At 37.8% G+C, this 72,089-nt stretch overlaps 1 protein-coding gene, 1 long non-coding RNA gene and 1 other non-coding gene across 3 annotated transcripts; 1 reads left to right on the top strand and 2 right to left on the bottom strand.

Moving 5' to 3' along the window:
* Nucleotides 1-25,552: 25,552 nt before the first annotated feature.
* Nucleotides 25,553-28,997, bottom strand: LOC100818594 (uncharacterized). Its single transcript, XR_413929.3, has 3 exons — nt 26,595-28,997; nt 25,895-26,494; nt 25,553-25,807 (listed from the first exon to the last, which is right to left on the bottom strand). It is a non-coding gene; the product is annotated as an uncharacterized lncRNA (long non-coding RNA).
* Nucleotides 28,998-29,681: 684 nt separating this feature from the next.
* Nucleotides 29,682-36,259, bottom strand: LOC100787742 (probable ethanolamine kinase). Its single transcript, XM_006578379.4, has 11 exons — nt 35,935-36,259; nt 35,395-35,486; nt 35,115-35,221; nt 33,818-33,923; nt 32,964-33,086; nt 32,345-32,436; nt 31,843-31,927; nt 31,344-31,449; nt 31,107-31,173; nt 30,136-30,228; nt 29,682-30,047 (listed from the first exon to the last, which is right to left on the bottom strand). The coding sequence occupies exons 1-11, from the start codon at nt 36,069-36,071 to the stop codon at nt 29,919-29,921; spliced, it is 1,137 nt and encodes a 378-aa protein (XP_006578442.1). The 5' UTR covers nt 36,072-36,259; the 3' UTR covers nt 29,682-29,918.
* A 17,893-nt stretch (nt 36,260-54,152) lies between these two features.
* LOC113001534 (small nucleolar RNA R71) lies at nt 54,153-54,259 on the top strand. The gene has a single exon (XR_003266928.1). It is a non-coding gene; the product is annotated as a small nucleolar RNA R71 (small nucleolar RNA).
* Nucleotides 54,260-72,089: the final 17,830 nt, after the last annotated feature.

Here is a 72,089-nt window from a genome sequence, read left to right as displayed (position 1 = left end):
TGTAACACTCTTTTTAAAGCCCATTGAGCATATTCAACCCTACATTTCAAATACACAAATAAAAATAAACATATACAACAATAAAAATCCATCAATTCATCAACGTTAATAGAAATAAGTGAACAATTTCATACTTATTTGTTGTTGTGTTCCCTAAGTGCATCACCTTATTCGTCCACGCAGTAACAAATTTTTCCTAACTCCAGGGAGGGCATCACGTGTTAAAAATATACCTCGGAAGCATTCTAAAGCCCAAACCTCATTATTGAGACGTTCACCCTCCAGATATGTAAAACCGACAAAGAATGTCATCCCAGTTGGTGTCACCCCAACAAAATCGAGCAGTGGGAGTCTATACCTGTTTGTTTTGTAGGTATTGTCTATTAAAAACACCAAATTACATGCGTTGAGTAACTTAACTGCATCAGGGTGACACCAAAAGATATCACGAATCACGTCTACGTCCTTTAATCTGTACCAATGAATATACTGATCCCGTTCAAGAAGTTTCATTAGATGCTGCATTTCAATATCACTTCCTCTTATGGAAGAACGGTATGCACTTCTTGAATTGTATATTTGTTTGATGGTCGTACAACTATTGGCATTGTGCTCTTTCAAAGTCAGCAGAATTTTTCTTGGTTTGACCATTGACTTCGTCATGTTAGCAATAAGTGTCTTTTCAGCTTTAGTCAATCGCCCGACATATGGATGTCCAACTAATGACTTGGCCAATTCATGATTATGAATGCCACAAATAAATTTCACCATCCAGCCTTGTCCTCCATCCACTAGCTTGCCATGAAGCTTGAAGGGACATCCACATTTCCTAGTCCTAGTGTCTCTTCTAACAAATTCTTTCTTCCTACACCTATACTCGCCACTCCTTTCACAACCAATTAACACAAACAAAGTTCTTCCTCTACTACCTGTGTATGTGTCAGACCTTACAATCACTGTCACGAATCCATTTTCATAAGCAATGGATCAAGCCCATTGCAAAACATCATCTCGACTATCAAACACCTACAAATCAATCTAGATAATTTCAGTTTCCTACAATATATTCATTTTATTAAATCACTCACAATCATCAACATTATTACCTGAGAAGTATTGAACGCATCCGAACAATCAACATGTAGTTCATTCACACCACATTCTTCTTCATTTTCATAATCCATATCCACTTCTTCAAGCATTATACCTTCATACATCCACTGATCTTCGTCCATCTTAACAATAAATCCAAAATTTCAACACAAACATAGAACACATAATCGAACTACACATAACATACAAAACTATACATCATTATTAAAAAGCCAAAAACCTATTTCATTCTACATGTATAAACAATTCAAATAAAAAATCACAATACAAACAAAGTAATAATTAAAAAAATTAAACTTTAAAATTTCAAAAAATAGAGCCTGTTACAGATCAAGTTGATCTGTAAGAAGTTTACGGATCAACTTGATCCGCATGTATATTTCATTGCCTCAGATCAAGTTGCCTTTTACAGATCAAGTTGATCCGCAAAAGGCTTACGAATCAACTTATTAAATCACTCACAATCATCAACATTATTACCTGAGAAGTATTGAACGCATCCGAACAATCAACATGCAGTTCATTCACACAACATTCTTCTTCATTTTCATAATCCATATCCACTTCTTCAAGCATTATACCTTCATACATCCACTAATCTTCGTCCATCTTAACAATAAATCCAAAATTTCAACACAAACATAGAACACATAATCGAACTACACATAACATACAAAACTATACATCATTATTAAAAAGCCAAAAACCTATTTCATTCTACATGTATAAACAATTCAAATAAAAAATCACAATACAAACAAAGTAATAATTAAAAAAATTAAAATTTAAAATTTCAAAAACTAGAGCCTATTACAGATCAAGTTGATCCGTAAGAAGTTTACGGATCAACTTGATCCGCATGTATATTTCATTTCCTCAAATCAAGTTGCCTTTTACAGATCAAGTTGATCCGCAAAAGGCTTATGAATCAACTTGATCCACAAAAGGCTTGTGGATCAACTTGATCTGCTAGACTTTTGCGGATCAACTTGATCCGCAAGCCTTTTGCAGATCAACTTGATCCGTAAAAGGAAACTTGATCCGAGGCAATGAAATATACATGTAGATCAAGTTGATCCGTAAACTTCTTACGGATCAACTTGATCCACACGATCTGCAGTACACCAGAACGCACACAACACTGCATACCTCGTATGCCGTATGTCATCAACGATCACCACAACACCGAACACCAGAACGCACCTTCACCTTCATGCAACCTAATGGTTCACCGAACCAAACCGATCGCAAGGAAGGAAGCACTACGCACCGAAGAGAGAAAAGAAGGAGACAATGCGCAAATGGAAGCATTGTGCCATTTTTAAAAGCTGGATTCTAGGTGCAGTAAATGGTAGCACTGTTCATGGTGGCACTGTTCATGAAAAGAGAGAAAGAACGAGTAGCAGTAGCAACAGGCAGTAGGGACAGTTTTGGCAATTTCAAAAGTTGTTGGGTGCACCAGCAATAATGTTGGGTGCACCTAGCAACTCCCAGGAATCAATCGACTATAGGATCAGCCAAAGATCTTGGTCCAAGGGAATAAACCATGGGCCCAGACAAAGAGCTCAACCCAATGGAATGATCCCAGAGCTTGGCTAAAGAGTTCAACCCAAAACCTAAAAAAATACGCAATCTTTCATCCTGAAGCCAAAATAGGTGACGAGGCTAAAATTTGAGCTATTGTTAAAAAAGTAGACCTAAAGACCTCAAAGAGCATACAACCTTCTGAATTAAAGTCAAATAAGACTAAAATCCGAGGTAGCTATTGTTGAGAAAGGTTAGCCTAAAGATCTCGAAGAGCACACAACATCCAACCTCAAGCCAGAAAACAAGTGAAACTAATTAAAATCCAACCTATTTGCCGTTATACGTGTATTTTATAACCGTATAACATGTACTTGATTATCTATATATGCATTCACATTCAATAAATATGTGCTTTAAAATCATCACTCAGATACAAATGTTCTAGGGAGTTTGACCTTCGCATTCGGCAAATATGTGATTTAAATTAATCGTTCATTTAGATACAAGTATTCTAAAGAGATCGACCATTGCATTGGTTGAATATGTGATTTAAATCCTACAAATGTTCCAGTGAGGTCGGCCTTTGCATAAGTACTCAGCCTAGAGTTTGATCACAACCCACGATGGTTACTTTCATTTTCTTTGCATTTGGATCTTCTTGGCATGCCACTTCACGTATTAGGATTTAATGATATCTCATGTTCCGCAAAAGTTTTTATTTGTAGCAGATTATGTATCAAACTGTATTAGAAAAATACCTTTCATATCACTTTTTGTGACACTTAAGAGAACCTCCATCAAAGGTGTGAGGTACGTAACTTATTATGTATTGAACCCAACAAGAAATGTCTAAAAAGCAAGTGCTTAGTAAGAACCCATTAACCTACAAGTGCTTATCTAAGTATCGATGTTTAAATAATTTTGAGCCACGTGTGCATGTATTTTTTGAAACGTGCTTATCTAAGGATATGAAATTACTTATTTAACGTATTAAATAACATTTTTTGAAGATGCTGGATTTGAGGGAAGAACATTTTTTTTTCAGAAAAGAATTTGAGAGAAGAGTTACTTAAGTTGTAAAAAGTAAAATAAGTGATGTATAATAGAGAGACTCACTTAAAACGTGTAAAAAATAAAATGGGAGACGTTGAATATTAGAGATGCTTTAAATAACACTTGAAAGTGTTTGGCAATATTAAATGGAAATATTTAACATGATTGAATTTATAAATGTAACACATCACAAAAAAATAATGCTTTTTAACTATATGTTACATTTTAATTTATACATAAAAAAAGAAGATACAATAGAAAATAATGATTTCAATCTATTTATAAAAAATAACATAAAATAGTATAAAAATTACTAAAGTTATATAATTTATTTATTTAATTTTAGGCCCATTCCAGCTGGACTGTCATCCCTCTAGCTAGCCTAGGCTACTTGGCCAGGGCTGGGCATGCAAATTCTGCCCCTGACTATTTTTTCTTTAAATTAGCATTGGTTTGTGTTTTCTTTTATGTTTGAAGTTGTGTTTGTTCCACTGTGGTCCGGTTGCTGTTGTTGGGGGTTGTTTTTGCAAGTGTTGACAGAGGTAGCAGTTTGGTGAAGGTGAAACTCATAGCGGTGGTGTTTTTTCTCGGCATAGGTACACATTTTTTTACTTTTCTGGGTAACTGGTAGTAGATCAGTAAATTGCTACATACGAAAGAAGTTCTTCCGTAAGTTTTTTACGGAAGAACTTCTTCCATAATTGAAAAATGCTTGTTACAGAAGAATGTCTTCCGTAAATGTAAGTTGATTCTTACGGAAGAACTTCTTCCGTAAGAAGAAATTAACATTTACGGAAGAAGGTCTTCCGTAAGCTTCTTACAGAAGAAGTTCTTCCGTAAACTTTTGCAGAAGAACTTCTTCCGTAAGAAGCAATTTACATTTATGGAAAAAGGTCTTCCATAAGCTTCTTACGGAAAAAGGTCTTCCATAAGAAGGTTAGTTTAAATTTTTTTTTAGTTTTTGTTTTAAATTTGTGAAAAAATAAATATTTATGAATATTATTAATATTTAAAATTATTGTATTTAATATTTTTGAAATTGTGGATAATTGGTTTTGTTAGGTATAATAATTGTTTTTTGTTGTAGTAGTAAAATGTTTTATTAGTTGTTAGTTATAGTTTTATATATTTTAAGTGTTAATTAGGGTGCAAAATTTGTATTTGTTTGAAGTATTTTTTGTGAAATTAGATATTTCATAAAATTTATTATTATTGTGTTTTTGTAGTACTTTGATGTGCCATCATTTTCTTCTATTTTCTAAACCCTTTTTGCACTATTTTAATTACTGATTGGTCTTAATTGTCAATTAATTAGGCAGTTTTATTATTTGGGCTCATTTAGCTAATTTGATGTTTTTAATCTAATTTCAGGAATTAATGAAACATTGGGCTTAATCCGGATTTTAGTTGTGGACTTGAAGAGGGAAAATAAAGCAGCGCTTACCTTAGTTAATTTCTAAATAGGAAATTTCGCAATTTTATTTTATGTTGTTCAGTGTTTATTTCGTTTTGGGGCAGAGTATTGTAATAGGGCCTAGTGACTTTGAGTGACTCTTTTTAAATAGCTGCCTTGGGATTCATGCAAGGCATTCTGTTATGCTATTCATTATTCAGAGCTTTTGTTTTAGGGTTTTCGTTTTTTTCTGCTTTGATGCTTCTGAGTTCGTAATGCAATTTTACGTTTTCTGCTTCTAATTACAATTTCTTTCTTGCTTCTTCTTCTACTCTCATTTACGTTTCTGTTCCGTTTTACATTTCTGTTCATTTACGTTTCTGCTCATTTACGTTTCTGCTTCATGTTTCAATTGCGTTTTTTGTTTGAATCCATGGAAGGCTAGATTTTCTGGTGTTGTTTCCTTTTGAGGACGAAGCCCAACTCTCTTTGAGGTTTCGCTTGTGATGTGGTTTCCTGGCAGTTCTCCCTTCACCAGTATCCCAAATTCGTGAATATTAATCAGTGCACGCTTCGTGTTCGATTAATTGCCTCTGAGCCTAACTTGCGTTCATGCTTAATGGACGAAGGGCTAACTGGTGTATGTGGTGCCTAATCACGTATTGAAAACCCTAAGTTGATTTTCGCTTAGTAAATTAAAATAGGGTTGGATTAAGTGGTTGACTGTTAGGGACGAATTCTCCATAACCCAGGATAAGAGAATGGCTTCTGAATCAGAGGAAACAACCCGTTTTTAATATTAGTAGTTTCGTATTCCAGTTTACTTGTTCTGCTCTTTAATCACAAAACAAACAAACCCCCCCCCAATCGTTACTGTTACTGTTACTGCAAGTATATTATGAACATTTGGTTTGTCACTGCCCTTCCATGCAGCAACCTGGAGCAATTGAGCAGCCTGAAGCTTATGCTGCAAACATTTACAATAGACCTCCTCAACCTCAGCAGCAAAATCAACCACAGCAGAACAATTATGACCTCTCCAGCAACAGATACAACCCTGGATGAAGGAATCACCCTAACCTCAGATGGTCCAGCCCTCAGCAACAACAACAGCAGCCTGCTCCTTCCTTCCAAAATGCTGCTGGCCCAAGCAGACCATACATTCCTCCACCAATCCAACAACAGCAACAACCTCAGAAACAGCCAACAGTTGAGGCCCCTCCACAACCTTCCCTCGAAGAACTTGTGAGGAAAATGACTATGCAGAACATGCAGTTTCAGCAAGAGACCAGAGCTTCCATTCAGAGCTTGACTAATCAGATGGGACAATTAGCTACACAATTGAATCAACAACAGTCCCAGAATTCTGACAAGCTACCTTCTCAAGCTGTCCAAAATCCCAAAAATGTCAGTGCCATTTCATTGAGGTCGGGAAAGCAGTGTCAAGGACCTCAACCCGTAGCACCTTCCTCGTCTGCAAATGAACCTGCCAAACTTCACTCTACTCCAGGAAAAGGTGATGACAAAAATTTACCTAACAATTTCTGTGCAGGTGAATCTTCTTCCACAGGTAATTCTGATTTGCAGAAGCAGCACATTCCTCCTCTTCCATTCCCTCCAAGAGCAGTTTCCAACAAAAAAATGGAAGAGGCAGAGAAAGAGATCTTGGAAACGTTTAGAAAAGTAGAGGTAAACATACCTCTGTTGGATGCAATAAAGCAAATTCCAAGATATGCCAAATTCTTGAAGGAGCTGTGCACTAATAAGAGGAAGCTTAAAGGAAGTGAACGAATTAGCATGGGCAGAAATGTCTCCGCATTGATTGGTAAATCTGTTCCTCAAATTCTTGAAAAATGCAAAGATCCAGGTACATTCAGCATACCTTGTATTATAGGGAATAGTAAGTTTGACAATGCCATGCTAGACTTAGGAGCTTCTATTAGTGTTATGCCTTTGTCTATTTTTAATTCTCTATCTCTAGGTCCCTTGCAGTCAACTGATGTGGTAATTCATTTAGCTAATAGAAGTGTTGCCTATCCTGTTGGTTTCATAGAAGATGTCTTAGTTAGAGTTGGTGAACTGATTTTCCCTGTTGATTTTTATATCTTGAATATGGAAGATGGATTTTCTCAAGGATCAGTTCCCATCATTCTAGGCAGACCCTTTATGAAAACTGCTAGAACTAAGATAGATGTTTATGCAGGCACACTGTCTATGGAATTTGGTGACATAATTGTTCATTTTAATATTCTGGATGCTATGAAATACCCATCTGAAGATCTTTCTATATTTCGTGCTGAAATAATTGACCATGTTGTTGATGAATACATGACTGATCTTTATTCTAATCTGCATGCCTCTCACTCTTCATGCATTGAGTCTGAAATTGTACTTGATCATATGTTTGAATTTGATGCTGAGAGTGAATCTAAGAGTGATATTGATTGCATGCCTGGTGGTGGTGTTTTACCTCTTGAGATTGATTTTATAGAGTCAGATAGGACTAACCATGTTTCAGGAAGTACACATACCTCTGACTTTCTTTATGAGGTAAAGGCTGAGAAACCATCTCCTTCTACCACTGTTCAGCCGACCACACCAGAGTTGAAGCCTCTGCCATCAAATTTAAAATATGCTTACTTGGATGATAGCAAGAGTTTTCCAGTGATTATATCTGCCTCCCTTGCTGATGAGCAAGAGGAGAAGTTGTTGTCAGTTCTCAAGAAACATAAGAAGGCTATAGGCTGGACCTTGGCGGACATTCCTGGTATTAGCCCATCCACATGTATGCATCAAATAAATTTAGAGGATGGAGCTAAACCAGTAAGACAGCCACAGAGAAGACTCAACCCGGTGATTCTTGACGTAGTGAAGAAGGAGATAACCAAGCTTTTGCAAGCTGGAATCATTTATCCTATCTCCGACAGCCAATGGGTGAGTCCCGTCCAGGTAGTCCCGAAGAAGACCGGCCTCACAGTGATAAAAAATGAGAAGGAGGAGCTAATTCCTACTCGGGTGCAGAACAGTTGGAGAGTCTGCATTGACTATAGGAGGATGAACCAGGTTACCAAAAAGGACCATTTTCCCCTGCCATTCATTGACCAGATGCTTGAACGCCTGGCAGGTAAATCCCACTACTGTTTCCTTGATGGTTTTTCTGGTTATATGCAAATTACTATTGCTCCTGAGGATCAGGAAAAGACCACATTCACCTGCCCCTTCGGAACTTTTGCTTATAGGAGGATGCCTTTCGGCCTGTGCAATGCCCCTGGTACCTTCCAGCGGTGCATGATTAGTATTTTCACTGATTTTTTAGAAAATTGCATAGAGGTGTTTATGGATGATTTCACTGTATATGGATCCTCTTTTGATGGTTGTTTGAATAGTTTGGAAAAAGTTTTGAATAGATGCATTGAAACTAACCTTGTTCTAAATTTTGAAAAATGTCATTTTATGGTTGAGCAAGGTATAGTTTTAGGCCACATTATTTCCAATAAGGGTATTGAAGTAGATCCTGCAAAAATTTATGTTATTTCACAATTGTCTTACCCCTCTTGTGTGCGAGAGGTGCGATCTTTTCTTGGTCTTGCAGGATTCTACAGGCGCTTTATAAGGGATTTTAGCAAAGTAGCCCTTCCACTATCCAACTTGTTGCAAAAAGAGGTGGAGTTTGACTTTAATGACAGATGCAAAGAGGCTTTTGATTGCCTCAAAAGAGCGTTGACTACCACCCCCATCATCCAGGCACCCGATTGGACAACCCCTTTTGAGCTTATGTGTGATGCATCAAATTATGCATTGGGGGCTGTCCTTGCTCAGAAAATTGATAAATTGCCCAGGGTGATATATTATGCTTCTAGGACTTTAGATGCTGCCCAAGCAAATTATATTACTACTGAGAAAGAGCTTCTAGCCATAGTTTTTGCTCTTGAAAAATTTCGATCTTATTTGCTTGGCACTCGCATTATTGTTTATACTGACCATGCAGCTCTAAAGTACTTGTTGAAGAAGGCTGATTCTAAGCCTAGGTTGATCCGATGGATGCTCTGGCTCCAAGAGTTTGACTTGGAGATCCGTGATAGGAGCGGAGCACAAAATCTAGTTGCTGATCATTTGAGTCGAATCGAACGTGTATCTGATGCAGATTCACCTATTCGGGATGATTTCCCGGATGATCATTTGTATATACTGTATAGTATTTCTGACTCTCTTTCTACTCCCTGGTTTGCTAACATTGTCAATTATTTAGTTGCTTCTGTTTTTCCTCCCTTAGCATCTAAGGCCCAAAAAGATAAAATTAAAAGTGATGCTAAGAATTTTATTTGGGATGACCCCTACTTGTGGAAATTGTGCAGTGATCAGGTCATTAGACGGTGCATTCCAGATCATGAGACTGACTCAGTCCTGCAGTTCTGTCATTCTTCCGCACCGGGAGGTCATCTGGGTGTTCAAAGGACAGCTCGCAAAGTGCTTGATTGTGGTTTTTATTGGCCCACCATCTTTAAAGATGCGTGGAAGATCTGCAGCACTTGTGAGCAGTGTCAGAGAGCAGGAAATACACTTACATGGCGACAACAAATGCCTCAGCAACCTATGCTATTTTGTGAGGTGTTTGATGTCTGGGGTATAGATTTCATGGGCCCTTTTTCCTGTCTCTTTTGGTTATGTTTACATTCTCCTTGCAGTTGACTATGTTTCAAAATGGGTGGAAGCCAAACCCACTAGAACTAATGATGCTAAAGTTGTTGCAAATTTTGTCAGGTCTAATCTGTTCTGCAGGTTTGGAGTACCTAAAGCAATTGTTAGTGATCAAGGAACCCATTTTTGCAACAGAACAATGCATGCCCTGCTTAAAAAGTACGGGGTGGTACACAGGGTATCCACACCATACCATCCCCAAACCAATGGACAGGCAGAAATTTCTAACCGAGAAATCAAGCGAATTTTAGAGAAGATTGTGCAGCCAAGCAGGAAAGATTGGAGTACCAGGCTTGATGATGCTCTCTGGGCACATCGGATTGCCTACAAAGCACCCATAGGAATGTCTCCTTATCGGGTTGTCTTTGGAAAGGCATGTCATCTTCCAGTGGAAATTGAGCACAAAGCATACTAGGCAGTGAAGACTTGCAACTTCTCTATGGATCAAGCTGGTGAGGAAAGGAAGTTGCAACTGAGTGAGTTAGATGAAATCCGCCTAGAAGCCTATGAGAATGCCAAGTTCTACAAAGAAAAGACCAAGAAGTTCTATGATAGCATGATAGTTAAAAAAGACTTCGTGGTTGGGCAAAAAGTGTTATTGTATAATTCTAGGCTTGGACTCCTGAGTGGTAAGTTGAGGTCTAAGTGGATTGGTCCTTTTGTTGTTACTAATGTTTTTCCTTATGGTACAGTTGAGATTAAAAGCGACTCCATAAACAAGAGCTTCAATGTCAACAGACATCGACTTAAGCCATTCCTCACGAACCCTTCTTTAGTGGACGTAGTGGTGGAAGAGACTTCCTTACTCCACCCTACTCTTCCTCCACCATGACTTAGGGAGTTTTTCTTTTCCTATCTCCTTCTTTGCTTTCACTACACTTGTCCAATTCTATTTGATGATTTAATTGTTTTTAATCTTTTAATTGCGCTACATTGAGGACAATGTGTTGTTTAAGTATGGGGGGGGGGGGAGTGTTCTTTTGTTTTGCTAGTTTTGTTGGTTTTGTTAATTTGTTAATGTTGTTAGCTTCGTCGGATTGTTAGTTTAATATTTTGGGTTAATTTTGTGTGCATGTACGACTTTGCATGTTTTTCTTTGAATTATAGGATATGTTCAAGAAATGGGTAATTGTTTTGAAAATAAAAGTTCTTGACATTTTGTGACTTGAAATCCTTGATTCTTCTCTACATGTCATGATAGTTTTGAAAGCTCAATTTGAAAGTGATGAGTTTACCTTTGTGAGAATTTGAGCCATCCATCATCATAATCATTTGGTGTGTTTTGCCCCATTGATTGCTTGCACAATAGCCTTGGCTTGATTCTTGTTGATGCTTCCTAATTCACATGCATATTTGGAAATGATTGAGGCAATTTTGTTCTTATAAGCTTCTAGCCAAATGGACTTACCTTGAATTAATTCCTTTGATAGCCCTTTTGAGCCTTGTTTCCCTTTCCTTGTTTTGAAGCTCACTACAAGCCTTAAATGAAAAACCATGATATCACCATATCCTTAAGGAATTTTGGAGCTTTGGAATTGTTTTGGGAATAAGTGTGGGGGGATTTTGTTTCATTGGATAACTTGTTTTGTTGGCTATGCTTCATGATGTATTTTGGGCCATACTTGATGTACATTGTATATTGGTTAAATGTTGGACATGCTGAATGAAATGTTGTTTCTCAAAGGCTATAGAGTAATTACAAAAAAAAAAATTCGAAAATGAAAAAGAAAAGCAATAAAGTTGAGTGAATAAGATCTTAAATGGCAAAAGAATGATGAGACTCTTGCTTCTACTCTTTATGTTTAAATTTTATCTTTACTTCTTTTTATTTTCTTATTTTTTTTCTTATTATGCACTTATTCCCCATTGCTCCTCTGTTCCTTTGGGATTTAGCCACTTATTCCATATTTTTCCATACCTTATCCTTGGCCCCATTACAACCTTAAAAGACCTTTTGATCCTCATGTGCTTGTGTTTATGGGTTGATTGTCAATTTTAGAATCTTTCCAAGTTTATGTGGTGTTTGTTTTCATGGGTGCTTTGAGGGTAAATAGTAGCCTAGACACTTGAGAGATAGAGTGTATATCTTGTGAGGCTTTATCACTTTTCATTCTTGAGCTGATTAACTATTTTGCCATGATTGGGTTGCTTGGATGATTTTCATGAATGTCTTGACTTTTCAGATCTCCTTATGTTAGATGTTACCCATTACTTTCATTCCTTGATGTTCATTGAGAAATATGTGAATGTTTTCATTTGTCTCTCTTTGATACCCTTGGATTTTGTTCTTTGTTTCATTTTGCCCAGGAGTGCAAAAGGCTAAGTATGGGGGGTTTTGATGTGCCATCATTTTCTTCTATTTTCTAAACCCTTTTTGCACTATTTTAATTACTGATTGGTCTTAATTGTTAATTAATTAGGCAATTTTATTATTTGGGCTCATTTAGCTAATTTGATGTTTTTAATCTAATTTCAAGAATTAATGAAACATTGGGCTTAATCCGGATTTTAGTTGTGGACTTGAAGAGGGAAAATAAAGCAGCGCTTACCTTAGTTAATTTCTAAATAGGAAATTTCGCAATTTTATTTTATGCTGTTCAGTGTTTATTTCGTTTTGGGCCAGAGTATTGTAATAGGGCCCAGTGATTTTGAGTGACTCTTTTTAAATAGCTGCCTTGGGATTCATGCAAGGCATTCTGTTATGCTATTCATTATTCAGAGCTTTTGTTTTAGGGTTTTCGTTTTTTTCTGCTTTGATGCTTCTGAGTTCGTAATGCAATTTTACGTTTTCTGCTTCTAATTACAATTTCTTTCTTGCTTCTTCTTCTACTCTCATTTACGTTTCTGTTCCGTTTTACATTTCTGTTCATTTACGTTTCTGCTTCATGTTTCAATTGCGTTTTCTGTTTGAATCCATGGAAGGCTAGATTTTCTGGTGTTGTTTCCTTTTGAGGACGAAGCCCAACTCTCTTTGAGGTTTCGCTTGTAATGTGGTTTCCTGGCAGTTCTCCCTTCACCAGTATCCCAAATTCGTGAATATTAATCAGTGCACGCTTCGTGTTCGATTAATTGCCTCTGAGCCTAACTTGCGTTCATGCTTAATGGACGAAGGGCTAACTAGTGTATGTGGTGCCTAATCACGTATTGAAAACCCTAAGTTGATTTTCTCTTAGTAAATTAAAATAGGGTTGGATTAAGTGGTTGACTGTTAGGGACGAATTCTCCATAACCCAGGATAAGAGAATGGCTTCTAAATCAGAGGAAACAACCCGTTTTTAATATTAGTAGTTTCGTATTCTAGTTTACTTGTTCTGCTCTTTAATCACAAAACAAACAAACCCCCCCCCCCCAATCGTTACTGTTACTGTTACTGTTACTGCAAGTATATTATGAACATTTGGTTTGTCACTGCTCGTTGGGAAACGACCTAGGATCACTTCCTAGTTACTGCATTTTCATGTTTATTTGATTCGGGTACGGCCTCGATCATACTTATTGGGTAATTTGTTGTAGAAATTTAAAATTAGTTAGTTATTACAAATTTAATATATGATAAGTCAAAATTGAAATTATTTAGGTCCAAAATTTGTATTTAGTTTAAGTCAATAATTTAGTTTTAAATTTTGAATGTAGTTGTATTAGTTGTTAATATGTAAGTAGTTATTATTTAGTCTATTTTTAGTTTTTCTAATATGGCAATTCGTATGTAGTTGTAAATTTTGAATGTACTTGCTAATGATGTATAATTTATTTATTTGTCGTTAAGATAGACGAAGATCAATGGACGTATGTGTTAGTCGCTTTATACGACTAACTTTTGTATAGAAATCATTTTCCAAAGATTGTATAGTTCCCTAATTTATGGTCATTTTGGAGTAAATTTGGTAAATAAATCTTGTTTTATGGTTAACACTATCTCTAGCCCATTTCCATTGAATTTAATGATGAAATCTGTGCATTTTCGAGTGAAAAAGAGGCTAAGGTTTGAATTGCAAAATGTAGCAGTTGGGCTAAGCGCAACAGTTGGGCTAAGCGCATATCCACCGCTAAGCTCAAAGGAGAATCTAGCAGAGCATCAGCATCAGAGCCGTGCGCTAAGCGCAAGAGCAGTGCGCTAAGCACAGCGGGTGCCTTTAGCCAGGCTAAGCTCGAGACTAGCGCTAAGCCCAACTTCACTTACTCGTGCTAAGCGCGAGGGTGGCGCTAAGCACAACATCGCGATCTCAGAGCCTATTTAAAGCCTGTCTTGTGCAGAATTAGGGTACCACTTTTATGACACTTTTATGACAGCTTCTACAGATGGCCAGGGCACAGAATTCCTAAGCAGCCATAGGCCTATTTGGGGAAAAGAGCCCTAGAAGCATAAAAGAGGAGCATCTTGTGCATTGAAGCCTAGGTTTTGTTATTTGAGAGAGATTATTGAGTAGAGAGTGAGTGTGAGATGCTGAGAAGAGGAGGAGGAATTCCCCTTCTTGTGTAAGGAACTATCATTCTCTGCTTTTAATCTCATTTATTGTTAGGGTTTCTTTGTAATGGCTGGCTAAACACCCTAGTTGGGGATTTCTAATGAACAGTTGATGTAAATACCTAATATCTAATTGATTATGTTTTCTATGTTCAATGCTTTCTTCAATGCTTAATGTTTGTATTCTTTTGGTCTGATCACCCATTTGTGTGCACAGTTAGGTGACTTTAGTATTGGAAAATGCACTGTTTCCTTAGAACTTGATTGAAGCTGGAATGAAACTTAGCCTTACATGAGGGATTTGCGGGTTAAGTTTTGGTTTTAATTATGTTGTTACAATAATGTTGTTTAGTTTAAGCCTAGTCTTACATGAGGGATCTACGGACGAAGCTTAGGCTAAATTAGGCTAAACATTAGTAAGCTACTTGAGCTGAGTCTAGTCTTACATGAGGGATCTGCGGACGAAACTCAATTTAAGTTAGTCTAAACCTAAGAGGGCTGTCTAAATCGGGTGTAATCTTACATAAGGGATCTGCGGACGAAGCTTGGATATTCAGCCTGACGAGGGATCGAGGGTTTAGTAATTTAGGCTACAACATAGAACACAAGAGCATGATTGATTAGAGAAATATATTTCTGTGCATCAGCTTGTTTGTTAGAAAGACCCAACATATCTACCTACTGCTGTCATTTTATTTACCTTGCATTTGATAGTTTTTAGCATACAAGTTTAGTTTAAATTCTGTTTGAATTTATCACTTATACATGTTCTCTCAACAACTCTTCGATTCTGAACTTAATTTAGGCTAACATTAGTTCCCTATGTTCGATACTCGGATTCATCCGTTTTAATTTTAAATACTTGACGACCTGGTGCACTTTCCGGTGAGAAAACTCCCCATTGAAAATTTCCTTGAGACATAAATGCACAAAAAGTAACTGCAGTGGGGAGGCAACAAAGTATTTATGGCGCCGTTGCCGGGGAACTAAACTGTTAGTAGAGTTTAGTTCAATTTGTAGCATTGCTTTAATTTTGCTTTTTCAATTGTTTTGATTCTTTTGACTAACATAGTAGATTTAGTATATTCATTGTTCTTTTGAACTAGATAACTACTGTACTGTTCTTGTATGCAAAGAAGATCTTCTGCAGGTGATTTGATTCCCATTGATTTGGAGATTAACGCCTCTTGTAGAAGGCGCAATCAGGAGAGAATTAGAAAATTTTTGCAGGACTTAAAGGCAGCAGCAATTCCAGAGGAAGAACCTCAATCTTCTGAGGCATCTTCTAGTTTTCCTATTGCAAAACATTATCATTTAGATCCTATTGAAGACTACAGCATGGCTGAAGAGCCAAGAAGAGTTACTCTGGAAGATTATTCAAGATCTAATGTGCCACACTTTTTAACCAACATTGCACAACAAGAAGTTCAAGCACAAACCATTACTTATCCACCATCATTGATTCAGTTGATTCAGAATAATTTGTTTCATGGATTACCAAATGAAGACCCATATGCACACTTAGCCACTTACATAGAAATATGCATTACTATTAGGTTGGCTGGAGTGCTTGAAGATGCAATCCGACTGAGCTTGTTTTCATTTTCTTTATTGGAAGAAGTCAAGAGGTGGCTTCATTCATTCAAAGGTAATAGTCTTATGACATGGGATGAAGTTGTAGAGAAATTTTTGAAGAAATATTTCCTTGAGTCTAAGACTACAAAAGGCAAAGCTGCCATCTCTTCTTTTCATCAATTTCCCGATGAATCTTTGAGTGAGGCCTTGGTAAGATTCCATGGTTTATTGAGAAAGACTCCCACTCATGGATTCCATGGTTTATAGATGGGTTAAGACCGCAGTCTAAACAGCTATTAGACGCTTCCGCAGGTGGGAAAATCAAATTGAAAACCCCTAAAAAAGCCATGGATCTCATTGAAAATATGGCTACAAGCGATATTTCTATTATGAGAGATAGAGCTCACATTCCCACCAAAAAGAGTTTATTGGAGTTAACCTCCCAAGATGCATTATTGTCACAAAACAAATTGTTGCCTAAGCAACTGGAAACCTCTGAAACACTAAGTAAGTAACCAACTCAAATTCATTCTACACATACTTCACATGCTTCTGTTTTGCAGGTAGCATGATGTACCATCTGTGGAGGAGCTCATGAATCTGGATGTTGTGTTCTTATTGAAGAACACCTCACTCTTGAAGTCAATTACATGGGAAATCAGCCCAGGAACAATTTCAATGTAGGAGGATTTTTTGGATTCCAACATGGCCAGCAATATAATCAACAACAGGGACAATGGAGGAACCACCCTGGAAATCAATTCATTAGAGATCAATGTGGACCATCCACAAGGCCACAACAACAAGGGTCTAGTCTCTATGATCGCACAACGAAGTTGGAAGAGACTCTAGCTCAGTTCATGCAGGTTTCTATGTCCAACCAGAAAAGCACAGAGTCTGCCATAAAGAATCTGGAGGTCCAAGTGGGACAGCTTGCAAAGCAATTGGCGAATAGATCAGCAAGCTGTTTTACAGCTAATACAGAGAAAAATCCCAACAAGGACTGTAAAGTTGTGATGACTAGAAGCAGAATGGCAATCCATATGGTGGATGAGAGTGAAGCTGAGAAGAAGATAGAGGAACATAAACAACAGCTGGCACCTAAGCTAGCACTTGAACCCGTTTCTGATTTGGTAGAACTTGAAGAGATTAATGAGGAGCCTGAAGATGATAAGGAAGAAGAGATACCAATAAAAGAGAAAGAAAAAGAAAGAAAGTTGAAAAATGAAAAACAAAAAGAGAAAGTTGTTGATGATGAGATGACGAGAGGCAAGAGTGAGGCAAACACTAAAAAGAAGAAGGATACAACTCCTAATGAAGGCAAGGAAGTACCTTATCCCTTGGTACCTTCCCGGAAAGAGAAAGAAAGACATTTGGCCAAATTTCTTGATATCTTCAAGAAACTAGAAATTACTTTGCCCTTTGGAGAAGCAATTCAAAAAATGCCCCTATATGCCAAATTTTTAAAAGATATGCTGACAAAGAAGAATCGGTACATCCATAGTGACAAAATTATGGTGGAAGGCAATTGTAGTGTTGTGATTCAACGCATTCTTCCACCTAAGCACAAAGATCCTGGAGTTGTCATGATATCGTGTTCCATTGGTGAGGTTGCTGTTGGAAAAGCTCTCATAGACTTGGGAGCTAGTATCAACTTAATGCCTCTCTCCATGTGCCGACAACTTGGAGAGCTCGAGATAATGCCCCCACACATGACCCTTCAGTTAGCTGATCGCTCCATCAAAAGACCGTATGGAGTGATTGAAGATGTTTTGGTGAAGGTGAAACGACTTATATTTCCAGCTGATTTTGTGGCGATAGACATAGAAGAGGATGTTGATATTCCTCTCATTCTTGGCTGCCCATTCATGTCTACTACAAGTTGTGTAGTAGATATGGGAAAGAAGATGTTGCAAATGGGCATAGAAGATAAAAAAAATCAGCTTTGATCTATTTCATGAAGATAAAGAGCCACCTGACCAGAATGTCTGTTTTAAAGTTCATCTGATGGAGGAAAGAAGACCTGAGAAGAAGGTCCTTGAAGTGGGAACTTTATTGGATCCTGGATAACAGGATGATGCGTCAAGCTAGTGACGTTAAAGAAGTGCGTACTAGGAGGTATCCCAGCTTTTCTTTCCCTTCTCTATCTTCATTTTTATTTCTTGCATGTAGTTAGGACATCTTGCTTGTGATTGTGATTTATTTCAGCTTGTTTAGTAATGAACAAAAAGGGTTTTTAAATTATGTGTGAAGAGATAAGAAGAAAATGACTTAGAAAAATTTTCAGATAGCTTATCCAGTAAGCGCAAACCTTACGCTAAGCGCCATCTCTTCACTCGCTAAGCACAAAGATCCCTGATTGGTTGGCTGAATAGTTCAGCTAAGCGCACATCACTGTGCTAAGCCCCACATCTTTATGGTAATTGAACTTTAACCTATGGGCTTAGCATGGATGATGCGCTAAGCACCACTTCTTCTCTGTAAACATTTCATCATAGAAGCGCTACGCGGACCATGGAGGACCATCTATAAGGTGGACCATCCACAAGGCCACTGCAACAAGGGCCTAGTCTCTATGATCGCACAACAAAGTTGTAAGAGACTCTAGCTCAATTTATGCAGGTTTCTATGTCCAATCAGAAGAGCACAGAGTCTGCCATAAAGAATCTTGAGGTCCAAGTGGGACAGCTTGCAAAACAATTGGGGGATAAATCATCAAGCACTTTTACAGCTAATACAGAGAAAAATCCCAAGGAGGAATGTAAAGCTGTGATGACTAGAAGTAGAATGGCAATCCAAAGAGATGATAGTGAAGCTGGAAAGAAGATGGAGGAACATAAACAACAGCTGGCACCTAAGCCAACACTTGAACCTGTTTCTGATTTTGTAGAACTTGAAGAGATTAATGAGGAGACTGAAGATGACAAGGAAGAAGAGACACCAATAAAAGAGAAAGAAAAAGAAAGAAGAAAAGAAGAAGAAAAAGAAAAAGAAAAAAAGTTGAAAAATGAAAAACAAAAAGAGAAAGTTGTAGTTGATGAGATGAGGAATGGCAAGAGTGAGGCAAACACTTACCAGAAGAAGGATACTACTCCAATTGAAGGCAAGGAAGTACCATATCCTTTGGTACCTTCCCGGAAAGAGAAAGAAAGACATTTGGTCAGATTTCTTGATGTCTTCAAGAAACTGGAAATTACTTTACCCTTTGGAGAAGCACTTCAACAGATGCCACTCTATGCCAAATTTTTAAAAGATATGCTGATAAAGAAGAACCGGTACATCCATAGTGACAGAATTATGGTGGAAGGCAATTGTAGTGTTGTGATTCAACGCATTCTTCCACCTAAGCACAAAGATCCTGGAGTTGTCACGATACCATGTTCCATTGGTGAGGTTGTTGTAGGAAGAGCTCTCATAGACTTGGGAGCTAGTATCAACTTAATGCCTCTTTCCATGTGTCGGCAACTTGGAGAGATAGAGATAATACCTACAGGCATGACCCTCCAGTTAGCTGATCGCTCCATCGCAAGACCATATGGAGTGATTGAATATGTTTTGGTGAAGGTGAAACACCTTATATTCCCAACTGATTTTGTTGTGATAGACATAGAAGAGGATGTTGATATTCCTTTCATTCTTGGTCGCCCATTCATGTCTACTGCAAGCTGTGTAGTAGATATGGGAAAGAAGATGTTGCAAATGGGCAAAGAAGATCAGAAAATCAGCTTTGATCTATTTCATGAAGATAAAGAGCCACCTGATCGGAATGTCTATTTTAAAGTTCATGTGATGGAGGAAAGAAGACCTGAGAAAAAGGTCCTCGAAGTGGGAACATTATTGGATCCTGGATAACGGGATGATGCGTCAAGCTAATGATGTTAAAGAAGCACTTACTAGGAGGCAACCCATCTTTACTTTCCCTTCTCTATCTTCATTTTTATTTCTTGCTTGTAGTTTGGACATCTTGCTTGTGATTGTGATTGATTTCAGCTTGTTTAGTCATGAACAAAAAGGGTTCTTAAAATTATGTGTGAAGAGATAAGTAGAAAATGTCTTAGAAAATTTTCAAATTGCTTATCCGCTAAGCACAAACCTTGCGTTAAGCGTCGTCTCTTCACGTGCTAAGCCGAGTTTGCTCACACTAAGCGCAAAGACCCCTGATTGATTGGTTGAATGGTTCAGCTAAGCGCACATCGCTGCGCTAAGCCCAACATCTTCACTGTAAGTTGCACCTTAAGCAGTGGGCTTAGCGTGAATGATGCGCTAAGTGCCACTTCCTCTCTGTGAAAATTTATTATAGCTGCGCTAAGCTCGCCATCCTGCGCTAAGCCCCATATTCATTCTGTAAGTTGAGCTCTCAAGCTTGGCTTAGCGGGAAAGGATGCGCTAAGCGCCAATATCATTCTGTTTTGAAGTCATTGGAAGTGCGCTTAGTGCAGGTAGTGGCGCTAAGCCTGAATCACTCACTGTAAGTTGAAGCTTGATGTACGCTAAGTCTTGCATCTCAGGCTAAGTGCATATTGCAGAAAGATTTTTGGTGTTGCAGAAAGCGCTAAGTGTTGTTGTTGCGCTAAGCCCCAAATGCTTACTGGAAGTTATAACTTCAGGTTGGGCTTAGCGCGAGGCTAGGCTAAGCGCTAGTGTTTCAAACTCAAATGTCACGTTGGCACGCTAAGCGCAACTGCGCGCTAAGCGTGCCATACGAATTTCAGTTCTTAAAAAGTAGATACATAGGCACTTGGGTTGGTACCTTGGCACCCAAACCTCTACACTCTCTCACCCCTGAGTATTTTTGTTTCTGCTTCGTGCTTATTGACCCTCTGCATCATTTGTTTCTTCATTCTTTGCATTATACATCCAAGTAAGCTTCTTGATTTCCTTTTACTTTTATTTTCATGTCTCACACCTTAGGATAGAAGATTTATGCTTTCATAGTTAGCATTGCTGTTAGGTCAAGTTACATAGTGTTAGGGTTAGTTATTTTAGGACCTTAGGTAGTTTAGAAGCCCATTAGGGGCAATGTGGTTAAAAAGGGAGTGAAAACCTCTGAGTATCTTCTGGGATTCGCGATGAACGTGCTAAGCGCGCCTGCTGTGCTTAGCCTGTTCATCGCAACTGTTAAAATTTTTCAGATTTCTGATGATCGCGCTAAGTGGACCATGTTGCGCTAAGCGCGTTCATCAAAGTTGTTGAACCAAAACAATGCAGACGCTAAGTACGCTTGTGCGCTAAGCGTCAATGGTATACTGAGATTCCCAGTGTAGTTCAGGCACAAAGCCCAGCTTGCTGAGCTAAGCGCCACTTAGGTTCTGTTTTTTTAACCTTTGTAATAAGGCTAAGCGCGCCTGTGCACTAAGCCTCAGTGTCTCTCTGTTGAGGCTGAGCTAAGCGCCAGCATGTCGCGCTAAGCCCCACTCCTCTACTGTTTCTAAAAATTGTGGACTTAGGCTAAGCGCCTCTGTGCGCTAAGCCTATTCTACAGGAAAAAAAAATTTCTATGTCTTCAAGCTAAGCGCCATCTTGCCGCACTTAGCGCTTGTGTTAATTTCATAAGGCACGTTAAGCGCCAACATGCTGCGCTAAGCACCCAGCTCTGTTTTCAGTTTAATTTTTTTGTTTTCTTGAGAATAAACTTGTGCTAATCTTGTGTGTTTTGTCTTATATTTTGCAGATAGCTTCTAGGAAAAGAAAGGCACCATCTGCACCCACCCAAGTTAGATTTGACAGATTAAGATTCACTTCCCAAGAGGCTTGGGAAAGATACATAGATGTTATTGTGCCTAAGAAGCTTTTGCCAAAGAGGAACATGGTGGTCTACTATATAGAGTTCGATGAGTTCAAGGAAGAACTTGAGAGACGCCACTAGGATGAGGAGTTGACTGATTTTGGTGACGGCAACATCGTTGTTGCCATTGTGAAGGAATTCTACGCCAACCTCTATGACCCCGAGGACAAATCACCTAAACATGTGAGGGTGAGAGGTCATCTGATTAAATTTAATGAGGATACGCTCAATACTTTCTTGAAGACCCATGTTATTGTGGAAGAGGGGGAATCACTCTGTGCTTATTCCAGATTTGCACTCCTAAAGCCTGATCCTCAGGAGTTGGCTGCTAGTCTCTGTATCCCAGGGAGGGGATTTGAGCTTAATGCTGATGGGCAGCCCCTGAAGATTTTGAGGAAGAACATGACAACCCTAGCTCAAACATGGAGTGTTCTTTCCTCACTGCTCATCATGACACATCCAAACTTGGATTCCTGGCCTTGATTACAACTCTATGTAAGGCTAGGGGAGTTCAATCTGATTCGAGGTCCCTGGGGAGCCTGAGTCCTGCCATTAATTTGGCTTATATTAAGAAGAACTATTGGAATCTGGATGATCCAACAATAACTTTTAGAGGACCCAAGAAGGCCAGAGGGAAGAGATATGAGGCCCCTTCCACAACACCATCAGAGGCACCGGCACCTTCTTCTTCTACAGTTCCTACCCCTTCAACCACTCAAACTCCAGTTATTCCTCCTGCACCCACACAGATACCACTTCCAGCTCCAGTATCTGCAAGTCCAGCAGATTTTACTTTCACTCCTCAGATGCTTCACTCCATGCTCCAGAGCATCCATAGGGGCCAGTCCATCATCATGCAAAGCCTTTAGGGCTTGGGCTTGCCCTCCATTATGAGCATGGAGGAGTTTGATGCACAGGTGGCCTGGCCAAGAGACCAGCCTTCTTCCTCTGGAGGGGGTGAGGCCTCTACAGCCCAGGAGCCTGTGATTGAGGAGCCTCCAGCAACAGCAACAGAGGATGAGGATGAGCTCACTCCTCCTACTCATGATGCACTTCTGTATTACAACGGGAAGTGGAACATGCCACACCAAAACAACTTTGTAGGTTACGCGTTCATAGGAAAAAATCCAAAAAAATTTGACATTCCTTCAGGATGTACCATCGATGAACTAAAGGATTTGATAAAGCAAGTTGCACCTCAAGGGATTCCCCCTCATGGAATTCATGAATCACAAACGGTAAGGCGATTGTTTTTTCGACAACCATGTCATTTTGAGTATTCAGACAAAGTTATCAAATTTGAAATTATTGAGCTAAAAACTAACGATGACGTGTTGAAGGTCTTAGTACAGTCTAACTATTGGAAACAATTTGGACCAATAGAAATTTTAGCTGTTTTTACTAAACAGGTTATGGAAATGGAAGACGACGTGGCTACGTCACTACAGGATTGAATGCAAGTTGTATTTCTGAGTTTTTCATGCAAATTTTATTTCTTTCCAGCATATTGAAGTGGATGTAATGTTTGAATTCGATAACTTTTTAACTAGTTTTTCAACTAAGTTGTTCACTATTTTTTTAGTAATTATTTCCTCTATTTGGTTTACCCATGATTCAATGCGGATTAGAATGTGTTTTCTAAATATTTACTTAACAAAGTCAATTTCATCTCAAGGATAGTTTAACGCTTAACGCGAATTTCATTTGAAGGAACCACAAAAATAGAAATATGAATAAATATGTATTGTACTGCAACTGGACAAATAACTTCTTCCACCTTCTAATATCAAATTAGTTCATTCTTGATTATTGCCTTATTGCCATGCGCAGTTCACAACACGCTGTCGAGGTGCAGACCCATAAAATCTTTCCATTTTCATTTTTTTTTTACTGAAAATATTTCCATTTCTTTAAAATATATGGGGTAATCTATTTGCAAGAACAGAAGAGGAAGAACGAAAAAAATAAAAAACATACCTTGAGTTGACGTTGGGCGTGGCGGGGGAGGGAGGAAGAAGGGGGAGAGGGAGGGGGAGTGGCGGAAGGGGGAGGGGGAGGGGGAGGTCGCGGTGGCAGTTGCGGTTCCAGCAAACTTCTTGTCCAAAATCATCTGAGACAACTTCTGCTCCACGTGATCCTTACTTTCCATCAGAAGTGCTGCAATCCTTGCCTCAACTCGCTGTCTCAGAAAGGTACGCTTTTCAGCACAAGTCCACAATACTCTTTCATACGTAGAGCATCTGGTGAACAAGAAGGATCATCAAGCACTGGATAAAAGAATGGAGATGGCCTCAGATGGGTCTTTGGCCTCAGTTGCGACAAGGCATTCAGCACCTTGATCCAATGATGCAACAAACTTCTTGTCCAAAATTATGTGAGACAACTTCCACTCCATGTGATCCGTTGGAAGTTCAATAAGTTAAGCAATATGTGCAATCTCAACCCTTGACAAAGGCTCAATCAACCTGCAGAGATTCTGCTCCATAAGGGTATCGTACAAGGATGAAAGGTGCTTGTTGAGCTGGGGGCACATAAATAGCATTTGCTGCTGTTCTTGCAGTCGTCAGTGCAGCTGTTCTTGCAGCCGTGACTGCAGCTTCTTGTAGCTGTTCTTGTAGCAGATCTATGGCACCTTGTTGAGCTGGGGGCACAAGGATGAAAAGTGCCTGTGGACTATTAGGTCTTCCTCCAACTGTGCCTTGTAGTCCCTTAAAGAAATTTCAAACAAATTAAGGGACCGCCTAGAATGTGCATCAGCAACAACTTTCATAGCATCCAAGTCTAGCCAAGATATTGCATGCTTCGTTGACCATGATCTTACACAGCAAGGTACGCTTTTCAGCATGACTCCACAGTTTGCTGCCTCAGAAAGGTACGCTTTTTAGCACGACTCCACTACACTCTTTCATACGCAGAGCATCTGGTGAACAAGAAGGATCATCAAGCACAAGATAAAGAATGGAGATGGCCTCAAATGGGTCTTTGGCCTCAGGTGTGACAAGGCATCTAGCACCCTGATCCAATGTTCGAGGCTTCTTGCAACTTGTCTCGAAAAGGTATGCTTTTCAGCACAAGTCCACAGCACCATTTCTTTGTAGAGTGCAATTTGTAGATCAGATGTCCCTGGTATTTTAGCAATCGAGTCAATTATTCCCCTAACAATCTTTGCAGTTTTTGCCTTAGGTATAATGGAGAACAATGGCCTCAACTGAGTAAGAAGGCTGTGCAGATCCTCTCCCCTATTCTCATCGGTGAGAAGCTTAGTGAGGTTTGTGACTACTTTCCCAGAGAAGTGATGTAAGCCTTGCCTCAACTCATTCTTCTTCTTATTATTATTCTTTTCGCTTTTCTTTTCGAAATTCTCCTTACCTTTAACCCTTGAATTTCAGGGTGTGTTGTGAACTTCTTTTAGACAACTTTGTAACTTTTATACAGAATATTACTTTTTTCTTATTCTATCTTGTTTATTTGTTTACTTATTTGATATTTTAAAATTAAAATAAACTTAAAAACATTCTTCAAAATAGATTATAAATGCTTGAGAAATTGACCACCTCAAAAATTAAAAACACATGTTTGGAAAATAGTGGGGCTTAAAACAGAAAGGCCTAGGGAGTAGGGTCACAATGTAAAATTTTATCAATTCTTAAATTTACTAGTTGACAATATAAAATTTTAGCATTCACAAATACATAATAATTATTATAATTCTTTCAAAGTTGCAATGAAACATATGTAATTTTTTTTATTTTAAATTACTATTATCTTAAATTACTTACAAGTTAGAATAATACACCTTTTTTATTTTATTTCTATTGTATACTTTTTTACGTTAAATTTTTTATATTTCTTTTTAAGATAATTTGATCATCATATTATTATTTATTAATTTTATCAATTCTGGAATGTGTGTCATATAGAGTGCACAAAAAATAAAATAATGTAACAAATAATTTCAATAAAAGTTATAACCAAAATAATGTAACAAATACAAAAATGTTGTCAAATACAAGACATAAAATGATCTATCAATGATTTGTGCGCCGTCTTCGTCGCACCCTAACATTTCCATCCGAGTTGTCACCCCCCTAGCAATCATGAGACAATCTTCCACGATCTCATGTAACTTTGTGCCTTCAGTGACCATCCTTAGGTTGAGCACACGCTCCAACCTTTTTGCAATCGCTTCACAACCATCCTATGACATTCATAAAAACACATTTTATTATAACATTTAAAATAAACCACAATTTATAAAATAAAACATTAAAGCAACTAATATTACCACTGCAGGTGCCTGTGATGGTCCAATGTCTGCTCCCACTAGAACCTCTGGGATACCTGGCTCGACGTATTCCTCATGCTATGGTGCAAGTGGATGTCTGGGCTCATCACCTGCCTGTGTGGGTGTGACGAACGGATGAGATATCCGGAAGAACCACTCCATGTAATCTGTTGATACCTGCCCAGGCACAACAAAAATCTCACCCGCATCTGCTAGATGGTCCTCATAATGCATCCACCTGTCGTCGATATCCTCATATGACAAGGGGGCACTAACAGGCGATGGAGGAATGGTCTGAACGTGCCCGAACTGTTGTACCACCCTATCTGGTCGAACTGTGACCACAATAGGACCCCATCTAAGCTGGCCCTAGAACCATGAAATGAGCTCAAACCCCCTAACACCTCGGTGGTCACCATAGGGCATCCAGCGCACGTTAGTGATCGTCAAAGCATCCAAACGTGTCCGGTACACTGGTGCTCGTAATCCCTTGATATAAGCCTTCGTTATAAGCCACTGGGAGGCACGTGGGGATGTCTCATCGTACGCATCGTCAGTGACACAGTCATGAACACTAGGAAAGTGCTCATATATCCAGCACTTGAAACATCAGATGACCATAAGATCAATGTCAAATACACATAAAAAAAACATATTTACATCATAATCCAATTTAACATATTACAAACAAAAAATTTACCTGTAATAAAGTAATGTACCCAACAATCTGTCATCTACTGCTCTGAGAAGCTTCATTTAATTGGTCATACATATGCATCAGCGCGGCAGCTCCCCAGGCATACCTCCCACTCTCACCCAGGTCTCGAAAAGCCTCCAGATGCACTACATGGACATGTGTTGCACTCTTGTTAGCGAAAAGAGTGCAACCAACCAAGTGGAGGAGATAAGCACGAGATGCTACAATCCATCGTCGGGCCTCGCATCTACTCAGATAGATATGTCGTACCCATGACAGGCGTACATATGCCCCATGCGCCTGTGCAGTCTCAGCTCTAGCCTCCTGACCCGAGACCTCGAGCAACTTCATCAACAAGACGACCGCCTCCTCCACAACTAGAGGCTCGAAGTTGTGCAAGGCGCCTGTGATCGGCAGATGGAGGAGTGACGCCACATCATCCAGTGTGACGGTCAGCTCTCCCACTGGAAGGTGGAAGCTGCTGGTCTCCCCGTGCCACCTCTCCACAAGTGTAGATATAAGTCCCGGATCGCCAATGACTACTGAGCACCCGATCAAAGGGCTTAATCCTGTGGCAGCGACTAGCCCTTCTATCTCAGGCGCTGGCCTGCCAATTTTCTCAACGTTCCTATCGTAGGAGGCCAACTTCAAGTCAGGACGTTCCTGAATTGAAGAACACATCATTCCAAATAACAGTATATCAAAAATTTATTATCACAAACAACTCAACAATAACAAATAATTAACAATTAATTTTACTTAAAAATTATAATACCACTCCAATCCATATGTTGTGTGCAACATGATCAGGAAACGAAGTTAGCACTAATGGGTCACGTGGCCCAACAAGGAATCCGTCAGCATCATCAACAACTGATCCCGCAGCAACATCATCAACAACTGATCCCGCAACAACATCATCAATAATTAAGCCCTCTACACCAGCTGCAAATACGTTTGTAGTCATCGGAGGAACATCCTCAGTCATATGAGAAACTTCCTCAATCATCTGAGGAACATCCTCAGTCATATCAGCAACGTCCTCAGCGACAACAACACGTACCCGTTGCCTACGGATAGATGCGGTAGGTCTACTCCGCCGGGGAACATCATCTGGATGATGCTCATCCTGTCCACCCCGGGCTCTGCCTATACCCCTACCTAATGAACGGCGTAAACCTCTCGTTCTAACCATGATCTGAAAATCATGATGAACATGTTTTTTTTTGTCAAATTCAATATTCATATATTTATAAACCTACATAACCCTAAGTCATCAGCCTTACATTATAAACCCTAATCACACTACCCTAAACACCCCATTAAAAAATGTTAAGGTTGAAAAACACCGAAATTAAATTGAATGACTTATTTTTTTTTCTTTCCTTATCGTATACCCATAATAAGTACGTCTAAACCCTAAACATTATTGCCTATGCACTACATAAGCTAAACCCTAAATTAAACCCTATGCTAAATCCTAATCAGTAAACTAACCCCTAACCTAAATCCTAATCAGTACACTAACCCTAAGCTCAACCCTATCAACTAAAAAATTTCCAACCAACTAAACTAAACCCAAGCCTCAGCCCTAACCCAAGCCTCAATAAAAATACCACCATATGTATATATTACAACCTAACCCTACACCTAAACCCTAACAAATAAAATACAACCTAACAACTAAAACTCTCAATAACATACCAACATAAATATTAAACCCTAATGACAAACCCTAAACCCTAACCCAAACCCCAAGCTCAGCCAACCCTTGGCACTAGAATAAACCCTAAGCACCAACCATACCCCTTTACATATCTACCATTTCTAAAACAACCTACCAACAACATACCACAACATATATTAAACCCTAAGCCCCACACCAAACCCTAATGCCACCCCTACCCGCTAAACTAAAACCTAACAACCAACCCTAACTACATACCATCATATATATTAAACCCTAACATCTCAACTAACCCCTACACTCAACCCTAACCCTAACATAAACATTCATCTACCCCCTAAGCACTATGCCCTACGCCCTAACCACACAGTTAGTCCTAGGCCCTTAACTAAACCCTAGCCACTAACCCTAATTTTGATTTTGATGCAAATATTTTAAACATAAAAAACATAAATGTTACCTAATATATACTATTTTCATGCAAATATATTAAACATCAACATTTATTTCATACAACATGTAATCATACATATTTTTTTCATTAAATAACAAAACATGCCTATTTTTAATACAAAACAAACAAATACAATTAAATTTTAAAAAAAAATTAACTAAATTATTAAAAAAATAATTCAAATGTACATACGGAAGAACTTATTCTGTATGAGTTTATGGAAGAACTTCCGTAAGACAAATTTCTTCCGTATTCCATGGAAGCACCTAAGCTCTAAGTCCTCTACCCTACAACCATAATCAAAGAAAAAAGCAATTAGAGGGTAAGAAAAGGAAGCTAACCTCAACGCCGGAGAATGTATAAGAAAATGCAGGTGGAAATGGTCGTGCAGAAGACAAAAACGGAGAAGACGAAAGGGGAGAAGCTACGAAAGAAGAGAAACGAGCAAGAAGATGCGGAAGAAGGTAGTGGCACTGGGTGTGGGTCTCACTTTTTTATTTAAAATTAACCAAGGACAATTTTGTCCACTCATTAAAGTGTTGGGTGCAACAGCAATAGTGCTGGTTGCACCTAGCAACACCCATTTCTCTCGTGATGTCAATCTAGTCTTAATAATAACTTTGGATCTATTTTTTTATGTCAAAAACTTATTACAAGACCAAATTGGCGCGTAGATGTTTAAAAATAAAAAATAAAAATCAAGGACCAAATGTAAGTTTACCCTTTTCTTTTATTCGAAATCCTCTCAGAAATACAAATATGCCAAAGTTTACTGATCAAAGACAGAATAAATCACCACAAGGATTTATAGAAGTTAAATCTCTGCTAATTTATAGGAAACATGCCCTACTTCTCAAGTCTCATCCTTCCCCTGGTACAACATCGACGGGGAATTAAACAAGAAAGGAAGAGATAACAAAAACTATTGATAACAGATCAAAATTTATGATGATCACAATACAAGAAAAAGAATGATATATCAATTTATATAGCCTATGTTCTAGGATTACAACATAGAATGTAGAAGAGCCTGTAGCTCAAACTAAACGATTAATTAGCCATTATTGTGACTAGCGTCTAAAAATGATATTTTACACAAACATTAAACTACATGAATCAGGAGACTCATGCTGCAAACATGACGTACAAAAACACACGAGTGACTGAGTAAGCATAATCTATCTATCTACTCATTCTTGCATCCTGAAAGGTAGGACCGTGCCAACAAGAAATACTTCTCTTTCTGCCTTTTGTACTCGTGGTATCGAAGGAAAAAGTAACCAAGATAATCAAATTCAATTGGAGACATCTTTGCCTGTTTATCATTAGAAGCAATATCAACAATCAAGGATGTCATTTGATTAAGAAAGCATAGTGAGCATAAAAGAAGAAATATATATTACCTGAATTAGACCCCACAGAGCCCAGAAAACGTGAGAAGCAAGGGAAAATGTATTTGCCTCAACATACAAAGTCTCAAGATCTTTCTCAGAAACCTGTATTATATTAAGTAAATGATGATCTAAAAGAAACACACGAGATACCCAAATAGGACGAAAAAAATTTAAACTACTGAGTTATATATTCCAATAACTTATATACCCTTAAGTGCAACTGTGTTCTAAGTACAATATTATTAAGTAACATGCAACAAGGCATGCTGAGATAAGGCTAAATCAAGTCCAAGTCAAATTTGAATAAACTTCAAGAGTGGGGATTTAGGGAAGATATTCAGGCGGTTTTATGTAACATACATCAGCCTTGGAAAACCAGCAACAGTAAATATCAATCCAACATTAAACCATAAAGACTACCTAATATAGATGATGCACCAAAGGGCTAGTGTGTCAAAGTGAACAAAAACTAATGGAAAACCAGAGTATACATTGAAGTAAAATGCAATCATCACCACCAACCAAATCAGGCAACTCTTCACAATGCATTAAAGAGATTAATCACTGATAGGTAAATGAATTTTGAAGCAAGTATAAGGAAGAATAGGCCAATTTCATTGCCATTTCTTCCCCCACCAAAAAAATTACAAATTATAAATATTAAAATAAAAGAGCATTTATTTTCTTAGCAATCAAAACAAAGCTGATAAAAGAAAGTCAGGCAACGTGAAGATCAGAACAGAAAAATCCATTATGACCCAATACAACATGTAGTAAAAGATTTAACCAGAATACCCATACAAATGCCAAGCACCACTAAAATGGTTTTTAAATCTTAAACAGCACAAATGAAATATGTCACCAACAAGCCAGACTATGAATAACATGATGTGCATCTTATTTTAGAGATGATTGACAAGCTGGAGACAATGAAATAAAATAGAATATGAAATATTTAACCCCTTCACAGTAATTAGTACCTCTTGGGGTCTTTCAGGTTTCAAGTAATGCCGGAGAAAATGATATTGTTCATTCATATTTGGGTACCTGCATTATGAAAATGATGAACTGAAGTAACTAACACAAATTATAGTCACATTCAAGCAAAAATTGAGGTCACACAAATTATAGTCACAGAAATTAAATGAGGAACTGAAGTAACTTGAGTAGTCACAGAAATTATGACTAAAGGAGAGAAGCAAGCATAAAGAACTTACAAGTCATAGTCACATTCAAAGCCAGCATATTCTGCAAAGTGGTTTCCTATATCATAGCCTCTGTAGTTGTACGATGCATATTCATAATCAATGAAGTAAAGTTTATCTGGAGAATTGTCAGAACATATTGAAGATGAAAAGCTCAAATGAATTTATAAGTTGGTTATCTAAGCATTCTCTCTTCACGTGTGAATGCCTATTTTAGGAAGAAAAGAAAAGGGAAACATTTAAAGAATCCCCCCCCACCCCACCCCCGCCCCCCCCCACCCACCCCCCCGCACACATATTTGAGGTAAAGATGAAGATGTAGAGATACTATAGAAGTCTCAACTTTTGAATTCATAAAATGGTAAGCATAAGAAAAAATTCAAATAAATAAGCTATGCAGATATGCTTTAACATCTACAGTCACTTGACTCACTTCTATAATGAATAAATAAAATCTACAGTAACAGGGTGGAAGCACAAGTATATGTTTACAAACAAGGGATTTAGATACCTTCCTCATAATTAATCATAATATTTCCAGAAAGCAAATCGTTGTGAGCAAAAATTACAGGAGATTTGAGTAGATCACACAATCCCTGTTGCAAAATTTAAAAAATATAGCATCTGTCAAGAGAAAAAACTGTTGACATTTGACAACATAAAATGAATCAATTACTACCACTAATTTAGCCTTTTCAAAAATTTTCACAAATCTGTAAGTTATTATCTTCACAAGCACAAATGGAATGGAAAAGGCTATGTTTGATGATCCCTTTGACCTAGACACTAGGGCACTTTCTTTTTTGGCCTGTCCTAATAAATATCTAGTAGAAGTGATTGGATATTAACCGCAAAAAGGTAAGTCACCACTAAAATATAAACTTAACTTTAATCTAGTGATTAACATTGAACTTCCAAAGATGGTGGTAATTTATATGCATTTTGAATCCTGCATTACAATGAAAGATAAATACAAAGAAAACAGCTAAGAAACATATGGAAAGAGCAAGTACCTTGAGCTCAACAATTTCATCATGAACTTCCTTGAATGAAATTGTCTCATAAGTCTTCTGCATTTTACTATCATCAAATTCAAGAACAGATGCTGAAAAAAAAAGGTGGCAACTCAAATACTTATAATATCAATCTTTCAAGCATATACACTAGTCCTTGACAAAATCAAATTACATGAGATTAACTAGCTTGATGATAGTTTTAATATGTTGAAGGCTTGAAGCTGTACATCTCACATAAGACTAAGGATATAAAATGAAGACTAAGGATATAAAATGAAATTCGTAAGGAGCTGTTATGTAACAAAATACAGACACCAAATAAATTGTATATTCAAAATTCAATCTTTAGGCCCAAAACAACTTCAGATCCTTGCACAAGGCATAACAGATCATTCCAGTATCATAAGTTACTTTCAAACTTAAAATCAGGGAGAGTGGTGAAACTGAAAAGGCTAAAGGGGAGTTCAAAACTTTGCCCAAAAACAAAGGCATGGTTAAGAAAATCATAGAACTCAAAATAAACACAAATTAAATTGACTTCAAACAAAATTACAGAAGTAACTTAATCAAAAGAAATAGAAGTACAAAGACCAAGAAGGAAGAAAAGATAAAGGACCTTTCTCAAAGAACTTCCAGACATCATTCCACAATTGAGGTTCCTTTGAGCCTGGAATTTCCACATGATGAAATCTTTGAAGTTGCTTTGCTATTTTAGAAGCCAGCTTTGGCTCCCGCATATCTGCCATGGAGAAAATGTACTCATGAAGACATTAAATTGGTAGTAGCTCTATGGGTATACAAAGCATAATAACATGTAATTAAATGAAAACAAAGTCAGATTCTGAGCTTGTACTCCAATCCAAATAATACCTGATTAACACATTTCAAAGAATACATACACACACGCTCTCTCTCTCTCTCTCACACACACACACATATGGCTGCATGTATGTATGTATGTATGTATGGGGATTTGATAAAAAAATTGGGTTAAATAACAAAATATTAAGTAATGAATTAGTAACAATGACAACTTCAGCTTAGAGCCTTCTCATGATCAACAGTTACATCGAGTCTAAGGTTGGGTTAGGCAAGTACAACATTTCCACATTTAAACCTAGGTGGTCATTAGGTAAAACCTAGTGATCCCAATCTAATGTAGTTCAAATTCATTCCTCGAGGAGTTTACTACAGGACTATAGTCCATAAAGGTAAAAAAGACAGTAATCCTAATCCGAATTAAGTTAAACTGTGAAAGTTTATATGGTAAGAAAAAGGAAATTTCTATAAATGCTACTGCAATGTACAGTAAAGGCAATACTGGGTACAGATTCATTGTTTAGATATGCTTAAGTTTCTTACAAATATTATCAAGAACACCCAAAAGTAGGAAATTTAATAAAATCTATTAGCATTTATCAACCTGACATTGTCACTCATGTTCTAAACATGATTTTTTCCCATTTGTACCTGAAGGAGATAGAGTTTGTGCATTTATAAAAGATTGCACCATGCCATTTCCAAATATGCCGAGCCACTTAGCACCAAATCCTGCAGCTGTGATGTATTTGGTAGCCTAGACACCAAATTTCACAAGCAATTACAAGGTAGAAATTTCAAGTAAACCATTGAATAAATACAGATAAGTAACTAATCTAACAATTATAACCTACAATGTTCTTCAGACAATATAGAGATTCAACTAAAATGCACCATTAGAATTAATATCTTTCTCTTATCACAACTCACAACCAAGATCCTCCGTGCACATCTATGAAAGATTATAAATGCAAAGTATATGTAGAAATGCAAACATAGTTTCTCTTCCTTTCTTTTCTTTTATGGATTAAATGAACAAAAATTTGTAGCACATCATCTACAAGGGATTTATGTTTCTGTGGCATTCAATGTTGTTGAAAGTTTTGGTTTGCTTATCCCTTCCTAGTCTATTATTATTTTTTTTTTTTAATTTGGCCTTATGTCAAGCATATGACAATTATGAAATCTATAATGCATATTTAACAAATTAATATATTTATGTTGAAAGACATTTCTAAATCCTAATTCCCAGAAAGTAAAATACCAAAATCTTTATATGCAACATTATCTAAATTGGAACCCCAAAATTTTCATAAGATTTTTTTATTTATTTTCTTGTGCTGCTTCAGAAAGAGGGAACAAAAATAACCGGAGCATCTTCAACTCGGCCTCTGCCAGAGTATCTTCAACTCGGCTTCAGTCAAGTTATCTTTAACTTGGCCTTAGCCAAAATATCTTCAGCTCGACCTCCACCAAAATATCTTCAGCTCAACCTCCACCAAAATATCTTCAGCTTGGCCTTTTCAAATTTTTAAATTTAAGGCCCATGAGCTCCTAACCCACAGGGCCCTCTAGGCTTTTGGGCCCTTTGGGATTTTTTGGCCCTAAACCACATGGGTTTGGGCCAAGTGGTGTGGGCTAGCCTAATTTGACAGTTCTAGTTACTATGGTCAATTGATGAAAATCCCCCATAATAGAAAATATAGAAATTGGTAGAATCCAAGAAATATTACTTAACCACAAGCATATATAAACTATACAGTTTCAGTTACCATGTAACTTTCAATTATCCATCAGCCAAAGAACAAGATTTGCAGAAATAAAAAAATAAAATAAAGACAACAACAACATCAGCACAAGATGACTGCAATGTTTGACTCAGAAAGCATGTACAGGCATTCAGTAACATGGCTAAATTTGCATGTAATCATGCAGCACAGCGTCTAACCTGCAATTCCCGCTGCCGATCAATAATGTACTCAGTGTTGGGTCCATACAATCTGACAGTTATAGTTTCCTCGATACAATTTTCTTGCTTAACTGAAACCTTAAGTACTGACAGATAATCCCAAACCCATCAGTTAGGTCCCACATCAACAATACAAGGGTAAGAAATGAATCACAAGTAATTAAGCAACCAGACATAGCCATTCAGCATATGAAAATCAACAATAATTTTATTCTTTCTTTTTCAGAACGAAAAATGAGAGTAACAAGAAATAACTAACACAAATTTGTTATGCCCCCGGAAATTTTCTCAACAACAAAGCGAGAATCATCCAAATTTGACCACGCCTTGAACATATCCTTGCACAACTTTCTGTAAGAAATCACAAGAATTTTTTTTTTAAATAAAAAAGGAAACAGAAACCATGCAATTTCAGGAATAGAAATGAACAGCGGCGGAGAAAGCAACGCGAAATCGCAAAAAGAAAACGAAAAATTCAACGGTTCAACATCGAAAGACATATCATATAGATTACGCATCACAAGATTCACAATTTCAAATCCAAAGAAATTGAACGGTTCCTAAGAATCTGGAATCGCCAAATCCGAATTTGACTTGGCTTTCCCTCAAAAACCTGACCCACTTTCCGACATTTTCCCAGCAACAAAACGCCAGAAACGACGAAACACAAGCAAGTTCAAAAGAGAAACGCGCGAAATTAAGAAGGTTAGAAAAAAAGGAAGGGAAAAAACATATTATTATCTTATTTAATAATAAATGAGAAAGAAAAGAAAGGGGGCGAGGGGGGAGAATTACGAACAGGACGAGAGGTGCCATTAGAGGAAGCTCGAGGGAGGGGTCAATGGTGAGATGCGAGGAATGAATCTGCGAAGCATAGTCATGGCGAGCTTGCTCTGCGACTTCAACGGGGTTCCAGATCTTAACCTCTGCACCCATTGATTCAACCGAAGGAGAACAAAGAAAGAGGGGGAAAAACAAGAGGTGCGGGAAATGATGTGAAGAAAAAAGGGTGTACGCAACGGTGGCGATGGGTTTGAGAGGTGTGTTGGGTACTTTCAAATCGAGCGAGCGGTGTCTCCTGTTGCGTTGGAGGATTTTTTTGTTGTGCCGCGAAATGACCGATATGGGCAACACGCCACGTCGTATATTGCGTTTACAATGATGGGCCTTCTTGGTAGTTAATTTAATGTTTCTTGCAAGTTGCAACAAAACAATACCTTATTACACGAGGAAATTATTAAATTCGATATTCTTGTTGGTCAATGAACTTTTTGTATTATATTCTATTTTTCAAAATCTAATTCTGGCTTTTTGTCTCTTTATTCCATCAATTAGTCACTTTTAAGTTTTTAACTACTTTCCGTTAATGAAAAATGTTTAACTACCAAAAAAAAGCCACTTTTAAGTTTCAATACGCATTCACGGTGTCTCTGCTTTTCTGAAAAATGCATTTCACATGATACTTTAAAATTAAAGGATAAAGTATAAACTGTTATTGGTTCTTGAATTTGTTTTTTTGGTATTTCTAATTTTGATCTCTAAAACTTGATAATTTGTCAAAAAAAATTAAAAAAAATCATCTAATGTTCTATTCTTTTCTGATTATTTACTAATTAAGTGATGACATGTCATTATTTTTACTTATATTTTTTTTCTGATAACTAAAAATCATCGAAAATTAATTTAATAAGGTGCACACACCTAATGTTAGAAATTAAACTAGAATAAAAAAAGAGATATGAAAATATCTTATTTCATTCATTCAATCAACTCTCAAATGACACTATTAATGCTTAGCTATTGACGGCTAATACTTAACTATCTCGATTACAATAGAGGACTAACTAAATTACCTATATAAAGAATACTCAATGTGGGTGAACTAAAGAGAGATCAAACACATTGAGTTTATCTCTAAGAAAAAGAAATCTAATAGTGGATAAAGGCTTAGTTAGAGCATTTGCCCGTTGATATTGAGCAGAAAAATATCTTACTTGAAGCTACTTGGCAAGTAGTTTCTCTTTAACAAAGAAGAAGCCAAACTAGAAAAAAGCACCTTTGAATCTATCAAACCATTGCTTAGGGGCCTATTTAAGACCATATAGAGCTTTTTGAAGTTTGCAAACTAGAGTAGAGTAAGTGTTTTTAAAACCTGGAGGTTGTTGCATATAAACAGTTTCGTCCAAAAAAAAAACATTTAAGATTTGCATCTAGTTAATGTAAAGTTCATCTATTAGTTAAGGCAAGGGTGAGATTGACTCTTATAGTTATATGTTTTATGAGTGGAGAAAAAATTTCTAAAAAATCACATCTAGGTAGTTGATGAAACCCCTTTGCAACTAACCTAGATTTGCATCTATTTATAGTCTCATCTGCATTTTCTTTTATCCAAAAGACCCACTTACATCTAATAGCTTTCCTATTTAGAGGAAGAGGGACAAGAGTCCAAGTTTTGTTCTTCATTAGAGCTTCATATTCTTGTTTCATGGCTTCTAGCCATTTAGGATCAGTCAAGGGTTGTTTAATATTTTTTGGTTAACATGAGTGAGAAAAGGAGATGGATGAATCATCTTTTAAGGAAAGCTAGATTTGGACCTTGTTTGGATAGGGTGGTAATTATGGGATTCAAGAGGTAAAGGAGGGACACACTTAATTTGAGGATTGGAGGGATTTTGATCAGGAATGGATTGAGCAAAATCATTACTAGAATGAGACTGATCATTGACAAAATCAACATCAGATGAAAGATTGTTCAACATAAGCATCTTCAAGAATAGGCATTTGTTGATCATTTTCAAGATTTTAAAAGACTAATGGTGAAACCTTAGAAAGAGATTGAAAGAAATTTATAGGAGACTAAGAAGTATTGGGAGAAGGAGTTGGTATAGTGAAATTTGTAGGAACAAGTGGTATGATAGATGAAGGAGAAAACTGAGATGGAAAATAACTAGTGGAAACTATAGTAGTGTTAGGAAAAGTTCCTGATATGAAAATATAAAATCATTATAGACAACATCTTTAGAGATGAATAATTTTCTAGAAGGTGAAAGACACCTATACCTTTTATGAAAAGGGGAATATGCCAAAAAGGCACTTTCATGAGACCTATAGTCTAGCTTGTGATGAGAATAAAGCCTAAGAAAAGGGAAACAAGCACTCCCTGTAACATCCTGGAAGTTTATACCCGGAGTTTACGGAAACGATGTATTTTGAATGATTATATATATATATATATAAGTATTATTCAGTGTACATGCCTATATGTTCATGGTAGAAGTAGGAATAGTGGGGGCAAGATATGCGGGTTAGGCTAATTAAGGAAGAGAAATCCATAACTGGGAGGTTATGAGTTAATTCCTAATTAATTAGTTAAAAATCATCATTTTGCGTGCGACTTAAAATTTAACGAAACCAACCTCTGAATCACGCTCGGGGTTTTATTCTGAGCGTTTTGATATATATATTGGTTACTTTCAAAAACTGGCCCCGACGGACGCAGAGAAACGCGAGAAACTGGAACCAGAGAAACGGCACGCAAACCGAGGCAGGATTTTAGCGTTTCAAAGGTCAGATTTTTCTCACTTTTGTGGCTGAGTGTGGGTCACAGTAAAAAGGGAAAGTGGGCCCTTTTGCTCCACTCAAATAGGGACACGTGGCAGAGCTTGAATAAAATAATAGAAAAAAGAGAAAACCCTTTATTTTAAAACCAAAAAGCTTTTCTCTCTCTTCACTCAGCCCCCACACTTTTTTCAGACAGCTCTCTCTCTTCCTCACGTTGCCTTTCTTTCTCCCTCATTCTCCAATGAAGCTCCAAACAAAGCTTCAACCTTTGGTGCTCATTTCTGCTCCAAATCGCGAAAGGAGGGCATTTTTGGAGTCGTGAAGTGCGTGGCTACGAGTGGGACTTCGAAATTTCAGGTTTGGGTGGACTTCTTTCTCTTTTAAATTTTGTGGGTATGGGGTTTTGGGAGATATGATGGGTAGTTTTGTTAGTTTATGCTTCATGATGGTTATTTGTGAAGACTCTTGTTGAAAGCTTGTTGAAATTGCCATGTTTGGATGAGTTAAACATACCCATTCTGTTTTAGGGTTTTTGTGATGATGTTTGTGATGTTTATATGCTGAAATTGCTGATGGAAATCTGTTAGAGACGAAGGGTAGAACTAACCTAGGGTTAGAAAGTGAGAATGTGATGTTATGAGTGGAAAAAGAGTGAGACTTTGAGAGTTGGAAGGCTAAGTCTGAATTCTGTGGTAAATGGAGGTTAAAGTGAGTTAATACTAGCTTGAAATGTTATTTAGGACTTGGGAGAAAGCTTGGACTGTGCTAGAGAGAAAAACAAATGACCAAAGTGAACAAAGAGCCATTTCTAGGGCAAATTTGGGTGTTGAAGAGTCAAATTTTGATTCGGTGAGATTTTAGGTGTAAATCCAGTTTGAACAAGTCTAAATAGATGTTATGGACTGGTGTGAGGTGAGAGTTTGCTTCAAATTTACCTCATTCTAAATTTCACTTTTCAAACCTAGAAAACCCATTAAATTGAGGGGTTTTGGACACCTAGATTTTGTGTTGCTGTGGTTTGAAGCTTGGCTTTGGTTTAGACATGATTGATACATGATTTGGGACTTGTAGGATTTGATTTGGGCAAGATTGGATGAGGGGAAGTGTGGTTTTCGAAATCTGCACTTTGTGCAGATTTTTGCTGTGAAATTGTGCAGCAAAATTTTGCACAAGTGCAGAAAAATGCTTGTGTATGATTGGCTGTGGAAAGTCTAGTGCAGAATGAGTTCTGGATGTTTGCTAGTAGATCCCAACGGTCACAATGTAGGCTTATGTACTAGAGACTTCCAGTAAAATTTTCGAGTCGATCCAACGGTTAACGAATTGGATCGGAGGAATTGTTACTGGGGTCTTTAAGCGAGAAAAGCTGTGATTTTGATTGGTGTGTTGAGCAGAGTTTTCTGCCTTTACTCTGTTTTGCTTGGCTGTGATAGCTTGTGCTGTTTGAATGTTGTTTTGCTTGGATGTTGTGGAAGCTTGGGAGGATTGATGGGGACCCGGTGTTGAGAGAAACGAGGATATGGGCTACGTGGGAGTACGTGAGCTCAGTTGGAGGTGGGCAACAGGGGATGGTGGGTTTATGTGCGCATTGTGGATGTGGAAAACTTGTTGTGCACCATCGCCCGACCGCCACCTAGTACCACATGTGATGGGTACCCCATAATCCTACAAGCTTGAGATGAGGAAGTGTTGAAGGGTGAAACTTCCTACTTTTATTGTTGACCACAGAGTGGTACCTGGAGATATGTCGCGGGGGTCAGGAGACCTTGGGGACGTCAGGTGGGGTGCTATTGCCCAAAACCAAGCTTGACCAATCCCGAACCAACCCGGGCATAGTCGGTCAGTGAGAACCTATGATGTACCTAAGCAGGCGAGCTCCTGGCAGTCAACAGATAAAAGGAAAACAAGACCACAAAGCAAGGAGGCTTGTGGTGGCTGGCCAGCTGTGAATTTTGTGTAATATGTGGATTGTGGCCTCTGGTAATCGATTACCAAGGGTGGGTAATCGATTACAAGGCTTAAAATTGAAGACAGGAGGCTAAGATGGTCTCTGGTAATCGATTACCACGGGGTGTAATCGATTACCAGGCTTGAAAACGAGGTCAGGAAGCTAAGGAAGCCTCTGGTAATCGATTACCAAGGGGTGTAATCGATTACCATGCTTAAAAAGGGAACTGGGAGATGGTGGAAGCCTCTGGTAATCGATTACCAGCCTGTGTAATCGATTACACAGAGGAAAGGGTCACTGGTAATCGATTACCAGGCATGTGTAATCGATTACACAGTGCATTATTGCATATTTCATGTTCTGAGGCTGTGTAATTCAAGTTTAGCCTCTGGTAATCGATTACCAAGGCTGTGTAATCGATTACCAGAGATGAAAAGCCTTAAAATACCCCTTTTACTTGCATGTAGTGGTTATGAGACAAATGGTGTGCAGTGCAGTTAGATTCTTGTGAAAGAGTCTACCCCTTTCTTTTCTTTCTTGTAGATCGTGATGGCGGCGCAGCTAATCCGTGATTGAGTAGAGATGGAGTGCCTAAAGGGAGCTTGGGAGACCCTCGAAGGCAACAAGAGGTGCCGATTTCGTGGCACCGTTCGATTCACGACTACTTCTTTAGTGCATCCAGATGAGCCCGCACGGACGCTTCAGCGCACGGTGGAGTGGATACTACCCACGCCTACACCATATCGTCTAGTGGAGCCCGTCCAAGTGATCGAGGTAATGTCATCCGAGAAAGACCCCGAGGAGGATCTGGAGGAGCTACCTCCTGAGCCTGCTGTGGATGCCCTTGACTTTCTAGAGGGTGATGAGGATCCACTTCTTGAGGTGGATTCTCCCGAGGAAGTCATGCCGGCATCTGAGGCAGACTCTACGGAGGATAGTGGCCCGGGGGAGATGGCGATCAGTGGAGGCTCTTCATCCTAGTGGACAACTTTTTGGATTAGTTTTGTATACTTTTTGAGGGTGGGTGTATCTAGGACTGACTGTTAGGTTTACTCTTTTGTTTTTGTATGGGTAGACCTGATGTATAGGAATTTGATGATTGTATACATGTGGCTGAAGCCACCACTATGGACACCTTTGCTCTGGATGACACTGTATTTTGTAAAACTCCCATATTTTGGACAGCTTTAAATGATGAATGTATTTATGATCAATCTTGTTACTCGAAAGGAAAGCATTTGCAAATTTATTTGTAAAAGAGTTTATCGACCGTATTTTATTCTTTTATTTTCATGTGACGACCTAAAGTAATGTCTGGTACATTCTTCCTTTTGAAACAGCAAAATAGTTTAGAGATTATGAGCGGTAAGAAAGAAATGACTCCGAATAGAGTTGTGAACTGGCCATTCAGGACTCTGTAGTGAGGATTTTCCTTCTAAACCTAGTTATGGTGAAAAGAGAAAGAAATGAAAAAAAAAAAAAATTTACCATGCTTTTTGTTATTAAAATTGTTACTATTAAACCAGTCATTAATTTAGGGACACCACACTCCCAAACGTTTTCAGAAACATGTAATACGGATTCTATTTATAAAAAAAAAGCATATTGTAGGGAACAAAAAATTAAAGGAAAGTAGTGGGAAGTCTATTAATGAGATAGACATCAATTGTGAAAGCAAAATCCTAATACTTCAAGGGTAAAGAAGCATACAAGGTTAAACCAAGTTCTACAATATGGCGATGCTTCCTTTCAATTACACCATTTTAATGGTGAGTATTGATAACGATCGTCAAATCGTTCCAAAACAAATAAAACTAGGATTAATTTTGCAGTACAGGAATAGCCTAGGTCAACTTAGAGATACATTCCATTTTAGTTATGATTTCAATCCACTTATAAATAATAGGAGATTTTAACAAACAATTTGTAGACAATTGAAGAAAATTGCAGAAACCCAAAACAAAAATGTAGAATTATCATAGAAATAGAGGATTTGAGATAGATTTAAGAGCATCGATCCAGTTCACTAAATCCAAGCAATTCAAAATATCACAGTTTGCTATAGATGATGATTATATTGTGAAAGTCCAGTCAATGTCATTAGAGATAATTCAATTGAATTGATTCTTAAATTCATTAAGATAACAAATCAGATTGAAATATCATCCAATCAATCTGTGATTAGATTCAAATTAGGAAATTAATCAATAACCTAATTCGTTTCCAATCCTAAATACATTCAAAATCATGAAAATCGAAAATAGAATTGGAGAAGAAGATGAACATTCACACAAAATTCAAAATACTTAACCAGAACTTAAATTCCTCATTGCTTGGACTGGATCCTTTGGTTGATTAGTTGTTTAGACTTCCATAGTCATCACCAATGGAAGATCAACGAAAATTGAGCAAGAGAAGAGAATAACAGAGTTCAAGAGAAGAAGAACAGTTTCTAAATTTTGTTTGTAAAAAAATGATTCTAACTAACTAACTAACTCTAAAAATGACTAGGTAGACTAATATATATTGTAACTAATCATAAGGAAAGGATGAGCCTTGATTAGCCCCAACTAATCTCCCTAATTAGGCTAATTATGCAAAGGCCCAATTTCACAGCCCAAAATCCAAGCTAATTATGCATAGACCTTTAGTTTGGTATTAAATTGTAGTTCCATCATTGATTTGAATTGTTTAAAGTAGGTAAAAGTTTTAGATTTGTTTTCCAATAAGTAGATCCAAGTATATGTACAGTAAGCATCCACAAATGAAAGATAATAAACAAAGCCATTAGTAGAAGGAATGTGAGAGGGACCCCACAACTCACTATATACCAGTTCCATAGGAGAATTACACACAAATTCAAAAGCAGTAGATAGGAGTCTATGAGACTTCTCTTGATAACAAGCTGAACAAAAACTTTAAATGTCATTTACAGTGAAAGAAGATTTTTGAGACTACAATACAAGTTTTAGTACATGAGAGTTAGGATGTCCTAATCTTGCATGCATAAGCTAGGCTTATTACAACTAGAAACAACAATATTTACAAAGGAAACACTACTAGGAGAAAAACCACTGAGAGCATGATTTCTCTGGCATTGTAGCTTTAGAATAAGGAATAAGTAAAGCCCATCTAGACCCACTAGGCCTTGCACCAACACCTTATTGTTGGCTTGGGATATAACAAAACAATGTTTAGCATGAAATTCAAAAAATACTAAACAATCATGACAAAAATGACTGAAGCTGATTAAATTTTTGGTAATAGATGGCACATGAAGAAGATTATGCAAAGCTAGATTAATATTAGGATTACAAACAAAAGTTAGATATGAAGAACCATAAAGGTTAATGGCTAAACCTTGCCCATTGCCTATGAAAGTCTGACCAGGACCTTCAAAATTGCTCAATTGTTGAATATTTTGTGAATCTCCAATGACATGAGAGGAACCTCCGGAGTCAGGGTACTAAGTACCACCAGTAAGAGCAGTTGTGGAGTTAGCCACCATAGTAGATGTTTGATTCTGGAAATTGAAGTTTTGAGGTCTGTTTTGATTTGCAACAAAAGAAGAATTATTAGGAAAATTCCAAGGATTTAATTGACCAAAAATACCAGTATTAGGCTAAGAATACTGGTATTGATTATACCGAGGAGTGTAATTGTGATTGAAATTTCCAAAAACAGAATATTGTTGTTGTTGATAATTTGAATCAAGACTAGGAGGTGGTGGTTGATAATTTAGATCGAGACAATAGTAACAAAAAGAGGCAGAATGTCCATAATTGGAACAAATCCAACATTGAACATTAGTGAAGTGATAAATGTCAAATTTATCGAATTTTCATATGCATTTTGTGACATTTATTTGACATTTTAGTTAACTTCAGGCCTTGTTTTGAATCAAATTTGCTGTAAATTCAGGTTTTACTTTGTCTTAGGTATAACTTTTTGCTTTAGTTATTTTTAATGAATTTTTTTTATAGTTTTTTAGCAATCTCCCACTTAAGCACTAGAGCTCTAGAGGCCTAAAATTAGCTGAAAGTTCTGGAAGGAGTTGCAAAAATTGAAGACAAAAGCTAGGAAAATAAAGAACAAGATATTTTTCAAGGATAAATCAGTTGAAGAAGAAGATAATTACTTGAATTAATTAGAGATATTATTTGTTTGTAATTTCTTGTGATTATCCCCTTAATTAAATCTAACTACGATTCTATAAATAAGAGGCTAGGCATTCTGATCGAGGTCGTACCCGAATCAAATAAACATTAAAAATGCAGTATCTAGGAAGTGATCCTAGGTCGTCTCCCAATGAACAATGGTCAACCAAACGTTCATAACAGATAGTAGGAAAATAGTAACGAATTGGGGGGGGGGGTTGTTTGTTTTTGTAAATTAAACAGCGAATAGATGTAAATTAGAAAATATAAGAATTAAAACACGTTGCTTCCCCTTGATTCACAAGCAAGTCTCTTATCCTAGGTTATGAGAGTTTATCCTTTATCAGTCCAACCACTTAATCCAACCCTAAATTAAATTACTAAGCGAAATTTAACATAAGGCATTCATTATGTGATTAAGCAACACATACACTAATTAATCATGAACGATCATTAATCATGAACGTAAATTAAGCGCAGAGATAATTAATCAAGCACTAAGCATGCATGGATTAATAGCAACAAATACAGAGTAATTGGTGAAGAGAAAAAACTGATCAGAATTTAATAGTAATAATAGAACCTCAAAGAGAGCTGTGCTTGATCCTCAAGAGAAAACAACGCCGAAGACTTAGCCTTCCATTAATCAATAGAAAACGAAATTGTAGTAGAAACGAAGAAAACTAGAATTATTCTCCAAAACGAAAAAGAAACTAAAACGAATTGAGAGTAACACTCTAAAACTAAAACGAAAAAGAGAGAGAGGAGATGAGAGAGAGAAGAGAGATAGGAGAGAGAGAAGAGAGACCTAAACTAGAACCTTGGTGCTGTTATATACTTTTCAGCCCCAAAGCTTACAAATCTATTTTAAATCCAAGCCCATAAATAAAATAAAATCTAGATAAGATAAGATCTAGATGAAATAATATCTAGATGAGATCAAATCTAAATAATATCTAGATAAGATAAAACCTAGATAAGATAAAATTTGGTAGAATAAAATAGTCTGCTCTCTTCAAGTCCAAGCCCAATTCTGGATTCAAGCCCAATTGCTTATAATTCTCCTGAAATTAAATTAAAAACACAAAATTAATCCAGTAGGCCCAAATGATAAAATTGCATAATTAATTTGACAATTAAGGCTAATCAGTAATTAAAATGGTGACAAAAAGGGTTAAGAAATATGAGAAAATGATGACACATCAAATCCCCTCACACTTAGCCTTTTGCACTCCTGGGAAAAATAAAATTAAAAAAACAAAGCAAGGGACAAATTCAGAGACATTAAAGAGAAACAAACATACACAATAACAATTACATATTTCTCAATGAATCTCAAGGAATGAAAAAAATGGGTAACATCTAACATGAAGAGATCCAAAGAGTCAAGACATTCGTGAAAATCATCCAAGCAACCCAATCATGGCAAAATAGTTAATCAGCTCAAGAATAAAAAGTGATAAAGCCTCACAAGATATACACTCTATCTCTCAAGTGTCTAGGCTACTATTTACCCTCAAAGCACCCATGAAAACCAACACCACATAAACTTGGCAAGATTCTAAAATCGACAATCAACCCATAAACACAAGCACATGAGGATCAAAAGGTCTTTTAAGGTTGTAATTGGGCCAAGGACAAGGTAGGGAAAAATATGGAATAAGTAGCTAAATCCCAAAGGAATAGAGGAGCAATGGGGAATAAGTGCATATTAAGAAAAAATAAGAAAATTTAAACGCAAAGAGTAGAGCCAAGAGTCTCATCATTCTTTTTCCATTTAAGATCTTATTCACTCAACTTTATTGCTTTTCTTTTTCTTTTTTTCGAATTGATTCAACTAAATTTTTTTTTGTTTTTTTTTTTGCACTGTAGCATTTGAGAAATAACATATCATTCAGCATGTCCAACATTTAACCAGTGTACAATGTACATCAAGTATGGCCCAAAATACATCATGAAGCATAGCCAACGACATATGTTATCCAAAAAAACCCCCCACACTTATTCCCAAAACAATTCCAAAGCTCCAAAATTCCTTAAGGTTAAGGTGAGATCATGGTTTTTCACTTAAGGCTTGTAATGAGCTTCAAAACAAAGAAAGGGAAACATAGGCTCAAAGGGCTATCAAAGGGATTAATTAAAGGTAAGTCCATTTGGCTAGAGGCTTATAAGAACAAAATTGCCTAAATCATTTCCAAATATGCATGTGAATTAGGAAGCATCAACAAGAATCAAGCCAAGACTATTGTGCAAGCAATCAATGGGCCAAAACACACCAAATGATTATGATGATGGCTCAAATTCTCACAAAGGTAAACTTATCACTTCCAAATTGAGATTTCAAAACTATCATGTCATGTAGAGGAAAAACAAGGACTTCAAATCACAAAATGTCAAACGACTTTTATTTTCAAAACAATTACCGATTACTTGAACATATCCTATAATTCAAAGAAAAATATGCAAAGTTGTACATGCAAACAGAATTGACCTAAAATATTAAACTAGAAACCCAACAAAACTAACAAAATTAACAAATTTAACACAACTAACAAAACTAACAAAACTAGCAAAACCAAAGAACACTCCCCCCATACTTAAACAACACATTGTCCTTAATGTTGCACAAGTAAAAGATTAAAAGCAATTAAACCATCAAATAGAATCGGACAAATGTAATAAAAGTAAAGAAGGAGATAGGAAAAGAAAAACTCCCTAAGTCGTGGTGGAGGAAGAGTAGGGTGGAGTAAGGAAGTCTCTTCCACCACTACGTCCACTAAAGAAGGGTTTGTGAGGAATGACATAAGTCGGTGTCCATTGACCTTGAAGCTCTTGTTTGTGGAGTCGTTTTTTATCTCAACTGTACCATAAGGAAAAACATTAGTAACAACAAAAGGACCAATCCACTTAGACCTCAACTTACCACTCATGAGTCCAAGCCTAGAATTATACAATAACACTTTTTGCCCAACCATGAAGTCCTTCTTAATTATCATGCTATCATGGAACTTCTTGGTCTTTTCTTTGTAGAACTTGGCATTCTCATACGCTTCTAGGCGGATCTCATCTAACTCACTCAGTTGCAACTTTCTTTCCTCACCAGCTTGATCCATAGAAAAGTTGCAGGTCTTCACTGCCCAGTATGCTTTGTGCTCAATCTCCACTGGAAGATGACATGCCTTTCCACAGACAACCCGATAAGGAGACATTCCTATGGGTGCTTTGTAGGCAGTCCGATGTGCCCAAAGAGCATCATCAAGCCTGGTACTCCAATCTTTCCTGCTTGGCTGCACAATCTTCTCTAAAATTCTCTTGATCTCCCTGTTAGAAATTTCTGCCTGTCCATTGGTTTGGGGGTGGTATGGTGTGGATACCCTATGTACAACCCTATACTTTTTAAGCAATACATGCATTGATTTGTTGCAAAAATGGGTTCCTTGATCACTAACGATTGCTTTAGGTACTTCAAACCTGCAAAACATATTAGATCTGACAAAATTTGCAACAACCTTAGCATCATTAGTTCTAGTGGGCTTGGCTTCCACCCATTTTGAAACATAATCAACTGCAAGGAGAATGTAAACATAACCAAAAGAGACAGGAAAATGGCCCATGAAATCTATGCCCCAGACATCAAACACCTCATAGAATAGCATAGGTTGCTGAGGCATTTGTTGTCGCCATGTAAGTGCACTTCCTGCTCTCTAACACTACTCACAAGTGCTACAAATCTTCCACGCATCTTTAAAGATGGTGGGCCAATAAAAGCCATAGTCAAGCACTTTGCGAGCTGTCCTTTGAACACCCAAATGACCTCCCGGTGCGGAAGAATGATAGAACCGCAGGATTGAGTCAGTCTCATGATCTGGAATGCATCGTCTAATGACCTGATCACTGCACAATTTCCACAAGTAGGGGTCATCCCAAATAAAATGCTTAACATCACTTTTAATCTTATCTTTTTGAGCCTTAGATTCTAAGGGAGGAAAAACAGGAGAAACTAAATAATTGACAATGTTAGCAAACCAGGGAGTAGAAAGAGAATCAGAAATACTATACAATATATACAAATGATCATCCGGGAAATCATCCCAAATGGGTGAATCCTCATCAGACACACGTTCGATCCAACTCAAATGATCAGCAACTAAATTTTGTGCTCCGCTCCTATCACGGATCTCCAAGTCAAACTCTTGGAGCCAGAGCATCCATCAGATCAATCTAGGCTTTGAATCAGCCTTTTTCAACAAGTACTTTAGAGCTACATGGTTAGTATAAACAATAATGCGAGTACCAAGCAAATAAGAACGAAATTTTTCAAGAGCAAAAACTATGGCTAGTAGCTCTTTCTCAGTAGTAGTATAATTCGCTTGGGCAACATCTAAAGTCCTAGAAGCATAATATATCACCCTAGGCAATTTATCAATTTTCTGAGCAAGGACAGCCCCCAACGCATAATTTGATGCATCACACATAAGCACAAAAGGGGCTGTCCAGTCGGGTGCCTGGATGATGGGGGTGGTAGTCAGTGCTCTTTTGAGGCAATCAAAAGCCTCTTTGCATATATCATTAAAGTCAAACTCCACCTCCTTTTGCAACAAGTTGGATAGTGGAAGGGCTACCTTGCTAAAATCTCTTATAAAGCGCCTGTAGAATCCCGCATGACCAAGAAAAGATCGCACCTCTCACACGCAAGAAATGTAAGACAATTGTGAAATAACAGAAATTTTTGCAGGATCTACTTCGATGCCCTTATTGGAAATAATGTGGCCTAAAACTATACCTTGCTTAACCATAAAATGAAATTTTTCAAAATTTAGAACAAGGTTAGTTTCAATGCATCTATTCAAAACCATTTCCAGACTATCCAAACAAATATAAAAAGAGGATCCATATACAGTGAAATCATCCATAAACACCTCTATGCAATTTTCTAAAAAATCACTAAAAATACTGATCATGCACCGCTGGAAGGTACCAAGGGCATTGCACAGGCCGAAAGGCATCCTCCTATAGGCAAAAGTGCCGAAGGGGTAGGTGAATGTGGTTTTTTCCTAATCCTCATGAGCAATAGTGATTTGCATATAACTAGAAAAACCATCAAGGAAACAATAGTGAGATTTACCTGCCAGGAGTTCAAGCATCTGGTCAATGAATGACAGGGGAAAATGGTCCTTTTTGGTAACCTGGTTCAGCCTCCTATAGTCAATGCAAACTCTCCAACTGTTCTGCACCCGAGTAGGAATCAGCTCCTCCTTCTCAGTTTTGTTCACGGTGAGGCCGGTTTTCTTCGGGACTACCTGGATGGGACTCACCCATTGGCTGTCGGAGATAGGATAAATGATTCCAGCTTGCAAAAGCTTGGTTACCTCTTTCTTCACTACATCAAGAATCACCGGGTTGAGTCTTCTCTATGGCTGTCTTACTGGTTTAGCCCCATCCTCTAAATTTATCCGATGCATACATGTGGATGGGCTAATACCAAGAATGTCCACAGGGTCCAGCCTATAGCCTTCTTATGCTTCTTGAGAACTGATAACAGCTTCTCCTCTTGCTCATCAGCAAGGGAGGCAGATATAATTACTGGAAAACTTTTGCTATCATCCAAGTAAGCATATTTTAAATTTGATGGCAGAGGCTTCAATTCTGGTGTGGGCGGCTGGATAATGGTAGAAAGAGATGGTTTCTCAGCTTGTACCTCATAAAGAAAGTCAGAGGTATGTGTACTTCCTAAAACATGGTTAGTTCTATCTGACTCTAGAAAATCAATCTCAAGAGGTAAAACATCACTAGACATGTAATCAATATCAATTTCAGATTCACTCTCAGCATCAAATTCAGACATATGATCAAGTACAAATTCAGATTCAATGCATGAAGAGTGACAAGCATGCAGATTAGAATGAAGATTAATCATGTATTCATCAACAATATGGTCAATTATTTCAGCGCGAAATACAGAAAGATCTTCAGATGGGTGTTTCATAGCATCAAGAATATTAAAATGAACAGTTATATCACCAAACTCCATAGATAGTGTGCCTACATATACATCTATCTTAGTTCTAGCAGTTTTCATAAAAGTGTAGAAGCAAAGCTTCATGGTGAATCAAAGGTGATTCAAAGGTGTTTTGATGATAACAATGATGATAAAAAAAGATGATGACAAAGGTGATGACAAAAAGCTCAAAGATCAATCAAAGAACAATTCAAGAGAATCCAAGATCAATCAAGAACAATTCAAGAGTTCAAGATAAGAATCAAGAAGAATTCAAGACTCAAGAAGAAAGTCTAGAGTCAAGAATCAAGAATCAAGATTCAAGGTTCAAGATCTCAAGAATCAAGATCAAGATTCAAGACTCAAGATTCAAGAATCAAGAGAAGGCTCAATCAAGATAAGTATGAAAAGTTTTTTTCTCAAAACTTTGAATAGCACATGAATTTTTTACAAAACCTTTTACCAAAGAGTTTTTACTCTCTGGTAATCGATTACCATATTGTTGTAATCGATTACCAGTAGCAAAATGAGTTTGAAAAAGTTTTCAAACTGAATTTACAACGTTCCAATTATTTTCAAAAGGCTGTAATCGATTACAATGTTTTGGTAATCGATTACCAGTGCCCTTGAAAGTTGAAATTCAAATTCAAAGGTGAAGAGTCACATCCTTTCACTTAAAAGTTTTGTGTAATCAATTACACTAATTTGGTAATCGATTACCAGTGACTGTTTCTGAAAAAATCAAAAGATGTAACTCTTCAAAAGGTTTTTGACTTTTTCAAATTGGTTTTAAGTTTTTCTAAAAGTTATAACTCTTCTAAATGGTCTTCTTGACCAAACATGAAGAGTCTATAAAAGCAAGGCTTTGTTTTGCATTTTAATTCATTCAATCTTGAATACTTTTCCAATCAATCTCTTACAATCCTTTACAAGCCTTGAATCTCTTTGAACTTCTTCTTCTTCTTTGTACCAAAAGCTTTATGAAGTTTTCTGGTTTTCCAAATCTTGAAAACTTGTGCTATTCATCTTTTCATTCTCTTCTCCCTTTGCCAAAAAGAATTCGCCAAGGACTAACCGCCTGAATTCTTTTTGTGTCTCTCTTCTCCCTTTTCCAAAAGAACAAAGGACTAACTGCCTGAATTCTTTTGTGTCGCCCTTCTCCCTTGTCAAAGAATTCAAAATGACATAGTCTGAGAATTCTTTTGATTCTTCCCATTCCCTAATATAAAATTTTTCAAAGGAATAACCGCCTGAGAATTCTTTTGTATCCCTATTCACAAAGTATCAAAGGTTTAACAGCCTGAGATCTTTGTCTCAACACATTGGAGGGTACATCCTTTGTGGTACAAGTAGAGGGTACATCTACTTGGGTTTGACTGAGAACAAGAGAGGGTACATCTCTTGTGGATCAGTTCTAGTGGAGGGTACATCCACTAGGTTCAAAGAGAACAAGGGAGGTACATCCCTTGTGGATCTTTGCTTGTAAAGGATTTTTACAAGGTTGAAAGAAATCTCAAGGACCGCAGGTCGCTTGGGGACTGGATGTAGGCACGGGTTGTTGCCGAACCAGTATAAAAACTCTTGTGTGATTGTTTCCTTCTTCCCTACTCTTTTACTTTCCGCTGTGCATTTAATTTCCGCTTTTACTTTCTGTTAAGTTTCTCTTCTACTCCTCATTCTCTTAATAATTTAGTAAAAGCCTTAAAAGAGTAATTTTTTAATTAGTAAAGGTTTATGAATAATTAATTCAACCCCCCCTTCTTAATTATTTTGAGGCCACTCGATCCAACAAAAAGGTCTGCCTAGAATGATGGGAACTGATCCTTGAGAAAATCCTTCATCCATATTCAAAATATAAAAATCAACAAGGAAAATCAGTTCACCAACTCTAACTAAGACATCCTCTATGAAACCAACAGGATAGACAACACTTCTATTAGCTAAATGAATTACCACATCAGTTGACTGCAAAGGACCAAGAGATAGAGAATTAAAAATAGACAGAGGCATAACACTAACAGAAGCTCCTAAATCTAGCATGGCATTGTCAAACTTACTATTCCCTATAATACAAGGTATGCTGAATGTACCTAGATCTTTAGATTTTTCAGGGATTTGGGGGACAAATTTACCAATCAATGCGGAGGCATTTAGCATATCTTGGAATTTGCTTTATTGCATCTAGCAGAGGTATGTTTACCTCTACTTTTCTAAATGTTTCCAAGATCTCTTTCTCTGCCTCTTCCATTTTTTTGTTGGAAATTGCTCTTAGAGGGAATGGAAGAGGGATATGCTGCTTTTGTAAATCAAAATTACCAGTGGAAGATTCACTTGCATAGAAATTGTTAGGTAACTTACTCTTTAAATTTTTGTCATAATCTTTTTCTGGAGTAGAGTGAAGTTGGGCAGGTTCATTTGCGGATGAGGAAGATGCTACTAGTTGAGGTCCTTGACACTGCTTTCCCGTCCTCAATGTAATGGCACTCACATTTTTGGGATTCTGGACAGATTGAGAAGGTAATCTATCAGAATTCTGGGACTATTGTTGATTTAACTGTGTAGCCAATTGTCCCATTTGATTAGTTAAGCTCTGAATGGAGGCTTTGGTGTCTTGTTGAAACTTCATGTTTTGCATAGTCATTTTCCTCACAAGTTCTTCAAGGGAAGGTTGCGGAGGAGCCTCAACTATTTGTTGTTTTTGGGGCTGTTGTTGTTGTTGTTGTTGTTGTTGTTGTTGTTGTTGCTGTTGGATTGGTGGAGGAACGTATGGTCTGCTTGGGCCAGCAACATTCTGAAAATAAGCTTGTTGTTGTTGTGAAGGATTCGACCATCTAAGGTTGGGATGATTCCTCCACCCGGGATTGTACCTGTTGCTGGAGAGGTCATAATTGTTCTATTGTGGCTGATTTTGCTGCTGAGGTTGAGGAGGTCTATTGTAAATGTTTGCAGCATAAGCTTCAGGCTGCTCAATTGCTCCAGGTTGCTGCATAGAAGGGCAAAGGTTTGTATGGTGGTCGACAGAGGAGCATAAACCACAAACTCTTGCGATAGGTACAGATTTCTGATTCAAGGCCAGTTGGGTTACTAGGTTAACCAAGGCATCTAGTTTACCCTCAAGCTTCTTAGTTTCAGCTGATGAAGATGAATTCGTGGCTACTTCATGCACTCCTCTAATGACAATAGCATCATTTCTGGCACTAAACTATTGGGAGTTGGAAGCCCTCTTCTCAATAAAATTTTTGGCTTCAGCAGAGGTCATGTCTCCAAGGGCTCCACCACTGGCAGCATCAATCATACTTCTCTCCATGTTACTGAGTCCTTCATAAAAATATTGGAGAAGAAGCTGCTCAGAAATCTGGTGGTGAGGGCAACTGACACATAGTTTTTTAAATCTCTCCCAATATTCATATAGGCTCTCTCCACTGAGTTGCCTAATGCCTGAAATATCCTTTTTGATGGTCGTGGTCCTGGAAGCAGGGAAATTTTTTTCTAAGAATACTCTCTTGAGGTCATCCCAGCTCGTGATGGACCTTAGAGCAAGGTAATATAGCCAGTCCCTTGCCACTCCCTCTAAAGAATGAGGAAAAGCCTTCAGAAATATGTGATCCTCCTAGACATCTGGGGGTTTCATGGTGGAGCAGACAATATGGAATTCTTTCAGAAGTTTGTGTGGGTCTTCACCTGCAAGGCCATGAAACTTTGGAAGCAAATGGATTAGTCCAGTTTTAAGAACATATGGGACATCCTCATCAGGGTATTGGATGCACAAGCTTTCGTAGGTGAAATCAGGTGCAGCCATTTCCCTTAGAGTCCTCTCACGGGGTGGAGGTTGTGCCATGTTCTCAGAATGTTCAAAACTATAATACTCAAAATCAGGATGTTCAAAATTACCAACCACAGAATGCTCAGACTCACCAATAACAGAATGCTCAGGATGCTCAAAAGGTACAAAATGATGCCTAACTAATCTATGAAATGTCCTATCTATCTCAGGATCAAAGGGTTGTAAGTCAGATGGATTGCCTCTAGTCATACACTACATTCAGCATGCACAACTAGTTGCCTTCTTATGCAAGTAACAGTGTAGGTTTGAACTACAGCTACCCTCAAATGATATCCAAATGACTTGAAATTTTGTGAGAAACACCCTAAAATCAAGAAAAGATGGCACAAAAATTTTCAGGCAAAAATTCAAAGTCTAACTATGGAAACTACCTAAGGAAAGTTTAGAAAAATAAAACAATAAAACTTGAAAAATAAAAAAAAAACCTAGTAAACAAGTGATTTTGGCTAGCTAGAGACCTCAGCCGGCCTTTGGCAAATTATTGCAATATGGGAAATTTTTTTCTACCCCAAATACATATATAATAATAGTCATTCTGATACCTGGAGCAAAAGTTATGGCTGTTTCAAGTTTTGGTAAACACAAGTTCTCAAATTTTTTTGAATCTCTCAAATCTGGCCACAACAAGTGTTCCTGGTATTTTTCACACAAAATATGAGTCAAAAGAACCTACCACACCAAAATTCAGCCAAAAATAACTACCCCAACTATCAAAACAAAAATTGCCAATTAAATTGTCAGTAGCAGTCACTAATTCAGTCACTAATGGATTTGCACAACTACTCTGTTTCCCAGGTCAGCAAAAGTGGTCGCTAAATCCGTCACAAAGCTCTATTCACAACAAAACACAAAAACTGAAACAGGGGAAGCGATTAACAGAAAAACTTAAACAAAACACCACACTATACAAAATAACAAGACACTAACACAACACGAAAGCATAAAACAACTAAACATAAAACACGAATTACTAGCTATTATGAACCTTTGGACACTGCTCCCTGGCAACGGTGCCAAATTTGATCGAGGTCGTACCCGAATCAAATAAGCATTAAAAATGCAGTATCTAGGAAGTGATCCTAGGTCGTCTCCCAACGAGCAATGGTCAACCAAACGTTCATAACAGATAGTAGGAAAATAGTAACAAATTGGGGGGGGGGGTTGTTTGCTTTTGTAAATTAAACAGTGAATAGATGTGAATTAAAAAATATCAAAATTAAAACACGTTGCTTCCCCTTGATTCACAAGCAAGTCTCTTATCCTAGGTTATGAGATTTTAATTTCCTAGGTTAGTGGATCATTAATAAATTTAAGTGGATTGTAATTGCCTTTAATGAAGCATATGTAAAATCTGATGGTAAAGCTTCTTTATAAGCTGAACCATTTTATCAATAAACACAAGTTGAGTTTTATTCAGAAAAATTAGAGTTTATCTCTTTTATCTTAGTGAGAGTGATTCTCCTAAGTTCTTGAGTGATTCAAGAATATCCTGGCTATATCAAAGGACTTTCACATCCTTTGTGTGTTGCCCTCGCTGGAAAGAGTGATTCTTTCATTCCACCATTTCATCTTCAACCTTGTTCTGTCAAACCACAATTATAGAAAATCCAATTCTGCCCAGAATTATCTCGTGACCATAACTCTCATTTTACTCGCTCAAATTAAGTGATTCTTAAGCCTAAATTGAAAGTCAAAATGAGAGCTTTCACCTCATTTTGGAATCACTTTATTTGGAGCCCTGTAGCTTGAGTTATAGCCATTTCTATATTTCTGTCCAGTCACCACATAACCTACATTTTTACCATCTTATTCATCCATTTTATGCCAAGATTCACCTTATTAAGTCCCAGGAAATTAGCCACTGCCCAACCCTTGAATCTCGCCAATTTCCCATCCTTTTCTTAATCAATTTTCTGAATTTTCCAACAAGGTTTAACCCTAGACGATCCTAAGTCAGCCCTTGTGCAATAAGGGTTCATATCATTTGGTTACCAGAGCTCCGGTTCTAGGATCATCACTTCCTTTGCTGGAAATATTGGGTAACATCCTTCTTTATTTTTTCTTTGCCATTTATATTACCTTCTTGTTCATGTTCTTTTTTTTTCTTTTAGGCTGAACCATTGCAAAAATCAAGCCTTTTGATCTCTTTGTTATATAAAAAAAGCAAAAATTCGTATAAGCAAAATTAAAAAAAAAAATTTGGGCTGAATGATTCATGCTTGAAGAAATTTTTAAAAAAAATCTCTTTAAGGTAAAATATTGGTTGTATGAAGGATTGTTACTTGAATTCCTAAATTCTGAATTTTATTTCCTTCAATTGTGCCTAAAAACATTGTTAGCCTTTTTCTTGGTTAACCTTTTCCTTGTCTCTCTAGTCTTACCTTACACATATTGGTGAATTGTTCTTTGTTGTGGCCATAATCTCTTGAATTGCCTAAGAACTCAAGGGGAATTAGAGTGGTAAAAGGCAAGAGTGTTGTCATTAGAGAAAAGCCATAATTGTGTGCTACACTTGAGTGGGTGAGGTATTCAAACAACGACTATAATTGTCTTGTTACGTTTGATTTGTTTGTTTGAGATGGCAGATAATAATCCTAATGATGGAGTGGGGCTTTTGCAAGTCCAAATGCAAGCTTTGATGCAACATTTGGAGAGGTTAATGAAGCAACGAGATGATGCGCCCCATGAGAGGTTGGATCAAATGGAGAATATATAAGTGAATCCGATGTTGAAGAGGAAGAGGAGAGTGAGTACGTAGAGGAAGAAGAGACTCCGGAGGGAGATTTGTTGATGATTAGGCAGTTACTTGGTGGTCAATTGAAGCCTGTGGAGGAGAGCCAAAGAGAAAACATCTTTCACACCAGATGTTTAATCAATGGCAAGGTGTGCATGGTGATCATTGATGGAGGTAGTTGCACCAATGTGGCTAGTGCTAGATTAGTGTGAAAGCTAAATTTAGCTACTAAACCACATCCTAGGCCATACAAACTTCAATGGCTTAGTAAGGATTGGGAGGTGCAAGTGAGGCAGCAAGTTGAAGTGGACATTTCCATTGGGAAATACAATGATAAGGTACTTTGTGATGTTGTTCCTATGGAGGCCAACCACTTACTTTTGGGGAGACCATGACAATTTGATAAAAGAGCCAATCATGATGGTTACACCAACAAGATCTCTTTCATGAACCAAGACAAAAAGATTGTGCTCAAATCATTGAGTCCATAAGAAGTGTGTGAGGATCAAAATAAAATGAGACAAAAACTTCTGCAAGAGAAGAGAGAAAAAGAAAAAGTGAGCAAAACACTTGAGAGTGAGAAAAAGAGGAAAACACTTGAGACGAAAAAGAGTGAACAAAAGAAGAGTGAAACACTTGAAGTGAGGGAGAGCTATTTAGCCACAAAAAGTGAGGTCAAGAGGTTGTTTCGTGCTAAACAGTCACTATACATCTTGCTTTGCAAAAATCAGATTTTGACCACTAACACTTTTGATGATTTTGAAGTGCCTTCTAGTGTTAAATCCCTTTTGCAGGATTTTCAAGACATGTTTCCATCAAGTGTGCCAAGTGGACTACCACCTTTGAGGGGAATTGAGCATCAAATTGATCTCATTCCGGGAGCTTCTTTGCCCAATAGGCCAGCCTATAGAAGTAATCCACAAGAAACCAAAGAGATTCAAAGACAAGTGGATGAACTCATTAGCAAAGGTTGGGTAAGAGATAGTATGAGTCCTTGTGCTGTCCCGGTGATTTTGGTCCCTAAAAAGGATGGGACATGGTGCATGTGTTCCGATTGTAGAGCCCTTAATAACATCACCATTAAATATAGGCATTCTATACCTAGGCTTGACGATTTGCTTGATGAATTGCATGGTGCATGTTACTTCTCTAAAATCAATTTAAAAAGTGGATACAATCAAATTAGGATTAGAGAAGGGGATGAATGAAAAACCGCTTTTAAAACAAAATATGGTTTGTATGAATGGTTGGTTATGCCTTTTGGCCTAACTAATGCTCCTAGCACTTTCATGAGATTAATGAACCAGATCATGAGAGAGTTCATAGGAAAGTTCGTTGTGGTGTACTTTGATGATATTCTTATCTATATCACTTCACTTGATTTGCATGTTGATCATTTAAAATCTGTCTTGTGTATGCTTAGAGAAGAACAATTGTATGTCAATCTTGAAAAACGCATCTTTTGTACTAACCATGTTGTGTTTCTTGGTTTTGTTGTGAGTTCAAAAGGAGTGCAAGTTGATGAGGAGAAGGTTAGGGCTATTCAAGAATGGCCTACACCTAAGTCTGTGACCGAGGTGAAGAGTTTTCATGGCTTAGCAAGTTTTTATAGACGATTTTTGAAGGATTTTAGCACATTGGAAACACATCTCAATGAAGTGCTCAAGAAAAATGTTGGTTTCAAATGGGGGATAGAAACAAGAAGAAGCTTTCAATGTTCTTAAGCAAAAGCTAACTAATGCCCCCATACTTGCATTGCCAAACTTTAAAAAATCTTTTGAAATTGAGTGTGATGCTTCAAATGTTGGGATTGGGGCTGTGTTGTTGCAAGAAGGGCATCCAATTGCTTATTTTAGTGAAAAGTTAAGTGGTCCTACCCTTAACTATTCAACTTATGATAAGGAGTTGTATGCCTTAGTGCGGGCTTTGAAAACATGGCAACACTACCTTTATCCCAAGGAATTTGTCATTCATAGTGACCATGAGTCCCTCAAATATATCAAGGGACAAGGTAAGCTTAATAAAAGGCATGTCAAGTGGGTGGAATTCCTAGAGCAATTCCCTTATGTTATTAAACATAAAAAGGGAAACAGTAATATTGTAGCCGATGCTCTTTCTTGGCGTCATGCATTACTTTCTATGCTTGAAACAAAATTGATTGGTCTTGAATGTTTGAAAAGCATGTATGAAAGTGATGAAACTTTTGGTGAAATTTTTAAAAATTGTGAAAATTTTTCAGAAAATGGTTTCTCTAGACATGAAGGCTTTCTTTTCAAAGAAAACAAATTGTGTGTGCCTAAATGTTCTACAAGAAACTTGCTTGTTTGTGAAGCACATGAAGGAGGTTTAATGGGGCATTTTGGGGTCCAAAAGACTCTAGAAACATTACAAGAACATTTTTATTGGCCTCATATGAAAAAGGATGTGCAAAATTTTTGTGAACATTGCATTGTATGTAAAAAGGAAAAGTCAAAGGTAAAGCCTCATGGATTGTATACTCCATTGCCAATTCCGGAGTATCCTTGGATTGATTTATCCATGGATTTTGTTTTGGGGCTGCCAAAAACAAGCAGTGGTAGAGACTCCATTTTTGTGGTCATTGATAGGTGTCATACCCTAATTTCGTCCGGGGATTATTACTTGATGATATGCAACCTTTGATCGGCCGCTTTGGGATACTTGGCATCCTTTGTTTCACAATATGTGAAGTCCCGAGGCAAGCCGAAAATCAAAAGGAAGCAGGCTTACGCGATCCGTGAAATTCCGTAATGTGGCGGAAACCAAAAGGAGGTGTTTTTGTGCAATCCGTGAGTTTCCGTAACTTCTTTGAAAGCTAAAAAAGAGTAAATAAGTGATTCGTGAGGATTCGTAACCTTACGGAAAGAAAATAAGTATCGTTATGAAATTCGTAAAGTTTCGTAACGTTACGAAAAAAGAATTACCAAAAAAATAGAAGGGGGGTGCATTTAGTAAAAAGGGGGGTGCAAATAGAAATCAAGCCCACTTGGGCCTTCCAAATTCTTCCTCCAGAAGTCTGTTGCTTCTGGAGGAAGCAACCTTGCTCGCCTGGGCGAGCTGGGTGGCAAGCTCCTCCCCTATTTTGCTATAAATAGGGGGAGGAGTGAAGGGAGAAGGGGTTCAGCCTTCTTGGCACTTCTCATTCTGTCGAAATTGCTGAGGAAAATTATTTCCGTGAAGAAAATCCAAGCCGAGGCGCTTCCGTAACGTTTTCGTGAGTAATTACGCGAAGATTCTCGACCGTTCTTCAACATTCATCGTTCGTTCTTCATTTTCTTCAGTCTTCAACGGGTAAGTACCTCAAACCAAGCTTTTCAATTCATTCTATGTGCCCGTGGTGGTCCACATTTTGTTTCATGTATTTTTATTCTCGTTTTCATTCGCTTTTTATACCCCCTTTTGACGTGCTTAAGTCATTTATTTAAGTCATTTCTCGCCTAATCTAAAAATAAAATAAATTTCCACCGATTGTTTGAATTGTATCATTCGTTAATTTCTGTTAAAATGAATTCCGACCGTTCGGTCGTGCCGTAACCACGTTGGAAATAAAAAAAGAGGTAAAATAATAATATAATAATAAAAAAAATACCTTTTAGTAAAATAAAGCGAAAAATCAATCGGACGTTTTCTCTTTGGGATTTCTCATTCTTAATTGAATTGACTAATAACTAAAGTGAAACTAAGGCTAAAATCAATTCGCCTAGTCAAGCTCGTCCACAAAAATAGGGTTTTGAAAGTTTATCATTTCAGTTTCTTACCAAGTAAAAAGGATCATTTTTAAAGTCCAATGCCTTAAAAATGATCACAATTCAAGTAAAAAGAATCACTTGATTCACGCATAAGGAAGAACTACGTAGGTCTGATTTCCTCTTTGATGGAGGGTACGTAGGAGCAAGAGCCCCGCTTTTGTCGACCTCAAAAAATAAAAAGAAATAAAGTTAAGGTAACACAATTTCCACAATTCTAAAAAATAGGTTGTTGTCCTTTGAGACAAACGTGAGAGGTGATAATACCTTTCTCAAACGTAAATACAACTCCCGAACTTAGAATTTTCATTTCTGACCGGTTTCCTTCGGTTTTCCCGACGTTTTCCACAAATAAACGTTGGTGTCGACTCCGCGCACCTTTCCTCCTTTGGAAAGCGCACCCGTGAGCATCGCCCTCGCTCGCCCGCCAAAGGGCACGTTGCGACAATAGGTTTTCTAAAATGGCTCATTTTATTCCATGTAAAAAAGTTGATGATGCTTCCCATGTGGCTGATTTGTTTTTCAAGGAGATTGTGAGACCTCATGGTTTGCCAAGGAGCATTGTTAGTGATAGGGACTCTAAGTTCCTAAGCCATTTTTGGAGGACTTTGTGGAGGAAGTTGGGCATTAAATTGTTATTTTCAACCACTTGTCACCCACAAACCGATGGGTAAACGAAAGTTGTTAATAAGACATTGGGAACTTTGCTTAGGATAGTTTTGAGGAAGAACTTAAAAACTTGGGAAGCTTTTTTACCCCATGTTGAGTTGCTTACAATAGAGCTGTTCATAGCACTACTAATTGTTCTCCTTTTGAAGTTGTTTATGGTTTTAACCCACTAACTCCTCTTAATCTTTTGCCTATGCCTAATGTTTCTGTTTTTAAGCATAAAGAAGGTCAAGCTAAGGTGTACTATGTGAAAAAGCTTCATGAGAGAGTCAAAGATCAAATTGAGAGGAAAAATAAAAGCTATGCTAAACAAGCCAACAAAGGGAGAAAAAAAGTTGTCTTCAAATCCAGAGATTGGGTTTGGGTGCACATGAGAAAAGAAAGGTTTTCGGAACAAAGGAAATCAAAGCTTCAACCAAAGGGAGATTGACCATTTCAAGTGCTTGAAAGAATCAATGACAATGCTTACAAAGTTGAGCTACCCGGTGAGTATAATGTTAGTTCCACCTTCAATGTATCTGACTTATCTCTTTTTGATGCAGATAGAGAATCTGATTTGAGGACAAATCCTTCTCAAGAGGGAGAGAATGATGAGGACATGACCAAGAGCAAGGGCAAAGATCCACTTGAAGGACTTGGAGGACCTATGACAAGGGCTAGAGCAAGGAAAGCAAAAGAAGCTCTTCAAAAAGTGTTGTCCATACTTTTTGAATACAAGCCCAAATTTCAAGGAGAAAAGTCCAAGGTTGTGAGTTGTATCATGGCCCAAATGGAGGAGGACTAAATGGTGCCACTTCGTCTCAATTTTAGAGTGTTTAGTTTGTCTAAATAATGGCCCAATTCATGTAAAATTGGTTGACCAAAAATATGTTTTGGGTTAATCAACTAAAGGGGCTTTAGTTTGGTTTAGTTCAAGTTGTAATAAGGGCCCAATTGGAAGCTTAGGCATTAGCCTTGAGGTGACTTTTGGTTGCCACAATTTCAGTTACACTCAGCCATTAAGTTCTTTTAATTTCCTAGGTTAGTGGATCATTACTAAATTTAAGTGGATTGAAATTGCCTTTAATGAAGCATATGTAAAATATGATGGTAACTGATCACACATCAATTAAATATTTGTTGTACAAAGCTGATTCCAAGCCATGATTGATCAGTTGGATATTGTTGCTTCAAGAGTTTGATTTAGTCATTAAGGACAAGAAAGGTTCTGAAAATGTGGTAGCAGACCACCTATCCAGATTGGTGAATGAAGATGTCACTTCAAAGGAGGCTAAAATAAAAGATAAATTTCCTGATGAATCTTTGTTTTTTATTGCAGGGAGACCTTGGTTTGCTGATATGGCTAATTTCAAGGCAGCAGGTGTCATTCCCAAAGACCTCAATTGGCAACAGAGAAAGAAATTCTTCCATGATGCTCGACATTATGTTTGAGATGATCCACACTTGTTCAAAGTAGGTGCAGAGAATCTTCTTCAAAGATGTGTGACAAGTGAGGAGGCTAAGGGAATATTGTGGCATTGTCACAATTCACCATGTGGCGGGCATTATGGCGAAGACAAAACAACAGCTAAGGTCTTATAATCAGGATTTTTCTAGCCAACACTTTTTAAAGACGCCCATCACCATGTCGTAAAGTGTGACCAATGTCAAAGAATGGGGGGAATTTCCCGAAGGAATGGGATGCCTCTGCAAAACATTATGGAAGTTGAAGTTTTTGATTGTTGGGGTATTGATTTCATGGGTCCATTTCCTTCATCTACAGGAAATGAATACATATTGGTAGCTGTTGATTATGTGTCTAAATGGGTGGAAGCTATGGCCACTTCAAGGGGTACCTCGAATCTTAATCAGTGATTGTGGTTCGCATTTTTGTAATACTCAACTTCAAAAGGTGTTGAGTCAATATCATGTGAAACATAGAGTGGCATCTCCCTACCACCCCCAAACTAATGGGCAAGTCGAAGTATCCAACAAAGAATTAAAGAAAATACTAGAGAAAACAGTGGCATCAACCAGAAAAGATTGGTCAGCCAAATTGGAAGATGCACTGTGGGCTTACAGAACTGCATACAAAGCTCCAATTAGTCTGTCTCCTTTTCAACTGGTGTATGGCAAATCATGTCATTTACCAGTTGAAATGGAACACAAGGCATATTGGGCTCTGAAATTTCTGAACTTTGATGAGAAGGCATCCAGGGAGCACAGAAAGATCCAATTGTTGGAGCTAGAAGAAATGCGATTAACAGCTTATGAATCTTGAAGACTTTACAAAGAAAAAGTCAAGACCTACCATGACAAAAAACTGTTGAAGAAAGACTTCAAACCGAGACAACAAGTACTACTTTTTAATTCAAGACTGAAATTATTTCCTGATAAGCTGAAATCCAAATGGTCTGGACCCTTTGTTATCAAGAAAGTTTGATCTTATGGTGCAATAGAGCTATACGACCCACAATCTCATAATCCTGACAAAACATGGGTAGTAAATGGCCAGAGGTTGAAACTGTACCATGGTGAAGAATTCACAAGGGCACATAGCATTGTGCATTTTATCACCCATTGAGGTAAAATCGTCAAGCTAATGACGTTAAAGAAGTGCTTCTTGGGAGGCAACCCAGTTTTAATTTCAGTTATCTTTGTTTTTTATGCATTGCATTATGTGGAACTTGCTTCATAATCATTACATTGGGGGTATATCAGCTTGTTTTTGAATGATAGATATAAGGGTTTCAATTTCTTAAGGAAGGGACTGAAAAATAACTTAGAATTTTTTTTTTGAAAAACAGTCCTTTCGCTAAGCGCAAGCCTTGCGCTAAGCGCATCTTTGGTCATGCGCTAAGCCGAGAGTCTATAGCGCTTAGCGCTCAACCCTTGCATCTCAGGATGATTTGATCCACTAAGCTGGCCAAAACTAAGCTAAGCTGATTTCAACTTGATCTGATTTTGGCTAAGCACCACTCATGGCAGCTAAGCTCAATTCTTTGCGACCTAAATTGGGTATCATCGAGCTAAGCGCCACTCATGCCAGCTAAGCCCAAATCCCTACGACAATGTCAGCTCTAACTGATCCATCATTCGCTAAGCGCATACCCCTCTGTAATCAAGACGCATTAATTTAGCTAAGTCAGCCTAGAGCCAGGCTTAGCGAGAGTTGCAGGTATTTTGATCTGCAGAATTCGCTAAGCGGCCCTATCTACGCGCTAAGCCAATCCCTTCTCTGTGCTAAAAAAAAAGAAATTGAATTTCAAATTTTGGCTAAGTGCACGGTGCTACTAAGCGAGCATCTTCGAGAAACCAAACGTCTCTCTTTGAGAAAGCAAAACGGCTTATGTGAGTGTAATGGCAGTTACACTCACATTTGCTAGAAACTGCTGAACTGCTTGCATCTTCTCTCTCGCACTCATTTTCCTGCATTTTCGCTTTCTTTTGCATCTTCACGCATCAAAGCATTAACGATACAAGTAAGTTCCTTACTCCCTTTATTCTTTTATTTTGTTGAACCTTAGGGTAGAAAACCATAGATTTTAGCTTTCAATCTTTAGGGTTTTCATGATATTAGATCAGGCAAAAATTAGGACTTTATATATGATTGTGTTGTGTAGATATTTTCGATTTTCTTGCATGTTTGATAATTCCTTTTAGAGGCTCAAAAAGAGAAGAAAACGAACTGCGTTTTCTGCATTTTTTCTGGAAAACGCAATGAATTCGCTAAGCGAGCATGCTTCACTAAGCGAGTTCATTAGTATTCATTGAATATATGCGTTTTCGGAAGAACTCGCTAAGCGTGCCTACCGCACTAAGCGAGTTCATCTTTTAAGGATGAACACTCGTCCTGTTGCTGAAATACCTGTGGTAAGCAAGGCTGATTCACTAAGCCCAGGTAACTTAGTCAAATTTTTTGTTGAAAGCCACGCTAAGCTAAGCGTACCTGAGCTAAGTGCATTTCATTGCGGCAACCATTGGGCTAAGTGAGCCTCACTCGCTAAGCTCCCATACTTAGTGTATTTTCTGAATTGTATGGTGCCGCTAAGCGCAAACCTTGAGGAGCTTAGCACAAATCCTTGCGACAACAGTTAGGCTTAGTGGGCAGTTTCCAGCTAAGCCGATTATGTAGAAGCTGAATTTCTGCAACATCCGCTAAGCAGCCCCACGTGTCGCTAAGCGGTTGTGTATATTTTGTGAAGGCGAGCTAAGCGGACCATATCTCGCTAAGTCGTCAATGCCTTTTTCAGTTTATTTTTCAGTTTTTGAATTTGAATAACTTGTGTCCTGATTAATTGTTTGGTCCCTTTATTTGCAGATGGCTTCTAGGAAACGCAAGAGTATCGGTTCAAGACCCATAGCTCAATATGATACAAGGAGATTTCACTCCTTGGATGCATGGAACCGGTACACGGATAATGTATTGGGTAGAAACATCTTGCCAGAGAGGAAGGTGGAGATCTACCACACTGAGTTTGATGATTTTAAGATTGAGTTGGAGAGGCGTAATCTCCATAAACGCCTCACCAATTTAGTTGATGGGAGCATAGATTTGGCTTTGGTGAAAGAGTTCTATGCAAACTTATACAACTCTGAGGGCCCTTCACCAAAGCAAGCTAGGGTCAGAGGCCATCTAGTGAAGATTGACGCTGACAGCCTCAACACATTCTTAGAGACACCTGTGGTGTTGGCAGAGGGTGAGACTTTTCCCCCATACTCCAGATACTGCAGGCTGCCCACAGACTACAGAGAGATTGAGGCTGCCTTATGCATACCAAGCCAAGGGTTCATCTTGAATGCTAAGGGCTATTTTGGGAGGATTCTCATGAAAGATTTGACTACTTTAGCCCAGGTGTGGAGTGTTCTCTCATACTCCAACCTAGCTCCCACATCCCACACCTCTGACCTGACAATGGACAAAGCTAGGCTGATCTTTGGCCTAGTTTCTCGCATAGACATGAACATAGGAGCTCTTATTTCTGGGCAGATGACTTCTATAGCCTAGTCTAACTCTTCTAGACTTGGGTTTCCTGCTCTGATCACCGCCCGGTCATTAACTTGGCCTACATCAGGAAGAATTGTTGGAATCCTGATGATCTAACAGTTTCTATCCAAGGGGCTAGGAGGGAGAGGGCGAGGCCAACTGAGCTTCCTTCCACATCTGCAGCTCCTACTCTAGCATCCACTTCAGCAGCTCCTTCAGTCCCAGCTCAGAGTGATTCTCAATGCTTTGAAGCCAAGCTTCAGAGCATTCATCAGGGATAGATTATTTTACTTCAGAGTTTACATGTGGTGGCACCTCTAGGATCCATTCCTTCTGTTGAGCAGTTTCTGGAGAGGGTAGCCTGGCTTAGGGCCCAACCTTCTCTTTACAGGGAAGATGAAGGTCCCACAGCCCAGGTACCACAACATGTAGAGGATGAGTCATCCGAGGCCACCATTCTAAAGCCATTCATTGTAGAGGAGGAGGCAGGTGAGACACAGGTTAGACATGAAGTTGCTGCCACTCCTGAGAGATCTCTTAAGGGCACTTCAAAGCCCCCTGCACCAGTGGTGGACCTATCCTCGCCTCAGCATGCAGTAGACCCCTCCACTCCTATACTAGAGATACCAGAGGACCCAACCACACCAATCCTGACTCTGAACACTTCTCCTTCAGCTACTCCAGTACTTCATCTGACAGATGAGGAGGATGTTCAGACACAGGACACTCAGGACCAGTCACAGGAATTCTAAATTCCTGATGATGCTTTTTGGATTGTTATTATAATGATTATAGTTTCACTACAGTGTTTTTAGTGATTTTGGTTAATGTTTATATACACTGCTATTTTTGTTTATGGTTAGCTAGTATGCTTGTTTTGAAGCATATGGAACAGTTTGACTTGACTTTGATGATATTGCACTGAAACACTTTTATCTTTTTGTGAAAATTGGTGTATGAATTGATTTTGGATTGAATGCATGATTATGATGGAGTTTGTGTTTCTTTTCATAAGTTTGAGCATGTATGTTAGACAAAGAAAGAACAAGAATGTTAACTTGCAATTAGAATTGTTAGGCAATAGACAGGTTGATTGAGAAAGAAAAGCTTGAACCATAACCGGTGAGAGTGTGAACTTAAACTGTGAGTGAACGACTAGCTTTGAGTAATGGTCTTTGCATCAATCTCTGAAATTTAGAATGAAATGTATGAATGAGGACATGATGAAGGCCATGATTGTGTATATACAAGCCAATTGACCAAAAAGCTTACCTTGAATGATAATTGTATCCTTTGTACCCTTTGTGAGCTAAATGATATTGTCCAAAATTGAACCCTGAACTTAAATGAATATCTCCATATACCTTGCTTAGATTCTAGGAGAGCATATGGTTCAAGGCAAATTTACCCCAAATTTGGGGGAGTGGAGTTGATTGGGATGTAAAGTAAAAGGTAAAACATCAGCACACATAACAAATAAGTTGTGTTAAAAAAAAAGAGGAGAAAAAGAAAAGAAATAAAAAAAAAAATGTGTGTTGTTGTAATAAGGTCAAATGCAAATTAAAGTGAAAGCCTAGTGAGTAAGCTAATTGTATTGAAAAGAACATTTAGATAAATATAGGATTTATGCTCTCTTAGAATCTAATCCTTTGAATCCTAGAAAAACCAATTTTTTTTGTAGCCAAACCTCACTACAAGCCTGTGAAAGTCCTTCTAATTCTATTTATGCATTTCTGACTTGATGACATGAGATGAAGTTCAAAGATTGGACCTCTTGCTAGTTGTTATTGATGAATAGCTTAAACACTTGTGCTTGAGTCAAACAGTAGTCATGAGACTATGCTTTAAGCTATTTTCCTTGATATCTATCTTATGCTTAACTTCATCTAATTGTACAGGTTACATTTTATTCTTCTCTTTGAATAACTGCATGCTTTGTGAAAGACAAGTGATGAGGGCATTATGCTTCATTCTTCTATCATGCAATCAGTAACTTTTGTTGCATACACCTTTGTACATAGTCACTGCATGTTATTGTCACTTGGGGACCAGTGAGCTGTTCTTTATTTGCTTGAGGACACGAAAAACTGTAAATTTGGGGGAGTTGTTAATCGATGAATACGACTAACTTTTGTGTATAAAACTTGTGTAAATTGTATCAAAACTCCTCCAATTTATGGTTATTTTGTAGTGTTGTAATTACTTTTTGTTAAAGATAGGTAATAAATACTTAGTACTCCCATTTTGGGTGTTTAATAATCATTTCCTCTCAATTTCAGTTTAATTAGGCAAGTTTGTGAAGTGCTGATTTTCACCCTCTCGCTAAGCCAATCTTTTGGCTTAGCGAGCCATTCGCTGAGCACAACACTCCTCGGTTGAGCACGAGGAAGAATCTGGAAGAAAGATTAATTGTGCATGTTTGTTGAGTGAAGGGTCATCACGTTAAGCGCATCGCTTCAGTCCATCCGTTGAGCGAGAAAAGCACTCGCTAAGCCGAAATTCACTAATGTGCGCTAAGCGGTTCAGAGTTGCGCTAAGTAGTATTCTCCAGTCCTTTGTTATGATACTTCTCATTAGTGCTTTTCATGGACAGCTTCATCACTCAACAATCTTTTATCTTCTTATGCTGCTAGTTCTTACTTTCTGGTGCAGAAAGTGAAGAACTGTTAGACTTCAATCTTCTGATATTGAATTACGAATTTTTCATAATCATTTTAAAGTTCAAAAACTTAGAGTCAAGGTTTTCATCATTCTAATTTAGACTCTGCATAGCTTCATTCTGAATTAGAATGCTCTTCATGCAGCCTTTGATGAATCTTCTATTTAAGGCCTTCCTCTTTAGTATTTTCCCATGAACTAAGTACTCAAAGGGAAACAAACTTCATCATTCCAATGGGCTCAAGGATTCTTTTGAGTTCTCAACTATGATAGTTGTTCTCTGAACCTTTCTAAGCATCATTCTGAGTATCCCAAAATGAAAGAACATATATGCTTCTTAAAGGAATAAACATTGAAACACTTAAGCAAAATGTTAGCCATCACTTAAACCCATCATCCTTTTAATTTGCATTGCCAATAATTTGTCATAATTAAAACTAGGGATGTGGACTCAACAAAAATTATTCATCTATTTTTATCTCATGGATTTACCCTTGTTGGGTCTCTATCAAACTCTATCATTTCTATAGTTGGGTCTACATCCATCAATCATAAACTCTTGCCTCTAACACATCTCTCAAGTTCAATTTATTACATTAGTTCACCCTCATCAATATCTTAGGATTTATCCTTTAACTAGCAAGTTACTTTTGTTACTCTCTCTCCTATAACTTTACTTCCCATACTCGTGTTCTACTCACTAATGCTCACTTTGCATTAGTCTATTTCTCAACAGCAAAATACATCCTGACCTATACTCACATAGTGTCATTCTAGGTACATCTCTATATGCCCTTAAAGAGACACTTCCCATCCCATTACAATTCACACAAAAGTTTAATATATAGATGCATATACATTCACAACATATTATGACTATGGATAAAGTCATTCCCACATCACATAAGTACTACACAAGCCATGCCCATCAGAAATCGCACAAGCCAGACAAACTCACAATAACACATAGTCATACCCTAATTTCATCCAGGGACTATCATTCATTGATCTTTTGATCCTTGCTAGTCGACTTACGGTGTTGAACGTCAGTTACAGTGCAAAGCAAGGAACCATTCGGTGTTTCAATCAGGAAGACAAAAGATACCAAGAAAGGAGGGCAAAAGGGTCTTTTCCTGGTTTTTCCTAGGCCCCAACTCGTCCAGGCCAGCATTTGGCTCGCCTGGGCCACCAAATAACTTCAAGGCTAAGGGACTAGCTTGCTTGGGCGAACTCACTGCTTTAGGGTTAAGTTTTAGCTCGCCTGGGTGAGCTGCAACCACCCCAAGGTGGCCTTTTGCTATAAATAGGCATCCTATGGGTGTTTTAAAGGGTTCCAAGGTTCAGAAGTTGAGGGAATTAAGAGAAGAGAAAAAGAAGAAGAAGAAAGAAGAGGAAATAAGGCCGACGCGCTACCGAATTGCGACCATGATCATTCCTTACTTCATTTCTTGTTCTGCATTCTTTGTGCGACCGTCGGTTAGTTTTATTTTTAGGGATTGAATGTGATCTATGTACCCTTAGGGGTCCCCATTATTATTATGTGCACATTCATCTTCTCCATCTATCATTGGCGATCTTATTTTTCTTTGTAAAGTTCAATCTTAACCGATCACTAGTGTAGTAAAGTCGTCTTTAAAGAGATTGAAAGTTAATAACAAAACAAAGATAAATCCAACTCATAACTAACTTCTTTTTATCAAACATCACTTGAGATCATTTCAAGGTCCAATGCCTTAACGATTCTCTCTGCTTTTCAAATTTAAAAGATCGTTTCAAGGTCCAACGCCTTAACGATTCTCTCTGCTTTTCAAAATTTAAAACATCGTTTCAAGGTCCAACGCCTTAAATGACTTTTTGTTCGCAATTAAAATGAATCTTTCAAAAACATAAAATCAATTTAGCACACAAACAACCAGACAAAAAGAACTATGTAGGTCTGAATTCCTCATCGCACCTGAGGATACATAGGAGCAAGGTCACCCCCTTGTCGACCCCAAAAAAAATAAAGAAACATAAAAAGGGAAAATACATAATTTTGAAGTCACATTACGCACACTCGATTAAAGGTTTCCGTCTCTTGTGACGGGTGCATGGGGTGCTAATATCTTCCTTATGCATAAACAACTCCTGAACCCTTATTTTCAAAATTTGTAGACCTCTTTTGGTTTTTTCTAACATTTTCCTCAAATAAACATTGGTGGCGACTCCACTTGTTTTCTCCCTAGGAGATGAACATGTTTTTCTTTTCGCCTTGCCCTCCCATCGAAGGGTAGGTCACGACACACACTATGCAATGTGATGCTCCTTTCTCTTTTCTCATATACATGTGATAGCAATAAAACATTTGCGAAAGAGGCTCGAGAGGACATGCAATAACAAACCCACATGATCCTATTACTATAGTTTTCACCAAGAAGAGAATGTCGGCAACACGCCAAGGCTACCCAATTTTATAAGTGTGAATCATGCTGGTTTTGACGATGTCAAAAAGAATTTGCTTGATAATGATTGTCATCATCAAAAAGGGGGAGAATGTGAATCATGCAAGTTTTGATGATGCCAAAAAGAATTCACTTGATAATGATTGTCATCATCAAAAAAGGGGGAGAATGTGAATGTATGAATATATGATTTTGATTATGCCAAAGAATAATC

This window comes from Glycine max, chromosome 4 (assembly GCF_000004515.6).
Source record: "Glycine max cultivar Williams 82 chromosome 4, Glycine_max_v4.0, whole genome shotgun sequence".
NCBI classification, from domain to species: Eukaryota; Viridiplantae; Streptophyta; class Magnoliopsida; order Fabales; family Fabaceae; genus Glycine; species Glycine max.
This window is presented reverse-complemented; position numbering and strand designations above follow the sequence as displayed.

Excerpts from the sequence above, each read along its gene's own strand:
- LOC100787742 (XM_006578379.4), bottom strand. The coding sequence starts at position 36,071 with ATGGGTGCAGAGGTTAAGATCTGGAACCCCGTTGAAGTCGCAGAGCAA. Across the intron at positions 30,229-31,106 it reads AACCTGAAAGACCCCAAGAG|GTTTCTGAGAAAGATCTTGA; the intron begins GTACTAATTACT and ends AATATAATACAG. Across the intron at positions 30,048-30,135 it reads CTCTGTGGGGTCTAATTCAG|GCAAAGATGTCTCCAATTGA; the intron begins GTAATATATATT and ends AATGATAAACAG.